This window comes from Gobio gobio (assembly GCF_949357685.1).
Source record: "Gobio gobio genome assembly, chromosome: 4".
Classification (NCBI taxonomy): Eukaryota; Metazoa; Chordata; class Actinopteri; order Cypriniformes; family Gobionidae; genus Gobio; species Gobio gobio.
Window position 1 is genome coordinate 4466271 of NC_137100.1, and position 51132 is coordinate 4517402.

Genomic DNA, 51132 nt, shown 5'->3' on the forward strand with positions numbered 1-51132 from the left:
TCTGGAACAAGAAAACATGTACACTCAAAACTTTCACTGTTATTTGCACTCAAATCCTCGTCGTTCACATTACTTTAAAACTCATGTAACAACATGAACTTAAATTTACTGAGTTGTTTCTACTAAAAATGAGTATTGTTAGCTTTACTTAAAAAACAATGTTTGTTCGGTCAACTTAACATTACTGAGTGAAACGAACAAACTGGGCAGTGGATCTATAATTCCCAGCATGCTTTGCAAGGGACTGCATCGGGAGAGTAAAGTTAGGGATTAAAGTTTTATTTTATGTGTTTTTCAGTAAAGGGAAAGATGTTTTTAGTTTATGTTAGTGTTTAATGTTCAGTTATGTTGGACATTTAGAGTTTCTGTGATTTTGTGGTTACCATTATGCAGAAGAGTGGCACTCATACACACATTTATTGGATGGAATTCCTGCTCAATAAGTAATTTGAATTGCAATTTGTTTCTAAAAAATATGCTTGTTTTTTAGTTTTCCACTCACATTTGTATAGGAAATAGTTAATTTAATAAGGTAAATTAAATCGATAAATGCGCAACAGAAGCAAACAAGGAAGCTAACAGCAGACCAACTGAAAAAAGTTTAGTGAAGAGTGAAGACAATTGAAGACAATTTTAAGCAAAAATTTTAAAACCCCACATTAAAACATTGAGTTGTATAGAGGCAATTTAATATTTGGTTTAATTATAGTGCCACCAAGAGGCACAATCCTACCATTTTTTTAATGTGTCTTCGGAGTGAGCCCATTCATGTGTGTGTCAATGTTGGTGAAAATATCTCATTTTGTTTTTGAGTTATAGACATTTATATGAAAAAACACATAAAAAAATGACTGACACCTGACTTTGATTGGATTTTACTACCCCTTACTATCAATATTTTGACATTTGGGTATTAACATGTAGCTGTCGACCTATGTTTCCGAACTTCTGACGCTGGTTTCATCTCGATCGGACTAGCGGTTTCGAAGATATCAGCTAATGTTTTTAAAGCGCTAAATTACAACACTGCACAAACCATACGCCGAAACCTGGCAAGTCTAGTATTTTTGGACTCGGCAAGGATTCATGAGACAAAAAAAGTTACTCCCATGAAAATAAAGTAATCTCACCCAAAGTTATAAGCAGTTGAAAAAAAAATCTCCACTAGGTGGCGCTGTTTATAAACTTTTTGGGCTCCTTCAGGGCATCGTGTTGATGACCCAAACCAAGTTTCGTAACAATCCATTAATTTGTTCATAAAATACAGCATTTTAGCACATCATTAAAAATGTCCGACAGCCAAAATGGCCGATATGGTAAAATTGAATATCAGACAACTCAGTATGCCGTCTTGAATCTAATGAGACCACTTTAAGGATTTTTGGACAAACGGTTCAGAAGTTATGAGCAAAAACAGCCATTTTTTGTATCTCCGGACCAGTAGGTGGCGCTGCGCTGAAACACTGCATGTTGCCTCAAGTCATGCTTGTGATGACATGTACCAAGTTTTGCTTGAATACAATAAAGCGTTGTGGAGATATAGCCTTATGAATATTTCGCAACCGCTACGTAAAATTTCTTTGCGCGTTTATCGGAAACGATTTGACGAATCAACTTGAATTCCGTAAATTTTTGTCCACATGGTCTGAAGAGGATCTGGTTAAATTTTCCTGCAAATCGGATGAACCATCTAGGACGAGTTCGCAAAAGTAGGTTTTTCGGAAAATCCCAAATGGCGGAAACATGAAATTTCATTTAATGATGAAAATGATGTTGAATCGTCTTGAGCCAAGGAATCAGAGGAAAAAAGAATTTTATTTCTAGCCCTTATGGTGAGGTATATCCAGCTGCAGCCCCGCAGCACATCAGTTTCAGAACTCCATCCACAGTGAGCGGCGCTACCCATTCACTTTGTTTTCATATGGATTTTAAAGTTACTTTTCTATTCATATCCTTGAACAAGAGAAACATGCATTTAAGCCAGTGAGATGTGAACAGAAGCATGAAGGAGAATATGTTGAGTTGTGTGTGATATTTCTGTCATGATACATGTGATGGTGAACGAATATTGAATCGGTTCACGTCTTTCACGTTTTATCATTAAAGCTTTTTTTGCATTTGTCAAAATATATTATTTGTCTTAATATTAAATAATTATTAATTAATAAAACATTCATTTTGTTTTCAGGGATAAAAATACATTCATCTTTTCATGTCTTTCACGTTTTATCATTAAAACTTTTTTTGCATTTGTCAAAAGATATTATTTGTCTTAATATTAAATAATTATTCATTAATAAAACATATTAATTTCATTTTCAGGGATGAAAACACTTTCATCTTTTCAAGTATTTCTGAAATATGCCATGATATGTGCTCAAGAGTCACAAGTTTTTGTGTTTTAAGATAACTTTTTTACATGTTTTTATTTTTTATTGTGTACCATTTAAATTTGTTTTAAACCTATTATTTTAGAAATATTTTATATATGTCCTATTTGTTTTCTTTCAGAGAAACACGTTTCACTTTAAGGCCTTGTATTAAATGGTTATTTTTATTTGACATTTGAAAAATAGAAATGTCTTATTCTCTGTCCATTATTTTCAATCGAAATAATACGATTGAATATAGAATCAAGTGGGAAACACTTTATAACATGTTACAAATGTGTTAGGCCTAATATATTTTTTAAATAATAATAAAAAAGTTATAGTATTGTTAAAGTAACAATAAACTACAGTGTGTGTCCATTAACATTAAATCTCATAGGCTATTTCTGTCAGTATTATTTGTAACAACATGAATGTGAACGAAATAATACTAATATATCTATAGTCAAATGGGAAACACTTTACAACATGTTATACATTTATTCATATTTTTTTAAATAAAACTGTGTTTTTTGCCTGTTTCCATGAGTCTTTGTATTCATTGATTTAAGCATGATCAATAGGCTATGTTTTAAAATGTTGATCATTGTACATCACGACATGCATATTATATAAACAGAAATATGACTTTATTTAAAAGCAGTGTTGTTAAATATTGTAGACATCGATCCGATCAAAATCCATGTGAAAACAGCTTATATTTAACAAAAGAAAATTACATATATGGATAGCGCAACTATGACTATTTAAGCCCCGCCCCTCACTTCCGGTTCTGTGGATGGGGTTCTGAAACTGGTGTTCTGAAACTGGTGTGCTGCGGGGCTGCAGCTGGATACAATTGCTTATGGTTCAAAAGTTATTAGCATTAACATGAGTCAAATTTTGGACTGGTGGTGGCGCTAGAGAGATTGAGTAAATCCAAATTTGCTATGGTGACATTTCAGACTGTCCTCTATGAGTGTGCCAAATTTCACAACTTTTTACCATACCGTTCCATGGGCTGCCATAGACTTCAATGGCAGAAGAAGAAGAAGCAGCAGAATAATAATAAGAACGGGAACGATTTCAATAGGTGCCTTCGCACCTTCGGTGCTTGGCCCCTAATTACTGCTGCACAACACTGTCCTGGGAATGTGAACACAGAAATTCTCTAAAACCACACAATCATAAGATTAAACAATAGCAGCAAGCATTCCAAGAGCAAGGAAAATAAGTAAAATAATAATAAAAATGAATCAATTGAAAAAGATTATGATAAAATGATTATACATGAATAAAGAAAACACAACACAGACGTGTGGTGGCTCTCTTGAAGCAACACAAACAGTTTGCTATTAAGAATCCTTGGGTCCTTTACATATGAATCTCATTTTGTCGGAGCAGCGGTGGTCATTAACATACACATTTCCTTTTATTTGTGCACAGTCCTCTCCTCCCCCTTGATTATGTCCTTGCCAGTCATTCGGCTGCCCAGGACCCCAGTGTCTGTAACCAAAGCCAAAAAAGTGTACAATATTCCATCAGCATATAAAAACTTTTCTGACATTCCATCTAAACTGATTAATTCATTTTATTTCATGACCTACAAAAAACATGCACAGACAAATCCAAATTAAACCCTGCGGCTTGTGACGACACATGGATGTCTTAAGACACGAAACGATCGGTTTGTGCAAGAAACCGAACCGTATTTATATAATTTTTTACTTCTAATACACCACCATGTCCAACAGCCTTTAGCGCACGATCACTTCCGGTGTGTGAGGTCTGTACACAATCTGGCATAGTTTACGGTGTATAGTAAATACTGTTCGGTTTCTCGCACAAACCGATCATTTCATGTCTGAAGACATCAATGTGTCGTCACAGATTAATTTTGATTTGTCTGTGCATGTTTTTTTTACTCTCATAGACTTTGTTACCATTCACATGCATTATACGACTGACAGACTGCAACGGTTGGAGTTAAAAATCTTCATTTGTGTTCTACTGAAGAAACAAAGTCACCTATATCTGATGCCCTGGGGGTAAGCAGATAAACATCACATTTTAATTTTTGGGTGAACCTTTAAGAGAGACCCTGAACAGACATATACGAACTCTCTCTCTCTCTCTCTCTCTCTCTCTCTCTCTCTCTCTCTCTCTCTCTCTCTCTCTCTCTCTCAATAATTAATTTGGTAACCAGTCCCTCCAGAAAAACGCGATTATGCGATCGCGTGATTTAACGCATAATCAGCCAAAGTCCGCATATTCATGCGGGGGCCGCATTTTTTCAAATACGCCGCACTTTCGCCGCATAAATTGCCTATTTCCGCGTGCAAAATATGCGGGGCTATCATGATTTCATAATCCCCGCATTTTCGTTGCAAAAAAAGTCATATATATTAGCAGAAAGTTGAAACATTTTCGTTTACTTCACACAAGAGCCGCCATTTCCGCCTATTGCCATGGGAACGTTTTGAAGTGACGTGATTACCCGACGCGAACGTCATCGAAAAGCTTCAAACCCCGTGGAGAAACCATAGATACCGGTGAAACCATGATGAAGCACAAACTCCCATTGGCCAACAAAAATAACAGCAAAAGAGCAAAGCAGTTTCCCTGTGTGCTGACTGATTTCAAAACACAGCTTTGAAGCGTTATGAATCAATGAGTCGATTCAGCGGTTTGAAGCGTTATGAATCAATGAGTTGATTCAGCGGTTTGAAGCGTTATGAATCAATGAGTTGATTCAGGGTTTGAAGCGTTGTGAATCAATGAGTCGATTCAGCGGTTTGAAGCGTTATGAATCAATGAGTTGATTCAGCGGTTTGAAGCGTTATGAATCAATGAGTCGATTCAGCGGGTTGGATCGCCAAAGTCACGTATTTCAGCAGTTTGACACGCGATCCGAATCATGAATCGACTCGATGATTCATAGCATCATGATGCTGTGTTTTGAAATCAGTCATCACTATATAAGTCGTTATTTAGTTTTTTTTGCACACAATAACTATTATCGTCGCTTCATAAAGTTATTGTAGAACCACTGTAATGAGATGGACTTTGTAACGACGTCTTTAGTTAGGCTACCTTTTATGGGTCTTGAGAGTGTACATTGTGCCAATGGAGGCCTTTCTGAGCCATCGGAATTCAACTAAAATATCTTAATTTGTGTCCAACAACATAAAGGGAAGTCATTAATGACAGAATTTTCATTTTTAGGTGAACTAACCCTTTAAGAGATTGCACTTTGTGCATTGGAAGCACTCAAATGTCTGTTTTGTATAGCGACATCTGTAAAACAGGAAGTTATTTATAAATTTTTTCAGAAGTTGTAGCATATTCCTTTTGTAAAGCTACAGAACTTGATTGACTAAATGTTTTGTAAATTTGAGCCATTATTAAGGTCTTCAATAAAACAAGATGAGAACTTAAATATTCCAGCACTTTCTGTGATGTAGTGCTTTTTTTCTCTTTCTCATCAAACCGCAGTTTTTGCAAGTTCCCGCGATTTTATAGCATAAAATTGCATAAATATCCCGCATTTTTCATCGCATTTTTTAAGAAAACGTGCCGCATAATCAAGGATTTTTGCCCGCAACAATCACAAAAAAAAGCCGCATTTTTCTGGAAGGACTGGGTAACACTTTACAATAAGGTTGTATTAGTTAAAATTAGTTAATGCATTAGTTAATGAACTAATCATGAACAACACCTCTGTTCAGCATTAGTTAATCTTTGTTAACGTTAGTTAATAAAAATCCAGCTGTTCATGGTTTCTTCATGTTAGTTCACAGTGCATTAACTAATGTTAACAAGATTTTAATAATGCATTAGTAAATGTTGAAATTAACATGAATAAAGATAAATAAATAATTTATAAGTGCAGTTCATTATTAGTTCATGTTAACTAATGAACCTTATTGTAAAGTGTTACCATTAATTCAACTAAATGTAATCTTACGCACTACTTTCTCTGTGTCTGATTCAAAGCGTGCAGAATCAGAAAATAAACGTACAATAGTACAAATAGTACAAATAGTACATTATCTTGAATTAACAGTTCCCATTCAGTCGGTCACGTTCGACGTACGTCGGACGTACCGACGAATTGGGATCACTTCTGGGAGCCCCTATCAGCTTCGAGCTATCTAGAACCGGCCAATGAACCGATTTGCATCTCGCGCTCCGCCCCGCGCCGCGGGTATAAACAGGAAGCGAGAGCGAATGCACGCTGTCATTCACTTCGGAGCCAAACGGCGAATCGAAGACGACTCAACATTGAGTTTATACTGCTATCAGCAAGACTGTTTAGAGAAACCGGAGCAGAGGAGAAACGCGCGTTGGAGAGACGGCACATTCCAGCGGGATCGCGGAAGACTCATCTGCTGCCTCTGTAGTACAGAGAAAACTGCTGTTCTCACAGCAACAAATTTCTGTTGGTCTGGTGTGCGTTTTCCTGTTTGAGTACAGGCACGGGCTGCACTAAACCCCGTGCGCTGTCGCGTTTCCCCCTGAGTGCTTCAGCACAGAGCGTTTCCTCACAAAAAGAGCTTCACGGGTGACGCTGCGTCTTTTTCAAGATGTCATACCACCCGTGCGTTTCTGGATGCGGTCATTCCCTGTCCCCTGCTGACGGTCACAATCGCTGTCTCACGTGTTTGGGCACACAGCACGCTGAGGCGGCGTTTGTGGATAGTTCATGTTCCCACTGCGGGAACATGACTATCTCGGAGCTAAGATCAAGACTCTCCTACCTCCGGGCTGGGGGAGTCCCCTTACCCATCCCACGAACTAGTTCTACCCCTAACCCGGGTAGACCTACTTCTTTGGATGGCCAGGGTGATCTGAGGATTACGTTTAGGGCAAACCCGCCGAGCGAACCTCCGCAGGCCCCTAATCCCTCAGCTCCGCAGCCGGTAGAGCCTCCGAAAGAAACCGCTGGACCCTCCCACGGGGACCAGTGGTGACTTTTGGAGCTCCAGCGGACGAACAGATGTCGATCGCTGCATCGGAGGGGGAGTTTCAGTCCTCGGAGGATGAAGGGTCAGTTGTACTGCCTCCCTCTGGGAGAGTGACAACGGCTGCCCCGGACCCCGAGATGGCTGCTATGCTTGCCCGGGCTGCCGAAAGGGTTGGGCTCGTGTGGAACCCTCCACCGTGTCCCGAACCCTCTAGGTTGGACGATTGGTTCCTCGGGGCGGGCCGCGCTGGTTCTCAGAGTCCCGCCCCGACACCTTTCTTCCCGGAGGTGCATGAGGAGCTCACGAGGTCGTGGACGGCACCTTTTCCTGCCAGAAACCGGCCGAGTGACTCCTCCCCCCTAACTACCCTCGACGGCGGACCAGCCAAGGGTTACGTGGGGATCCCGCCAGTGGAGCGCGCCGCCGCGATGCAACTGTGTCCGGCGACCGCCTCTAACTGGCGCGGTGACCCACGTCTCCCGTCCCGAGCCTGTAAGTTCTCTTCCGGTCTGACCGGGAAGGCTTACAAGGCTTGCGGACAGGCTGCGTCCGCCTTGCATGGCATGGCGTTGCTGCAGGTCCACCAGGCCAAGGCACTCCTTGACATGCACGAGGGTATGCCTGACCCAGAGCTCCTCCGGGAGCTCCGGACGGCGACGGACCTCGTCCTCCGGGCGACGAAAGTCACCGCCCGTGCCATTGGTCAGGCGATGTCCACGCTTGTGGTCCAGGAGCGTCATCTCTGGCTAAACCTGGCTGACATGAGGGAGACCGATAAATATCGGTTCCTGGACTCCCCCATCTCGTCAGCTGGGTTATTCGGCGACGCGGTCGAGAGCTTCGCCCAACAGTTCTCGGCAGCCCAGAAGCAGACGGAGGCGATCAAACACATCCTGCCCCGGCAGCCCGCTGCTGCCTCCACCCCGCCGCCGGTGGCACCGCCTCCAGCTACTCGTCGCCGAGGACGTCCACCCGCCGCCGCCTCCGCCCCCGCCAAGGCACCGCAGCAGCCTAACACCAGCCGACGGCGTGGGGCCGGCCGTGGGAAGAATGTCCAGCCCGCTCAGGTCGCTGCCAAGCCAGGTGGCAAGCGTCGTCGCAAGCGACCCTAAAACGGGCCGCCCAGAGATGGAGTAAACTGCTCTGCGGGAGATGGCTGCAGCACCACTCCCTCCCCCGGAGGAGGGCCGGGGGAGAATCTTTTGTTTGTCTGTTCCGCCCAAAACTTCAATAAAAGAGCAGTTTCCAATATCTCTGGGTGCCAAGAGAGCGCGCTTGGCGGTGGTCGACGCTCCCATGCCTCGCCACCCTCAAGTACCTCTCCCTTCGCCAGCAGGGGACGCCGGCTGTCGGGACGCACACAAGCGGCCTCCCCACACTCGCACGTCCCCTCCGCGGATGCAGGTAAGTGTTGCACAGCACACTCAGATCCCGCTTCGATCCCGTCCGAGCCGGATCCCTGCGTTCCGCCTCGCTGCCCCGCTGCGGGTACATCTGTGGTGCCGATGATCCCCCTTGCTCGGAGTCTGGGAGCCTGGCTAGCGCTTCCCAGCCCGTCTCGGTGGCTCCTCCGTACCATCAGACTCGGCTATGCGATTCAGTTCGCCCGGCGTCCCCCCAAGTTCAGGGGCGTTCACTTCACGACTGTAGTGGAGGCGAACGCCCCCGTGCTCAGGGCGGAGATCGCTCTCCTACTGGCGAAGGACGCGATAGAGCCGGTCCCTCAAGCCGATATGAGGTCCGGGTTCTACAGCCCGTACTTCATTGTACCCAAGAAAGGCGGCGGGTTACGACCGATCTTGGACCTGCAATTCCTGAACCGGTCCCTTCACAGGCTGCCGTTCACGATGTTAACGCAGAAGCGCATCTTCAGGTGCATCCGTCCCCGAGATCGACCTGAAGGACGCGTACTTTCATGTCTCGATTCTCCCTCGACACTGGCCCTTTCTGCGCTTCGCGTTCGAGGGACGGGCATATCAGTACCGCGTCTTACCCTTCGGCCTGTCCCTTTCGCCCCGCATCTTTACGAAGGTTGCGGAGGCGGCCATTGCTCCCATGAGAGAGCATGGCGTTCGCATCCTCAACTACCTCGACGACTGGCTGATCCTTGCCCAGTCGCGAGAGCAGTTGTGCGAACACAGGGACAAGGTGCTCAGTCACCTCAGCCAGTTGGGACTTCGGGTCAACTGGGAGAAGAGCAAACTCTGTCCCACACAGAGGATCTCTTTTCTCGGTATGGAGATAGACTCGGTCGCCATGACAGTGCGCCTCACCGAGGAGCGCGTCCAGTCAGTGTTGAACTGCTTGAATTCGTTCAAAGGCAGGACAGCGGTACCACTGAAACATTTTCAGAGGCTCCTGGGGCATATGGCATCCGCAGCCGCAGTAACGCCGCTCGAGTAACTACACGATCGAGTCCCGAGATGGGCGTGGCACAGCGGATCCCTCCGTGTCCAAGTGACTCCGAGGTGCCGCCAAACCTTCGGCCCGTGGTCGGACCCTTTGTTTCTCCGGGCAGGAGTTCCCCTAGAACAAGTGTCCAGGCACTCCATTGTCTCCACGGATGCCTCATCCACGGGTTGGGGTGCCACGTACAACGGGCTTGCAGTTTCGGGTCTGTGGACGGGGCCTCAACTGCAATGGCATATCAATTGCCTCGAGTTGTTAGCAGTTCGTCTTGCACTCAGCCGCTTCAAAGTGCCGCTCAGAGGCAAGCACGTTCTGGTCCGGACGGACAACACTGTGGCCGTAGCGTACATCAACAAACAGGGTGGTCTACGCTCCCGTCGCATGTCACAACTCGCCCGCCATCTCCTCTTATGGAGTCAGAAGCATCTGAGGTCGCTTCGTGCCGTTCATATTCCGGGCCTGCTCAATCGTGCGGCCGTCGAGCTGTCACATCAGCAGGTGCTTCCGGGAGAATGGCGACTCCATCCCCAGGCGGTCCAGCTAATCTGGAGTCGTTTCGGGGCCGCACAGGTAGACCTGTTTGCCTCCCCAGAGACGACCCACTATCAGTGGTTTTATTCCTTGACCGAGGGGACCCTCAGGTCGGATGCCCTGGCCCACAGCTGGCCCTGGGAAGAACGCAAGACTGCGTTTCCCCCAGTGAGCCTTCTTGCGCAGACACTGTGCAAAGTCAGGGAGGACGAGGAGCAGGTCCTGTTGGTCGCTCCGTATTGGCCCAACCGGACTTGGTTCCCGGAACTAGTGCTCCTTGCGACAGCACCTCCCTGGCCCATTCCTCTGAGACAGGACCTCCTGACTCAGAGACAGGGCACCCTATGGCACCCACGTCCAGACCTCTGGAAACTCCATGTCTGGTCCCTGGACGGGACGCGGAGGTTCTAGGTGTCCTACCGCAAGCGGTAGTTGACACCATTACTTCCGCTAGAGCCCCCTCTACGAGGCGCCTCTATGCGTTGAAGTGGAACCTGTTCGTCGATTGGTGCTCTTCTCGCCGAGAAGACCCCCGAAGGTGTTCAATCGGATCTGTGCTTACCTTTCTACAAGATGGGTTGGAGCGAAGGCTGTCTCCCTCCACCCTCAAAGTCTATGTTGCCGCTATCGCCGCTAATCATGAGCTCGTAGATGGAAAATCTCTAGGTAAGCACGATCTGGTCGTCAGGTTCCTTAGGGGAGCGAGGAGCTTAAATCCGCCTCGTCCTCCCTCCATACCCTCTTGGGACTTAACTCTGGTGCTAACTGCACTACAGAGAGAACCCTTTGAGCCTCTGCAGTCAGCTGAGTTGAAAGTTCTGTCGTTAAAGACAATACTCCTGACTGCGTTGGCCTCCATCAAGAGGTTAGGGGACCTGCAGGCATTTTCGGTCGACGAATCCCGTAACTCGATCGTAGCTCCCATGTGATCATGAGACCCCGGCCTGGATATGTGCCCAAGGTTCCCACTACTCCCTTCCGGGACCAAGTGGTGAGCCTGCAAGCGCTGCCTTCGGAGGAGGCAGACCCAGCCCTAGCTTTTCTCTGTCCCGTCCGTGCTCTCCGGACTTACGTGGACAGAACGCAAAGCTTCAGGACCTCAGAGCAGCTCTTCGTCTGTTACGGAGGACAGCAGAAGGGAAAGGCTGTCTCCAAGCAGAGGATGGCCCACTGGATAGTGGATGCCATCGTCTTGGCTTATCAGTCCCAAGACGTGCCCTGCCCGCTCGGGTTAAGAGCCCACTCCACTAGGGGTGTTGCCTCTTCCTTGGCGCTGGCTCGTGGCGCCTCGCTGACAGATATTTGTAGAGCTGCGGGCTGGGCGACACCGAACACGTTCGCTAGATTCTATAGCCTCCGTGTAGAGCCGGTATCTTCCTGTGTGCTCACTTCCCATAGTCAGTAACACCGAAGTGCCTGTTCTAGTGTCGGCTTGCTGCGCCATTCCCTCCCCTATGGTAGACGGATGCGTGCGCTTATTTTGCTCCAGTCGAGTTCCCCGGAACGGCGAACCCTGTTGAGTCCTCCGCAACCCACGGCAGTCGGACGTGGCGGAGCGTTCGACGCCAGGTCTAACACTCGTATGCATTGGTGGAACTTGTGTTAGGCTGGGTTCCATATGTAGTGACCCCCACGGCGGTCCCATATGTGTATTCTTCCACGGTACGGCTCCCTACGGCGAGCCCGTGTCTTTCCCTCGGCAGAGTCTCCTCTGCCGTCCCAGGTACGTGTTGTCCCCCTCCACTAATTGGCCGGGGCCACCCCTGGGACTTCCGTATGTTGTGCTGCCCACGGCCAGCCCATACGTGTATTCTCCACATGTTAACTCCCTCTGGGCATGATGTGGCTTCCGCAGCGGCCTTCACAGGCACGCTTTCCCAGCGTTATCCAATACAGTCAGCTGAATGGGTCTTGCGGAACAGCAGCTTGGACTCTCCCTGCGTGAACTTCCCCGCCCGCATCAGATCTGAGTCTGAGGGGCTCATCGCTGGGCTGGAAGTGGTAGTAACTATGGCGTTTTCCATAGGGATCCCAATTCGTCGGTACGTCCGACGTACGTCCACAAATAACCACAAAGCCAAATTTGACGATATCCTGTGGAAGCTATGGATACAGCTGTTTATAATGGGATAATGGAAAATGAATTGGATATGGAAAACTGTGACTGCATAGATCAACTCACACTTTGTCCATGGTGCAAGGAGTGTCATCCACCCATCTCCACTGGCCTGTGGTCTGATCCGTTAGACCGATCCAGAATTCAAATGGTTTGGCTAAAAGTGTAACAAATTCCTAGGAGGAGAGATTAAAAAAAATACTTAAAGACAGAATAAAAGGTATTAACCCTTTTATGCACAGACACAATGGCCCTCATTTATCAATCTTGCGTCGAAACGGGCGTATATGTTGGCGTAAGATTATGCTTACACTCCTCTCACCGCCTGATTTATGAAGCTGTGCGCACCTCTGAAATCCAGGCGTACGCAAAACCTGCCCTTGATAAATGCCGCGGCTGAAAACGATCGTCATTAGAATAACACGCCCCTATATATTCAAGTCTCTGCCTCCCCCACCCCCTCATTTTACGCCATGGATACACGGAAGACGGCAAAGAAGCGAAACTTCTCCGGTGTGGAGATCGAGACCATCACCAGGGAATTGGAAAAACTAGTTTAAAGAGTGGGATTAAAGGCGCCCACAAAAAGGTGTACGGTGGAAATCCAATTTAAATAGCTGTTTGGATGAGAAATTACCTATCACAATTCAATATTTTACAGCATGTGTTTTGAAATAATTAGCATTTAATTTCGTATCACGTCACATGTTGGCTATTGGGGTGTACAATAGTGATGATGATGATGTGATGTGGAGTACCATTCATTCACATTAATAATTGCATGACAATTTGTAAGATTTATTATTTTTATGATTTGTATTATTAATGACGCTTATTGTTATTTAGAAGAAGAATGTCGTTATTATTATTATTTATTTTATTATTATTTAAAAGAAGAAGAATGTCATTTTTATTATTGTGTCGGTCTGAATTATTTTCAGTCCCAGTCCGTGTGCAGCTAACCAACGTCAGGTAAAGGGCACAGGCTCGCAACTGGAGGAATACATATGCCTACAAATCAAATACTTTGGTAAAGTCACACAAATTAAACATTGAATGTTGCACAAAAAATAAACACTGAAGTTTATAATTACTAGGCTATATCCCTTTTCGCACGGGATTAGTAGCCTATTATGTGGGGACCTCTGATTTGTTATAACTGCAGAGAATGTCTGTGATCTTAATCCCGTGCGAATCGGCCATGTCTGTAATATGTAAAGTTAAAATTCCCCCGCAAATTACCTATCATATTTCGCAGAACACCGAGGTCCTGTGATAATATAGTCCCGTGCGAATCGGCATCTCTGTGATTTGGCTGGGATTAGGCGGATCGTATATCATTTTTGCAAGGTTTTTGTGTCCTGTGCGCATTTCTATCTTTATCTTTCACGAACAATGGAGCTAAGCTGCATAAAATGCGCACCATTATGAATTCCCGTGCGGCCGCGCGGATTACTTTCACTTTAGAATGAGCACCAATTTGGGAGTAAATTGCTTGAATGGTGTGTTTAATATTATTCTTAATGAAAAACACAAAAACAGAACAGTACAATGACAAACTCGCTTAAATGGGCACTGTTACATTTAGCTTTGAAACTGAATCTTCCGTGGTATATTGCTCAGTTACGTTTTTGTTCTCTAACTGAATGAAATTATTTTTATTACTATAAAACAATCAAAATGATATCGATACGACTATAATTTCATACAGCTAGATCAATAACGAAAAAACATTTTCAAGTCTTTACATCATATCCGGGAGATAATTCAGTAAATTCGAGTAAAATCACAGCTTCTCTCGTGCGAATGCGCCAAGCAAAATTCAGATGTGGGGGAGTCATTTCTAAAATCACACGAGGTCCCCAGATAATAGCGTACTTATCCCGTGCGAATAGGGCTTTAGTTGTTGTTGTTGTTTTTTACAGTGGGTCATAATATAGCATATATTTGTCAGTGCGTTTTGTGGTGTTAGGAATTTTTTTCTGCGCATTTTCTCACTAACTCAAAACGTGCGTACACCACCTCCTGAGCTGGAGTAGGATTTGTCCATATTGATACTTTGATAAATCTCAAAGTCACCGTGGTTTTGGGTGTACGCCAGGTGTACGCTGGAAATTTGGTGTACGCACTTTTGATAAATGAGGGCCATTGTGATTTGGTATTTCCTGTATATGCACAATGGTTACTGTACATAACATAACCGCTCAGCTCAATTATGCCATTGCACAATCCTAGTTGGACATAAGAATTTTATATCAAGGCAAGGCAAGACAAGTTTATTTGTATAGCACATTTCATACAGAGTGGCAATTCAAAGTGCTTTACAGAAATGAAATTAAAATATTCGTAGGTGAAAAAATAATTAAATATAGTATAACCCGTTTCTGGAGTGGAAGAAAATGGAGAGTCAGGTAACTGTGCGCTTAAACAGTACCCTTACAGACAAATCTTCCTGGACTGAACCACCAGGGATATCTCAGATCTATCCGTCAGAGCAGATCTAAACAGATCATCCTCGCGCCGGAGGGATTTCGATTTATCGCTCCCCCGTCTCTCAACCTCTTCCACTCAGACAGCCTTAGCAAAATAAATAATAATAAAAAAAATGAAATCAACTTAGCATTACAGCTGAGAGACTCTGCTTTTATTATGGGAGTCGAAGAGAGGAACACGGCACTCCCCCAGCCATCATGGCCGCCAGTCCTGAGCCTTCATCCAAGATGGCCCTGTCCAGAGATGACTCCAGTCCCTGTCCAGAGTCCAGAGGTGGCTCCAGTCCCTGTCCAAAATGTAATCCAGTCCCTGTCCAGAGTCCAGAGATTAATCCAGCCCCAGTCCAGAGTACAGAGATGGCTCCAGTCCCTGTCCAGAGTAACGAGATGACTCCAGCCCCTGTCCAGAGTCCAAAGATGACTCCAGCCCCAGTCCAGAGTACAGAGATGGCTCCAGTCCCTGTCCAGAGTACAGAGATGGCTCCAGTCCCTGTCCAGAGTAACGAGATGACTCCAGCCCCTGTCCAGAGTCCCGAGATGGCTCCAGTCCCTGTCCAGAGATGACTTCAGCCCCTGTCCAGAGTGCCGAGATGGCTCCAGTTCCTGTTCAGAGATGAATCCAGCCCCTGTACAGAGTCCAGAGATGGCTCCAGTCCCTGTCCAGAGTAACGAGATGGCTCCAGCCCCTGACCAGAGTCCCGAGATGGCTCCAGCCCCTAACAAGAGTCCCGAGATGGCTCCAGCCCCTGACCAGAGTCCCGAGATGGCTCCAGTCCCTGTCCAGAGATGACTCCAGCCCCTGTCCAGAGTCCAGAGATGGCTCCAGCCCCTTGCCAGAGTCCCGAGATGGCTCCAGTCCCTGTCCAGAGTCCCGAGATGGCTCCAGCCCCTGACAAGAGTCCAGAAATGACTCCAGTCCCTGTCCCGAGATGGCTCCAACCTCTGTCCAGAGTCCCGAGATGGCTCCAGCCCCTGACCAGAGATGGCTCCAGCCCCTGAAGAGAGTCCCGAGATGGCTCCAGTCCCTGTCCAGAGTCCAGAGATGGCTCCAGTCCCTGTCCAGAGTAACGAGATGACTCCAGCCCCTGTCCAGAGTCCAAAGATGACTCCAGCCCCAGTCCAGAGTACAGAGATGGCTCCAGTCCCTGTCCAGAATACAGAGATGGCTCCAGTCCCTGTCCAGAGAAACGAGATGGCTCCAGCCCCTGACCAGAGTCCCGAGATGGCTCCAGTCCCTGTCCAGAGATGACTCCAGCCCCTGTCCAGAGTGCCGAGATGGCTCCAGTCCCTGTCCAGAGATGACTCCAGCCCCTGTACAGAGTCCAGAGATGGCTCCAGTCCCTGTCCAAAGTAACGAGATGGCTCCAGCCCCTGACCAGAGTCCCGAGATGGCTCCAGCCCCTGACCAGAGTCCTGAGATGGCTCCAGCCCCTGACCAGAGTCCCGAGATGGCTCCAGTCCCTGTCCAGAGATGACTCCAGCCCCTGTCCAGAGATGACTCCAGCCCCTGTCCAGAGTCCAGAGATGGCTCCAGCCCCTTGCCAGAGTCCCGAGATGGCTCCAGTCCCTGTCCAGAGTCCCGAGATGGCTCCAGCCCCTGACCAGAGTCCAGAAATGACTCCAGTCCCTGTCCCAAGATGGCTCCAACCTCTGTCCAGAGTCCCGAGATGGCTCCAGCCCCTGACCAGAGATGGCTCCAGCCCCTGACCAGAGTCCCGAGATGGCTCCAGTCCCTGTCCAGAGTCCAGAGATGGCTCCAGTCCCTGTCCAGAGTCCAGAGATGGCTCCAGTCCCTGTCCAGAGTAACGAGATGACTCCAGCCCCTGTCCAGAGTCCCGAGACGGCTCCAGCCCCTGACCAGAGTCCCGAGATGGCTCCAGTCCCTGTCCAGGGTCCCGAGATGGCTCCAGTCCCTGACCAGAGATGGCTCCAGCCCCTGACCAGAGTCCCGAGATGGCTCCAGTCCCTGTTCAGAGTAACGAGATGGCTCCAGCCCCTGACCAGAGTCCCGAGATGGCTCCAGCCCCTGACCAGAGTCCTGAGATGGCTCCAGCCCCTGACCAGAGTCCCGAGATGGCTCCAGTCCCTGTCCAGAGATGACTCCAGCTCCTGTCCAGAGTCCCGAGATGGCTCCAGTCCCTGTCCAGAGATGACTCCAGCCCCTGTCCAGAGTCCAGAGATGGCTCCAGCCCCTTGCCAGAGTCCCGAGATGGCTCCAGCCCCTGACCAGAGTCCCGAGATGGCTCCAGCCCCTGACCAGAGTCCCGAGATGGCTCCAGTCCCTGTCCAGAGTCCCGAGATGGCTCCATCCCCTGTCCAGAGTCCCCAGATGGCTCCAGCCCCTGACCAGAGTCCCGAGATGGCTCCAGTCCCTGTCCAGAGTCCCGAGATGGCCCCAGTCCCTGTCCACAGTCCAGAGATGGCTCCAGTCCCTGGCCAGAGTCCAGAGATGGCTCCAGCCCGTGACCAGAGTCCCGAGATGGCTACAGTCCCTGTCCAGAGTCCCGAGATGGCTCCAGTCCCTGTCCAGAGTCCCGAGATGGCTCCAGCCCCTGACCAGAGTCTCGAGATGGCTCCAGTCCCTGTCCAGAGTCCCGAGATGGCTCCAGCCCCTGACCAGAGTCCCGAGATGGCTCCAGCCCCTGAGCAGAGTCCCGAGATTGCTCCAGTCCCTGTCCAGAATCCCGAGATGGCTCCAGTCCCTGACCAGAGATGGCTCCAGCCCCTGACCAGAGTCCCGAGATGGCTCCAGTCCCTGTCCAGAGTCCAGAGATGGCTCGAGTCCCTGTCCAGAGTCCAGAGATGGCTCCAGCCCCTGTCCAGAATCCCGAGATGACTCCAGCCCCTGACCAGAGTCCTGAGATGGCTCCAGTCCCTGTCTAGAGATGGCTCCAGCCCCTGACCAGAAATGGCTCCAGCCCCTGACCAGAGTCCCGAGATGACTCCAGTCCCTGTCCAGAGTCCAGAGATGGCTCCAGTCCCTGTCCAGAGTCCTGAGATGGCTCCAGTTCCTGTCCAGAGTAACGAGATGGCTCCAGCCCCTGACCAGAGTCCCGAGATGGCTCCAGTCCCTGTCCACAGTCCAGAGATGGCTCCAGTCCCTGTCTAGAGTCCCGAGATGGCTACAGTCCCTGTCCAGAGTCCCGAGATGGCTACAGTCCCTGTCCAGAGTCCCAGATGGCTACAGTCCCTGTCCAGAGTCCCGAGATGGCTACAGTCCCTGTCCAGAGTCCCGAGATGGCTCCAGCCCCTGACCAGAGTCTCGAGATCGCTCCAGTCCCTGTCCAGAGTCCCGAGATGGCTCCAGCCCCTGACCAGAGTCCCGAGATGGCTCCAGCCCCTGACCAGAGTCCCGAGATTGCTCCAGTCCCTGTCCAGAGTCCCGAGATGGTTCCAGTCCCTGACCAGAGATGGCTCCAGCCCCTGACCAGAGTCCCGAGATGGCTCGAGTCCCTGTCCAGAGTCCAGAGATGGCTCGAGTCCCTGTCCAGAGTCCCGAGATGGCTCCAGCCCCTGTCCAGAATCCCGAGATTGCTCCAGCCCCTGACCAGAGTCCTGAGATTGCTCCAGCCCCTGACCAGAGATGGCTCCAGCCCCTGACCAGAGTCCCGAGATGGCTCCAGTCCCTCTCCAGAATCCAGAGATGGCTCCAGTCCCTGTCCAGAGTCCAGAGATGGCTCCAGTCCCTGTCCAGAGTCCAGAGATGGCTCCAGTCCCTGTCCAGAGTAACGAGATGGCTCCAGTCCCTGTCCAGAATAACGAGATGGCTCCAGCCCCTGACCAGAGTCCCGAGATGGCTCCAGCCCCTGACCAGAATCCCGAGATGGCTCGAGTCCCTGTCCAGAGTCCAGAGATGGCTTGAGTCCCTGTCCAGAGTCCAGAGATGGCTCCAGCGCCTGTCCAGAGTCCCGAGATGGCTCCAGTCCCTGACTAGAGTCCTGAGATGGCTCCAGCCCCTGACCAGAGTCCCGAAATGGCTCCAGTCCCTGTCCAGAGATGGCTCCAGTCCCTGACCAGAGATGGCTCCAGCCCCTGACCAGAGTCCCGAGATGGCTCCAGTCCCTGTCCAGAGTCCAGAGATGGCTCCAGTCCCTGTCCAGAGTCCTGAGATGGCTCCAGTCCCTGTCCAGAGTAACGAGATGTCTCCAGCCCCTGACCAGAGTCTTGAGATGGCTCCAGCCCCTGACCAGAATCCCGAGATGGCTCCAGCCCCTGTCCAGAGTCCCGAGATGGCTCCAGCCCCTGACCAGAGTCCCGAGATGGCTCCAGTCCCTGTCCAGAGTCCCGAGATGGCTCCAGTCCCTGACCAGAGATGGCTCCAGCCCCTGACCAGAGTCCCAAGATGGCTCCAGTCCCTGTCCAGAGTAATGATATGGCTCCAGCCCCTGACCAGAGTCCCGAGATGGCTCCAGCCCCTGACCAGAGTCCTGAGATGGCTCCAGCCCCTGAACAGAGTCCCGAGATGGCTCCAGTCCCTGTCCAGAGATGACTCCAGCTCCTGTCCAGAGTCCCGAGATGGCTCCAGTCCCTGTCCAGAGATGACTCCAGCCCCTGTCCAGAGTCCAGAGATGGCTCCAGCCCCTTGCCAGAGTCCCGAGATGGCTCCAGCCCCTGACCAGAGTCCCGAGATAGCTCCAGCCCCTGACCAGAGTCCCGAGATGGCTCCAGTCCCTGTCCAGAGTCCCGAGATGGCTCCATCCCCTGTCCAGAGTCCCCAGATGGCTCCAGCCCCTTACCAGAGTCCCGAGATGGCTCCAGTCCCTGTCCAGAGTCCCGAGATGGCCCCAGTCCCTGTCCACAGTCCAGAGATGGCTCCAGTCCCTGGCCAGAGTCCCGAGATGGCTCCAGCCCGTGACCAGAGTCCCTAGATGGCTACAGTCCCTGTCCAGAGTCCCGAGATGGCTCCAGTCCCTGTCCAGAGTCCCGAGATGGCTCCAGCCCCTGACCAGAGTCTCGAGATGGCTCCAGTCCCTGTCCAGAGTCCCGAGATGGCTCCAGCCCCTGACCAGAGTCCCGAGATGGCTCCAGCCCCGGAGCAGAGTCCCGAGATTGCTCCAGTCCCTGTCCAGAGTCCCGAGATGGCTCCAGTCCCTGACCAGAGATGGCTCCAGCCCCTGACCAGAGTCCCGAGATGGCTCCAGTCCCTTTCCAGAGTCCAGAGATGGCTCGAGTCCCTGTCCAGAGTCCAGAGATGGCTCCAGCCCCTGTCCAGAATCCCGAGATGACTCCAGCCCCTGACCAGAGTCCTGAGATGGCTCCAGTCCCTGTCTAGAGATGGCTCCAGCCCCTGACCAGAAATGGCTCCAGCCCCTGACCAGATTCCCGAGATGGCTCCAGTCCCTGTCCAGAGTCCAGAGATGGCTCCAGTCCCTGTCCAGAGTCCTGAGATGGCTCCAGTTCCTGTCCAGAGTAACGAGATGGCTCCAGCCTCTGACCAGAGTCCCGAGATGGCTCCAGTCCCTGTCCACAGTCCAGAGATGGCTCCAGTCCCTGTCTAGAGTCCCGAGATGGATACAGTCCCTGTCCAGAGTCCCGAGATGGCTACAGTCCCTGTCCAGAGTCCCAGATGGCTACAGTCCCTGTCCAGAGTCCCGAGATGGCTACAGTCCCTGTCCAGAGTCCCGAGATGGCTCCAGCCCCTGACCAGAGTCTCGAGATGGCTCCAGTCCCTGTCCAGAGTCCCGAGATGGCTCCAGCCCCTGACCAGAGTCCCGAGATGGCTCCAGCCCCTGACCAGAGTCCCGAGATTGCTCCAGTCCCTGTCCAGAGTCCCGAGATGGTTCCAGTCCCTGACCAGAGATGGCTCCAGCCCCTGACCAGAGTCCCGAGATGGCTCAAGTCCCTGTCCAGAGTCCAGAGATGGCTCGAGTCCCTGTCCAGAGTCCAGAGATGGCTCCAGCCCCTGTCCAGAATCCCGAGATTGCTCCAGCCCCTGACCAGAGTCCTGAGATTGCTCCAGCCCCTGACCAGAGATGGCTCCAGCCCCTGACCAGAGTCCCGAGATGGCTCCAGTCCCTGTCCAGAATCCAGAGATGGCTCCAGTCCCTGTCCAGAGTAACGAGATGGCTCCAGTCCCTGTCCAGAGTAACGAGATGGCTCCAGCCCCTGACCAGAGTCCCGAGATGGCTCCAGCACCTGACCAGAATCCCGAGAATGCTCGAGTCCCTGTCCAGAGTCCAGAGATGGCTTGAGTCCCTGTCCAAGGTCCAGAGATGGCTCCAGCGCCTGTCCAGAGTCCCGAGATGGCTCCATTCCCTGACCAGAGTCCTGAGATGTCTCCAGCCCCTGACCAGAGTCCCGAAATGGCTCCAGTCCCTGTCCAGAGATGGCTCCAGTCCCTGACCAGAGATGGCTCCAGCCCCTGACCAGAGTCCCGAGATGGCTCCAGTCCCTGTCCAGAGTCCAGAGATGGCTCCAGTCCCTGTCCAGAGTCCTGAGATGGCTCCAGTCCCTGTCCAGAGTAACGAGATGGCTCCAGCCCCTGACCAGAGTCCCGAGATGGCTCCAGCCCCTGACCAGAATCCCGAGATGGCTCCAGTCCCTGTCCAGAGTCCCGAGATGGCTCAGCCCCTGACCAGAGTCCAGAAATGACTCCAGTTCCTGTCCCGAGATGGCTCCAACCTCTGTCCAGAGTTCCGAGATGGCTCCAGACCCTGACCAGAGATGGCTCCAGCTCCAGCCTCTGACCAGAGTCCAGAGTGGACTCCAATCCCTGTCCAGAGTCCCGAGATGGTTCCAGACCCTGAAAGCTGCGGCTACACAACAGTTCTCTAGTGCAAGCCTTTTGAGAGTAGTCACACTCTTTGAAGACGCACACACTCTGGAGCTGTGAAAACAGCTGTTGTTGTCACATGTGACTGCGACCACCACTGCTCGTTCTGTCTCACCCGCACCAGACCAGAAAGAGCGTCCTCCAGAAGAGCAGACTCGTTCTTTAACACCTGTTCGTAGACATGATTACAGCAAGGAACAGCAATTATTCGGCTCCGAAGCAGAAAGCAAAGATGCGGTGCATCCACTTCCTGATTTATACCCGCACGGCGGGGAGGAGCGTTGAACGCGTGAACCGCATGCCAATGTTCATTGGCTCGTTTAGTTTACACTCTAAGTAGATTGGTCTCTGAAAGCGATCATCAATTCGTCGGTCAGTTCCAACGTACGTCGAACGTGACCGACTGTAAGGGAACAACAGGTGGTTTCTCACAGTGACCACTACGCCTGAAGGGGGCAAGGAAAAGTGTGTGTGTGTGTCTGTTACTCACCCACTCCTCCTCAGAGTCCTCTTCAAATTTTAAGAGTAATGCACCCCTTTCTTCGCAGTAATCCTTTGCTTGGGTCCAGTTCAGTGCATTATTAGAGAACAGGTAACAGCTGTTGCTGAATGGGATCCATCCAGATTCAGGACAGCCTGGTGTAAGTGAGTCTATGTAAGAGGACAAGAATAAATTAACACTTAGTTCCCACCTTTACTCCACCTCTCTCTGAGACACTCGGTTAGTCAACTCCTCTTGTGATTCATGCAAGAAAGTAAGTCATTAATGGTTTGACAACACAACAGTAAGTCAAGGACAGCAGAATTTCATTTAGGAGAATCTCCCCATAAACCCTGGGCAGGGCTAGTTTTCTATGTGGGGAGGTTTAGTTGATATTTCACTGTACTGATGTTGTATGTTTTTGATATCGTCTGAATCAAATACGTCCAAGTTTTTCCTCACCCAACCTCAGCAAATCACGTTTATCTCATGCAGATTAAAGTAATTTAAACGGTTAGTTCACCCAAAAATGAAAATCCTGTCATTAATTCCTCACCCTCATGTTGTTCCAAACCCATAAGACCTTCATTCATCACTGTTTACACTACGTTAACAGCGTAAGAGTAACACAGACGAGAAGAAATTGTTGTAATATAGTATTTTTGTTTCGTTTTTTTTGCAATCAAAATGTATTCTCGTTGCTTTATAACATTAAGGTTGAACTACTGGAGTCACATGGACTACTTTAACGATCTCTTTACTTCCTTTATGGACCTTGGAAGTGGTCGTTGTGTTGCTGTCTATGGAGGGGTCAGAGAGCTCTCAGATTTCATCAAAAATATCTTCACTTGTGTTCTGAAGGTGAACGAAAGTCTTACAGGTTTGGAACAACATGAGGGTGAGCAATTAATGACAAAATTTAAATTTTTTGAGTCAACTGTCCCTTGAATCCTGCTCAGAATGTCTATGATTGTTGTATATTATTTTTTTCACAGTGATTCTCGTTTATTTTGACCATCATTGCACTGCCTGGTGCACCATTACGGGTTTAGAGGTTTGTGCCAACAAAACAAACAGTTGTTATTTAAAATAACGACATTAAAACAGGAACTACATATCTAAGCACAATATTGCACATTGAATTTAGAGTTTACTCACTGGTTAATGAGAGTTTATAAGACAAAGCTTGAACAAATGATCTCAGTTCCTCCACTGAACTCGTCATCTCCGTCTGTGAACTGGACATTTTCTCTTTAGCCGGAGACAAAAGCCAAACAATATAAGAAAATCACAATTTTGAAGAACATGATATATTAAGTTTCTAAAAGGAAAATCTATTAACATTTACAGTATATTTAAAATAATATTTGTGGGTTTTTTTTAGGTTGCTGTCTTACCCAAGCTACGTTGCGTAAGTAGAGAAAAATGAAAAGAACTGCCCATTGTTCTAGACCTAAGAGCTGATAATGCCACACTCAAAGTGTGCATCAAGTGCTCTGTAGGAGAAATAGAAATATACAGCTTCAAACACTTGATATATTGTCGTAATTTGAGGATTATTTAATGCTGAAAGTATGTCCAGTGCTCACCCAGGTTTTCCTCTTGTTTGGTTTCGAGTGACTTCAGTGACGAGCCAAGATCAGTCATCGAGGTCTCAATACTAGACAACTTCTTTTCATGCATTTCTTTTGGAGAGTGAAAGGGACACATAATAAGGAATTGAGCAGACATTAGTAATGTAACATTTGTTCATGGAGGACATTTGAAGGACATTTATGTTTAAACTGTTCTAAAAAGTTTAATCATTATCCTCATGATACTTCAATGCAAAGTGTTTTTCTCCATAAATGGCCTTGGGATCTCTAACAAAAATAAACAACAGAGTACTAACCATTGGTCATTGGGTTACTTGATCCAGACGTGTTCAAAAATGAGCTCAGATTGGACACCAAATTCTGCAGCTCAGAAACCATCTTTTCTAGGTCTGTACCCGTCAAAGAAAAACAGTCGTTAATTAAAAGTCCATTATCAAAACTGATCTATGACAATGATGATGAAGTTCTCACCTTTGCTCTGAAAATCAGAAGTGTGGCTGTTCGTCCAACTCTCCAACATTGAGAACTTTCTTTCTTGATGCGAAACTTCGAACCGAAACAAACAGAAAGACAAGCAAACTTTTCCAGCTTCTCTGCAAATATTTTTAATATTCAAATGAAAATTCAATATTTTATTAAAGCTCAGTTCAGTGATAAGAGCAAAGCCGTTCGGTTCATATGACAATTAGTACATTTTGTATCATGTTGACATTATTTAGATTATGTCATTATTTAGACACAGACAGGGTTTAGATTAAGCCTTAGTTCAATTAGGACATTTAAGCTTTTATAAACATGCCTTAGAGAATAACATTACTGATGAGACAAAACTATGGCAGTGACATATAATAAGATATGCCTTCAGTTAAAACAGCTCAAACATGCATTTTAGTCTTAACTTTAGGCTTAAGCCTTGTCTGTGAACCCGGGGGTTAAAACACAAAGCCGTTGCAGTCATACCACTGCAAAATTAAAGTATAGCAGCAATACACTAAAGACAGTATTTCATTTAAAACACTCACAGATGACAGAAGTCATGATGAAAATAATCATGCAGACGGTTCCTAGAAGCACAAAGATGCCAGTTTGTCTGCTACACGGACGGCCTGCAGAAAACAGACAGAATCCTTGATTCATTTCTATTGTTTATATCAACAATAAAATGTCGAAATGTAAAAATTTAATTTTGCAATGCCATTCTTTAGTTATTTTTGCCACATTGAGATCATTCATGTCTGTAGCAAAATGGCACCGGAACAAGTGACATGCCCAAGTTTATACTTAGAAGTTTGAGCAGTGCAAAATATTAATAACCATAATCAGCATGAACATGATTCATTGTTGAAGCTCTCTGGTTAAAAATCTGAGACGTTATCCCATCTCGACCCCTGAGGAAGAAACATTCTCAGCATTATAATCACATTTCATTTATAAAAGAGGCTTTTGAAATACTGATAAAAAAGTTTGTCAAGACATTAAAATAAATGTAATTGCAGGACTTCTCACGCCGTAAAAGCCAAATTAGTTTAACGCTTTAAGATTGAATTCAGTTGGAGAAACTCTCATTCATTCTTTATTTTTAGGTTAAAAAACACATCCAGACAGAAAAACACAATCAAGAATCACAACAGCAATTTACCAAAGGAGAAAACACATCATCTGTTAAAAGTAACTGAAACTCATTTAGCGAAGGAAGCAAAGTCAGCTTTAAGATCTTTTGTAAATTATTTAAAGCCTCTTTTTCCTAGCTCTGTTCGAACCCGAGGAACTTTAAGGTGTAACAAAATCATTTGAACGAAGATTGTAACAACAGACATTTATATTAGAAAAGCTGAGAGACAAGTAAGATGGAATTAAACCACAAATCGATTAATAAATGAAACAATACCAAATAAACTTCTTTGGTTATACAAAGATGGCAACTCCGCTTTATCATATAAAGTGCAACGATGTGCTCGATGGCTATAACCAGTAATAAAACGTAAAGCCCTGAGATATTGTAAATCTTCCAAACCTCTCCGAAATGACGTCTTTGGTTCACATTCCATCTCCATTTTAATGTATTCTTCAGAATCCATTTTCTGAGATTGTAAAATGGGAGAAAATGTAAAAGTCACTTGCTTCTTATATTTGAAATTCAAAACGACACTTCCTTTATCATGTTCCTTAAAAATATCACTTCCACATTCTGAGGAACTGATATTTAGGGAATGTCTTCTGGGAAGCTTCTAGGTAAAGGGTATGCATTGACGTCACTGTCCCGCCGGATCACACCCCCTCAGCCGGACTGAGTGGCAGAAGAGCTTCTGCGTGACTGGAGTTAACAGGGGAAACATGAGTAAAACAAACGATTATCAGTTTAAACTAAAGGTTGGACTTGATATAGTGTTTCTCACAACTTATCAAAGATCCAGTGATCCATATATACTGACATGCAGCCAGGAATCATGTTTCCTGATATTTATATGAGCCTGATTTCAACGCCGGGGAAATACAGTGGGGCAAAAAAGTATTTAGTCAGCCACAAATTGTGCAAGTTCTCCCACTTAAAAAGATGAGAGAGGCCTGTGATTTTTCTCATAGGTACACTTCAACTATGAAAGACAGAATGAGAAAAAAATCCAGAAAAACACATTGTCTGATTTTTAAATAATTTATTTGCAAATTATGGTGGAAAATAAGTATTTGGTCAATACCAAAAGTTAATCTCAATACTTTGTTATATACCCTTTGTTGGCAATGACAGAGGTCAAACGTTTTCTGTAAGTCTCCACAAGGTTTTTACACACTGTTGCTGGTAGTTTGGCCCATTCCTCCATGCAGATCTCCTCTAGAGCAGTGATGTTTTGGGGCTGTCGCTGGGCAACACGGATTTTCAACTCCCTCCAAAGATTTTCTATGGGGTTGAGATCTGGAGACTGGCTAGGCCACTCCAGGACCTTGAAATGCTTCTTACAAAGCCACTCCTTCGTTGCCCGGGTGGTGTGTTTGGGATCATTGTCATGCTGAAAGACCCAGCCACGTTTCATCTTCAATGCCCTTGCTGATGGAAGGAGGTTTTTACTCAAAATCTCACGATACATGGCCCCATACATTCTTTCCTTTACACAGTCGTCCTGGTCCCTTTGCAGAAAAACAGCCCAAACCATGATTGCTTACCTATTGCAGATTCAGTCTTCCCAGCCTGGTGCAGGTCTACAATTTTGTTTCTGGTGTCCTTTGACAGCTCTTTGGTCTTGGCCATAGTGGAGTTTGAGGTTTTGGACAGGTGTCTTTTATACTGATAACGAGTTCAAACTGGTGCCATTAATACAGGTAACGAGTGGAGGACAGAGGAGCCTCTTAAAGAAGAAGTTACAGGTGTTGAGAGCCTGAAACCTTGCTTTTTTGTAGATGACAAAATATTTATTTTTCACCACAATTTGCAAATAAATTCTTAAAAAATCAAACAAAGTGATTTTCTGGATTTTTTTTTCTCATTCTGTCTCTCATAGTTGAAGTGTACCTATGATGAAAATTACAGGCCTCTTTCATCTTTTTAAGTGGGAGAACTTGCACAATTGGTGGCTGACTAAATACTTTTTTGCCCCACAGTACATAAAGAAAATGTGCCTGTGAACACTTTATATAAATACAATATAGGAAGGTCCAGCCCTATAGTTTTGTCTGCGTTTATTTAAAAACATCCAACCATGCAGAATATAAGACAGTAGATAGACAGTCAATACAATGTATAACAATACAATATATAGGGTATTATTTTACCCCAAAATTCAACATATTGACACAAAATAACTGCAAATCCACGTCTCGCTGCCTGGAGATCAGTTGTTTCTGTGAATTGCATCGATCCATTTGTTTCTCTTCTCTGTAGCTTTTGGCAGTCTGTAAAAATATACCTCAGATATCTTGTCAAATCTGTTTGTACAGTCAATCTCAAAGCTCTTTCCCGTTTTAATTTGTTTTGTGTTTTTTTCGCAGCATTCACGCTGTAAACCAGGGGTCTCCAAACTCGGTCCTGGAGGGCTGTCCTGCAGAGTTTAGCTCCAACCCCAATGAAACACACCTGAACCAGCTAATCAGGGTCTAACTAGGGCCTTGTAAGACACCGATTAGCTGGTTCAGGTGTGTTTATTTGGGGTTGGAGCTAAACTCTGCAGGACAGTGGCCGTCTAGGACCGAGTTTGGAGACCCCTGCTGTAAACCAATGCTTTTTGTCACTCAGTGGGCGTAACCACATGTAACCCCTCCTGTTCAAACCGCCCCGCTCCAAGCAGGACTCAAACCTGGGTCCGCCGGGATGAGAGTCAGACGCTCTGACAAGGAGGCTAAAGGCTGCAACCCTTAGAGTCAGTCGCTAGAGCGTCTCTTGAGATCAGGGGAGTGAGGTTCACTCACACGGTCACTCCGGCTGATGGTGACGTCACACACACCCTCTATTCTGTTACTCAGACACACATAGAGAACATTTAATGCTAAAGTTTTTTTTTCTTCCAAGTACATTTTCTTCAGGACAACTTTACATCATGCATTTTGTTGATTTGCCAACATGTAAAACTACTGTCTATTATTCAAAAATGACCAGTTACAACATCTCCCCCACAAATAATGAGCCCCGTTCCATGGATATAGGTTGTCATTTTGGTTCCTTTAAATATCCACCGTCCTATGCATTGACTTGTTTGGTCTTTTGTGTGACTCTGTAAACGTCTCAATTCTTTCTGAAGGCTGTGGGGAATTTTACCTTTTTACCATTTAAAACCGCACTTCTAATAAAAGACTGAAATCATTTAGCTGAGTGAAAAAAATACTGCATTTGTGCTGAGCTTGGACTTTCAAATGTACAAATATATTGAATTAAGGAAGCGGGATGTTTGTGGGATGATGGTCAATTACTACAGAAAAGTATTTTACCTCATTCCTGGAGTTAGAAGAAAATGAAATAAACATTCAAACACTCTCAAAAGTGCAGCCAAAGGCTTGTTCGTCAAACGTGTTCTCAGGAGACTAGTGAGATTAAATTGTTCACTGACATTCGTTACACATCCAGTCGTTCATCTTCAACGTCACGATCAAGAAACACTGGAACAACTTTCATAATACACACAATACAAATGTGTGAACCAGAAAGGACCCGTTTACATGGAGCAAACTCCACTCAGAAGAAATCATCCACGCAGAAAGACTTTAAAAAGACCTTAAAAAGGACAATTTAAATAACATTACAGATCTAATAAGACATTTTTAAACGTTTAAATTCATGAAAATACAAGTTTCCAATTTTTCTGCAAGGTTTTCTTGAATTGTTAGTGCCTTTAAAAAAAGACAAAATGTATTACAGGGTCATATAATTAGAATATCATCAAACGTTTATTTATTTCACTAATTCCATTCAAAAGTGAAACTTGTATATTATATTCATTCATTACACACAGACTGATATTTTACAAATGTTTATTGCTTTTAATTTTGATGATTATAACTGACAACAAAGGAAAATCCCAAATTCAGTATCTCAGAAAATTTGAATATTGTGAAAAGGTTCAATATTGAAGACACCTGGTGCCACACTCTAATCAGCTAATTAACTCAAAACACCTGCAAAGACCTTTAAATGGTCTCTCAGTCTAGTTCTGTAGGCTACACAATCATGGGGAAGACTGCTGACTTGACAGTTGTCCAAAAGACGACCATTGACACCTTGCACAAGGAGGGCAAGACACAAAAGGTCATTGCAAAAGAGGCTGGCTGTTCACAGAGCTCTGTGTCCAAGCACATTAATAGAGAGGCGAAGGGAAGGAAAAGATGTGGTGGAAAAAAGTGTAAAAGCAATAGGGATAACCGCACCCTGGAGAGGATTGTGAAACAAAACCCATTCAAAATATGTGGGGGAGATTCACAAAGAGTGGACTGCAGCTGGAGTCAGTGCTTCAAGAACCACTACGCACAGACGTATGCAAGACATGGGTTTCAGCTGTCGCACTCCTTGTGTCAAGCCACTCTTGAACAAAGGACAGCGTCAGAAGCGTCTCACCTGGGCTAAAGACAAAAAGGACTGGACTGCAGCTGAGTGGTCCAAAGTTATGTTCTCTGATTAAAGTAAATTTTGCATTTCCTTTGGAGATCAGGGTCCCAGAGTCTGGAGGAAGAGAGGAGAGGCACGCAATCCACGTCGTTTGAGGTCCAGTGTAAAGTTTCCACAGTCAGTGATGGTTTGGGGTGCCATGTCATCTGCTGCTGTTGGTCCACTGTGTTTTCTGAGGTCCAAGGTCAAGGCAGCCGTATACCAGGAAGTTTTAGAGCACTTCATGCTTCCTGCTGCTGACCAACTTTATGGAGATGCAGATTTCATTTTACAACAGGACTTGTACCTGCACACAGTGCCAAAGCAAACAGAACCTGGTTTAAGGACCATGGTATCCCTGTTCTTAATTGGCCAGCAAACTCGCCTGAAAATAGAAAATCTATGGGGTATTGTGAAGAGGAAGATGCGATATGCCAGACCCAACAATGCAGAAGAGCTGAAGGCCTCTATCAGAGCAACCTGGGCTCTCATAACACCTGAGCAGTGCCACAGACTGATCGACTCCATGCCACGCCGCATTGCTGCAGTAATTCAGCCAAAAGGAGCTCCAACTCAGTATTGAGTGCTGGACATGCTCATACTTTTCATGTTCATACTTTTCAGTTGGCCAAGATTTCTAAAAAGCCTTTCTTTGTATTGGTCTTAAGTAATATTCTAATTTTCTGAGATACTGAATTTGGGATTTTCCTTAGCTGTCAGTTAAAATCCTCAAAATTAAAAGAAATAAACATTTGAAATATATAAGTCTGTGTGTAATGAATGAATATAATATACAAGTTTCACTTTTTGAATGGAATTGGTGAAATAAATAAACTTTTTGATGATATTCTAATTATATGACCAGTACCTGTACTCTAAATGTAAAATGTCTGTGGAGGAGCTCTGACCTCATATGTGCTGCCATTTGAAAGCTTAGAGTCTCTACTTTCTGGAGATATGCATCACTTGTTTTACACAAAGTAACTTATTTACACTAAATTACTCTGGTACCATTTCCGCCTGGATTTGGCCGACCCAGATTTAAAAGCTTCCCATACAAACATACAGTGTGTCTAAATACACAATACTGGTGTCATTTTACAGGAAACCCTTTGAAGTTTCATAAAACACTGCTAAAAGTGATAGCATCCCTTCAGATCCATTTGAATAAATCTTGCATTCATGATCCAGACAAAAATCTGTTTTCCAGTATTTTCTGGAATCTAGTGGAAACAGCTCAAACTGTCTGCAGGGTGCTAGAGCACACAGGGCCTGAGATATACACTATACACTTTCAAAACTGAATTTATAACCAAAAAATCAAAAAGCGTCTCTTTTTGAGGGGATATTACAGCTCAGACAACATATACTTACATGTGTATCACTTTTAGCAGTGTTTAATGAAACTTCAGAGGGTTTCCTGTAAAATGACACATTGTGTATTTAGAGACACTGTATGTGTGTATTGGAAGCTTTTCATTCTGGGTCGGCCAAATCCAGGCGGAAATCCCAAAAATTGTCCCAGAGCCTAAGAGTTTAAAAAACCAGTACAGCACACAAAATGAGTCCAAATCAAAGTTTTATTGGAAGAAAAAAGGCCACAAGCACAAGCTCCCTAACAAGGAGGCTAAAGGCTGCAACCCCTAGTGTCAGTCGCTAGAGCGTCTCTTGAGATCAGAGGAGTGAGGTTTACTCGCACAGCGTCTACTAGCTGGCCTCCGTTACACACGGTCACGACGGCTGATGGGGACGTCACACACACTCTCTATTCTGTTACTCAGACACACAGAGTATTGTTAGCTTTACTTAGGTGTTTATTCTGTCAAATTAACATTGCTGAGTGAAACAAACAAACTGGGCGGTGGATCTGTAGTTCCCAGCATGCTTTGCAAGGGACTGCATCAGGAGAGTAAATTTAGTGATTAAAGTGTTATTTTATGTGTTTTTCAGTAAAGGGAAAGATGTTGTTAGTTTATGTTAGTGTTTAATTTTCAGTTATGTTGGACATTTAGTGGAGTTTCTGTGATTCTGTGGCATATACACACATTTATTGGATGGAATTCCTGCCCTCAATTACATTAAGTTTTCCAATTAGTTATTTTAGCAATTTGTTTCTAAAAATAAGCTTGTTGTTACTTAATAGTTTTCCACCTAATAAGGTAAATTTAATTGATAAATGTGTTCACCTTACATAATAAACTTTTATAAATGTAACATTACATTATTAAGAAAACTGCACATATACATATTATGTAACAGTTACAAATTCAAATGGTTTGTATTTACTCAAAGAAATTGTGTCAGCTTTACTTGACTTTCTTTTGTTCATATTTGTAAAAATGACTCTATAGTTGCGTGGAACCACTTGACGCTGCTTTTTAAAGTAAATTTAACAAATCATTGATTTTTTTGTGGGGGATTCGAGTCACATGACTTGTACAATTAAAAGGGATAGTTCACCCGAAAATGAAAATGATCCCATAATGTACTCCCCCTCAAGCCTTCCTAGTTCTATATGACATTCTTCTTTTAGACAAATACAACCCGAGTTATATTAAAAATTGTCCTGGCTCTTCCAAGCTTTATAATGGCAGTGAATGGCAGCCCAAAATTTGAAGACCAAAAAGTGCATCCATCCATTATAAAAGTGCTCCACACGGCTCCAGGGGTTAATAAAGGCCTTCTGAAGCGTATCGATGGGTTTGTGGAAGACAAATATCCATATTTAACACGTTATAAAGTAAAATATCTAGCTTCTGGCGGACTGCCTTACGTATTTTCCGTAAATTGAATATTTGTTAAGTTCTGAGCTGTTCCTAATCACTTCTAAGAGAGGGAATGGAATATATTGCACATGTTGCTTGCCAATAAATAAAGCATTGTCAATTTAAAATATTCTTATCTCTTAATTTTAACATAAATTGTTGTTTATAATAGGTAAATAACCCCCGTGGGTCTATTTGAATCCTTCTATTAATCGTGTCTTATTATTTATTTTATATGATCAGTATCGGACGATTCTGCTTTCAGTGATCGGCCCCAAAAATCCTGAATGGAGCTCCCTTAAAAGTGAAGATTAAAATGAGCAGGATTTATTTAGTTTCAGGTTTCTTCTGAACATCATCCCTACTTTGGACTTCGTCCTGTACTCTGTTTGATCAGGACAAATGCAGTAAGTGTCATTATAGCAAAGCAAAAGCAATGGAACATTAATCTTGCACAACACTGTCCTGAGATGCTAAAATCTCTTCATGTGAACACAGAAATCCCTTAAAACCACACAATCATAGGATTAAACAACAGCAGCAAGCATTCCAAGAGCAAGGAAAATAAGTAAAATAATAATAAAAATGAATCAATTGACAACGGTTATGATTAAATGATTATACATGAATAAAGAAAACACAACACAGATGTATGGTGGCTCTCTTGAAGCAACACAAACAGTTTGCTATTAAGAATCCTTGGGTCCTTTACATATGAATCTCATTTTGACGGAGCAGTGGTTGTCATTAACATTCACATATTTTGTTATTTGTGCACAGTCCTCTCCTCCCCCTTGCTTATGTCCTTGCCACTCATCCGGCTGCCCAGGAGCCCAGTGTCTGTAACCAAAGCCAAAAAAATTATAATATTCCATCAGCATATAGAAAACTTTTCTGACATTCCATCTCAACTGATTAATTAATTTATTTCATGACCTACAAAAAACATGCACAGACAAATAATAAATAATAAATGCTTTATAAGTGCAGTTCATTATTAGTTCATGTTAACTAATGAACCTTATTGTAAAGTGTTACCATTAATTCAAATAAATGTAATCTTACGCACTACTTTCTCTGTGTCAGATTCAAAGCGTGCAGAATCAGAAAATAAACGTACAATAGTACAAATAGTACATTATCTTGAAGTAATTGTTTTCTATCCTACTTGTGTTTACAAAGGGCAATAATTGAGGGGGGGGGGGGGGGGGCAAATAACCACAAAGCCAAATTTGACGATATCCTGTGGAAGCTGTGGATAAAGGGATAATGGAAAATGAATTGGATATGGAGAAATGTGACTGTATATATCAACTCACACTTTGTCCATGGTGCAAGGAGTGTCATCCACCCATCTCCACTGGCCTGTGGTCTCATCCGTTAGACCGATCCAGAATTCAAATGGTTTGGCTAAAAGTGTAACAAATTCCTAGGAGGAGAGATTAAAAAAAATACTGAAAAACAGAATAAAAGGTATTAACCCTTTTATACACAGACACATCGTGATTTGGTATTTCCTGTATATGCACAATGGTTACTGTACATAACAACCCCATTTTTCTATTCATTGCACGATCCTAGTTGGACCTTAGAATTTTATATCAACTTAGCATTACAGCTGAGTGGCTCTGCTTTTATTGTGGGAGTAGCAGAAGAGGAACACGGCACTCCCCCGGCCATCATGGCCGCCATTTCAGAGTCTTCAGCCAAGAAGGCCCTGTCCATAGATGACTCCAGTCCCTGACCAGAGTCCCGAGATGGCTCCAGCTCCAGCCCCTGACCAGAGTCCAGAGTTGACTCCAATCCCTGTCCAGAGTCCCGAGATGGCTCCAGCCCCCCACCAGAGTCCAAGGATGACTCCAGTCCCTGTCCAGAGTCCAGGGATGACTCCAGTCCCTGTCCAGAGTCCAGAGATGACTCCAGTCCCTGTCCAGAGTCCAGAGATGACTCCAGTCCCTGTCCAGAGTCCAGAGATGACTTCAGTCCTTGTCCAGAGTCCATGGATGACTCCAGTCCCTTTCCAGAGTCCAGAGATGGCTCCAGTCCCTGTCCAGAGTCCAGAGATGACTTCAGTCCCTGTCCAGAGTCCAGAGATGACTTCAGTCCCTGTCCAGAGTCCAGAGAGGGCTCCAGCCCCTGACCAGAGTCCAGAGATGGCTCCAGCCCCTGACCAGAGTCCAGAGATGACTTCAGTCCCTGTCCAGAGTCCAGAGATGGCTCCAGCCCCCGACCAAAGTCCAGGGATGACTCCAGTCCCTTTCCAAAGTCCAGAGATGACTTCAGTCCCTGTCCAGAGTCCAGAGATGGCTCCAGTCCCTGTCCAGAGTCCAGAGATCGCTCCAGTCCTTGTCCAGAGTCCAGAGATGACTTCAGTCCCTGTCCAGAGTCCAGAGAGGGCTCCAGCCCCTGACCAGAGTCCAGAGAGGGCTCCAGCCCCTGACCAGAGTCCAGAGATGACTCCAGTCCCTGTCCAGAGTCCAGAGATGACTCCAGTCCCTGTCCAGAGTCCAGAGATGACTTCAGTCCCTGTCCAGAGTCCAGGGATGACTCCAGTCCCTTTCCAGAGTCCAGAGATGGCTCCAGTCCCTGTCCAGAGTCCAGAGATGACTTCAGTCCCTGTCCAGAGTCCAGAGATGACTTCAGTCCCTGTCCAGAGTCCAGAGATGACTTCAGTCCCTTTCCAGAGTCCAGAGATGACTTCAGTCCCTGTCCAGAGTCCAGAGATGACTTCAGCCCCTGACCAGAGTCTAGAGATGACTTCAGTCCCTGTCCAGAGTCCCGAGATGGCTCCAGCCCCTGACCAAAGTCCCGAGATGGCTCCAGTCCCTGACCAGAGTCCCGAGATGGCTCTAGCCCCTGACCAGAGTCCCGAGATGGTTCTAGCCCCTGACCAAAGTCCAGAGTTGACTCCAATCCCTGTCCAGAGTCCCGAGATGGCTCTAGCCCCTGACCAGAGTCCCGAGATGGCTCTAGCCCCAGACCAAAGTCCAGAGTTGACTCCAATCCCTGTCCAGAGTCCCTAGATGGCTCCAGTCCCTGACCAGAGTCCCGAGATGGCTCCAGCCACTGACCAGAGTCCCGAGATGGCTCCAGCCCCAGACCAGAGTCCCGAGATGGCTCCAGCCCCTGACCAGAGTCCCGAGATGGCTCCAGCCTCTGACCAGAGTCCCAAGATGGCTCCAGCCCCTGATCAGAGTCCAGAGATGGCTCCAGCCCCTGAAAGCCGTGGTTACACAACAGTTCTGTAGTGCAAGCCTTTTGAGAGTAGTCACACTCTTTGAAGACGCACACACTCTGGAGCTGTGAAAACAGCTGTTGTTGTCACACGTGACTGCGACCACCACTGCTCGTGCTGTCTTACCCGCACCAGACCGGAAAGAGCGTCCTCCAGAAGAGCAGACTCGTTCGTTAACAGTTGTTCGTAGACATGATTACAGCAAGGAACAGCAATCATTCGGCTCCGAAGCAGAAAGCAAAGATGCGGTGCATCCACTTCCTGATTTATACCCGCACGGCGGGGAGGAGAGTTGAACGCGTGAACCGCATGCCAATGTTCATTGGCTCGTTTAGTTTACACTCGAGGTAGATTGGTCTCTGAAAGCGATCCCCAATTTGTTGGTCAGTTCCAACGTACATCGAACATGACCGACTGTAAGGGAATACCAGGTGGTGTCTCACAGTGACCACTACACCTGAAGGGGGCAAGGAAAAGTGTGTGTGTGTGTGTGTGTGTGTGTGTCTGTTACTCACCCACTCCTCCTCAGAGTCCTCTTCAAATTTTAAGAGTAATGCACCCCTCTCTTCGCAGTAATCCTTTGCTTGGGTCCAGTTCAGTGCATTACTAGAGAACAGGTAACAGCTGTTGCTGAATGGGATCCATCCAGATTCAGAACAGCCTGGTGTAAGTAAGTCTATGTAAGAGGACAAGAATAAATTAACACTTAGTTCCCACCTTTACTCCACCTCTCTCTGAGACACTCGGTTAGTCAACTCCTCTTGTGATTCATGCAAGAAAGTAAGTCATTAATGGTTTGACGACACAACAGTAAGTCAAGGACGGCAGAATTTCATTTAGGTGAATCTCCCCATAAACCCTGGGCAGGGCTAGTTCCCTTTCAGTCGGTCACGTTCGACGTACGTCGGAACTGACCGACGAATTGGGATCTGTTTTCAGAGACCGACCTACTTCAAGTAATTAAAAACGAGCCAATAAACATTGGCATGCGATCACGCATTCCACGCACCGCCCCGCATTGCGGGTATAAATAAGGAAGTGGAAGTGCCGCATACCGCTTTCAACTTCGGAGCCGAGCATTTCAGACATTCTGGTGTTCCTACGAAGAGTTCAACTATCTACGAGCGGAGAGAGAAAAAATCCCTACCTGTTCCGGTCCAGTGTCGGTGTGACGGTGCCTTGCAGCGGTGGTCGCGAGACTCCAAGGAGAACAACAGCTGTTTCCACAGCTCGCTGGGCGTTTTCCCGTTGAGTGCTCACAGCGGGCTTGCACCTTTGAACCGCTGTGAGCCGCGGCCATTTCCCCTGTGTGCCTCGGCACTGTCGGAGCGGTTCTTTTCTTCTCTCACTAAAATAGCAACACGGTTTGACCCTGCATCTTTTTCAAGATGTCATTCAAACCGTGTGTCTCTGGATGCCGTCGGTTTCTGTCCCCAGTTGACGGACACGATCGCTGTCTCTCGTGTTTGGGCGTTCAGCACGCAGATGCGGCTTTCGTGGATGAGTCATGTTCGCACTGCGCGAACATGACCATCGCAGTGCTACGGTCTAGGCTCCAGTACCTCAAAAGGGGTGGAGTCCCATTGCGCATCCCCCGATCTAGTGGTCCTCCCGCTGCAAAGCAGAGGGCTGCTACTTTGGCTGATGCCTTTGGTGGAGATCTGAGGGTGACGGTCAGGGCACCCCCGCCCAGTCAACAGGCTGCTCGGGCCCCTCCCCCCTCCCCCCTCCGCTGCGCCGGCGCAGTTCCCGGAAGATCGCGGTGGTCCTTCCCATGGGGGGGCCGCCCGTTTCTTTCGGGGCTCCTGCTGAGGACATGTTATCGATAGCTGCATCGGGGGACGAGCTAATGGACTCTGGAGATGAAGATTCGGCTGCGTTGCCCCCTTCAGGTGTGGCACCGTTGCCCGAGTCTGATCCAGAGCTCACGGCTATGCTTTCTCGGGCCGCCGCGAGTGTCGGGCTCGAGTGGAACCCTCCACCGTGTCCCGAACCCTCGCGGCTGGACGATTGGTATCTCGGGACGGCCCGTGCTGGTTCTCAGCGCCCCGCCCCAGTGCCTTTCTTTCTGGAAGTGCATCAGGAGCTCACGAAGTCGTGGACGGCGCCCTACAGCGTTCGTTCACGATCAGCGAGTTCCTCCGTCCTCACTACCCTTGATGGAGGCGCGGCTAAGGGTTACGTGGAGGTCCCTCCAGTGGAACGGTCGGTTGCGATGCAACTGTGTCCTAAGACCGGCTCCGACTGGTGGGGCCATCCGCGTCTCCCCTCCCGGGCGTGTAGGTTCTCGTCCAGCCTAACGGGCAAGACCTACACAGCCTGTGGCGTCTTCTCTGCATGCCATGGCGCTCCTGCAGGTCTACCAGGCCAAAGTGCTCAAGGAATTGCACGAGGGTAGTTCCGACCCAGGGGTTATGCAGGAACTGCGTACCGCAACGGACCTCGCCCTCTGGGCGACGAAAGTTGCCGCACGCACCCTGGGCCGGGCGATGTCCACTCTGGTGGTCCAGGAATACCACCTATGGCTGAACCTGGCGGATATGCGTGAGACCGACAAGGTGCGGTTCCTCAACGCCCCTGTATGCCAGGCCGGCCTCTCTCGCGACACCATCGAGAGCTTCGCCCAGCAGTTCTCGGTGGCACAGAAGCAGACGGAGGCCATCAAGAACATCCTGCCCCGGCGACCTGCTGCTGCCTCCACCCAGTCGCCGGCTGCACCTCCGCCTACTCATCGCCGAGGGCGTCCCCCTGCTGCCGCCTCCACCCCTGCTAAACCCAAGCAGCAGCCTTCACCATCGGGGAAGCAGGGTGCCGGCCGTAAGGGTGCCGCCCAACCCGTGTCGGGGCCGGCTAAGTCGGCAGGCAAGCGCAAGGGCAAGCGGCCTGACACGGGGAGCCCAGGGACGCTCCAGGGGCGGTGGTGTCCGCATCCCCCAGCACCCCCCCCATCCCCCCCCCCCGAGGGGGACCGGTACACAGAACATCCTGCCGCAGGCTGCTGGACCCCCACATTCTCAATAAAAGAGCAGTTTCCTCCCTCCCTGAGCCCCGAGAGGGACAGGTTGGCAGTGCGCGACGCCCCCGGGCCTTGCCACTCCTTTCCTTCCCTCTCACCCCTCGCCAGGGGGCAGCAGAGTGGGCACCGAGGACGCCCCCGGGCCTTCTCACCCACTCTCTGCCCCACCTGGTGTATTCAGACAACACTCCGGGCCGCCTCCGGGCCTCCCGAGTCGGGTCTGAATACTCCACCTCGCTGCCTCACCCCGGGTACGTCTGTGGTGCCGTTGATCCCGCTAGTTCGGTCTCTGGGGGCCTGGCAAGAAAGGGGGTGGGTTAAGGCCAATCTTGGACCTGCGCATTCTGAATCGGGCCCTGCACAAGCTTCCGTTCAAAATGTTAACACAGAAACGCATTTTCCAATGCATCCGTCCCCAAGATTGGTTCGCAGCGATCGACCTGAAGGACGCGTACTTTCATGTCTCTATCCTTCCTCGACACAGACCGTTCCTGCGCTTTGCGTTCGAGGGGAGGGCATATCAGTACAAAGTCTTGCCCTTCGGGCTGTCCCTGTCGCCTCGCGTCTTCACGAAGGTCGTCGAGGCAGCCATTGTTCCGCTCAGAGAACGCGCCGTTCGCTTACTCAACTATCTCGACGACTGGCTCATTCTCGCCCAGTCTCGGGAGCAGTTGTGCGAACACAGGGACATGGTGCTCAGTCACCTCAGCCTGTTGGGACTTCGGGTCAACCGGGAGAAGAGCAAACTCTGCCCCGCGCAGAGGATCTCTTATCTCGGTCTGGAGCTGGATTCGGTCAGCCGGACAGCGCGCCTCACTCCAGAGCGCGTCCGGTCAGTGTTAAACTGCTTGAATACGTTCAAAGGCAGGACAGCGGTCCCACTGAAATTATTTCAGAGGCTCCTGGGGCATATGGCATCTGCAGCCGCGGTAACGCCGCTCGGAAGAGACCGCTTCAACGCTGGTTGCACGACCGAGTCCCGAGATGGGCGTGGCAGAGCGGTCAGTACCGGATCCTAGTTACTCCTTACTGTCGCCAAACCTTCAGTCCGTGGTCAGACCTCTCGTTTCTCCGGGCCGGAGTGTCCCTAGAACAAGTGTCGAGGCATGCTGTGGTCTTCACGGATGCCTCATCCACGGGCTGGGGGGCCACGTACAACTGGCACGCAGCTTCGGGTCTGTGGACGGGGCCCCAACTGCGTTGGCATATCAATTGCCTAGAGTTACTGGCGGTACGTCTTGCCCTGGCCGGTTCAAGAAACCGCTTCGGGGCAAGCACGTACTGATCCGTTCGGACAGCACTGCGGCCGTTGCGTACATCAACCGTCAGGGTGGTCTACGTTCCCGTTGCATGCTCCGGCTCGCCCGCCATCTCCTCCTGTGGAGTCAGAAGTTTGTGACGTCACTTCGTGCCATTCACATCCCAGGTGCGCTGAACCAGACAGCCGACGAGCTCTCTCGCCAGTCGACACCTCCGGGCGAATGGCGACTCCACCCCCGAAGCGTCCAGCTGATATGGGACCACTTCGGAGTTGCACAGGTAGACCTGTTCGCTTCTCTGGACTCGACCCATTGCCAGTGGTACTACTCCCTGACCGGAGGTACCTTAGGCATTGATGCACTGGCGCACAGCTGGCCCCGGGACCTACGCAAGTATGCGTTCCCCCCAGTGAGCCTTCTCGCACAGACACTGTGCAAGGTCAGGGAGGACGAGGAGCAGGTCTTGTTAGTTGCGCCCTACTGGCCCAACCGGACCTGGTTTCCAGAACTCACACTCCTCGCGACAGCCCCTCCCTGGCCGATCCCCCTGAGGAAGGACCTGCTTTCTCAGGGGCACTCTATGGCACCCGCGTCCAGTCCTCTGGAATCTCCATGTCTGGTCCCTGGACGGGACGCGGAGGTTCTAGGTGGCCTACCACAAGCAGTGGTAGACACCATCGCTTCAGCTAGAGCCCCCTCTACGAGGCGCCTCTACTCTCTGAAGTGGAACCTGTTCGTCGAGTGGTGCTCTTCCCGCCGGGAAGACCCCCGAAAGTGTTCGATTAACGTTGTGCTTTCCTTCCTGCAGGATGGGTTGGATCGAAGGCTGTCTCCCTCCACCCTCAAAGTGTACGTCGCAGCAATAGCGGCGTATCACGATGCAGTAGATGGTAAATCCTTAGGTAACCACGACTTAATCGTCAGGTTCCTCAGAGGTGCGAGGAGACTAAATTCTCCTCGTTCCACCTCGATACCCTCTTGGGACTTAGCCCTGGTGCTCAGAGCACTTCAGGGTCCCCCATTTGAGCCTTTGCAGTCTGTTGAGCTAAAAATCCTGTCCATGAAGACAGTTCTCCTGATTGCATTGGCTTCAATCAAGAGGGTAGGGGACCTGCATGCACTCTCGGTCGACGAATCGTGCCTAGAATTTGGGCCGGCCAACTCTCACGTTGTCCTGAGTCCCCGGCCTGGATACGTGCCCAAGGTTCCTACCACTCCCTTTCGGGACCAGGTGGTGAACCTGCAAGCGCTGCCTTCGGAGGAGGCAGACCCAGCCCTAGCTTTGTTATGTCCCGTCCGCGCTCTTCGCGCGTACGTTGACCGGACTCAGAGCTTCAGATCCTCACAGCAGCTCTTCATCTGTTACGGAGGCCAGCAGAAGGGAAAGGCTGTCTCCAAGCAGAGGTTGGCCCACTGGATAGTGGATGCCATTGTCTTGGCTTACCGGTCCCAAGACGTACCTTGCCCGTTCGGGTTGCGAGCACACTCAACAAGGAGTGTTGCTTCTTCCTGGGCGTTGGCTCAAGGCGCCTCGCTGACAGATATATGTAGAGCTGCGGGCTGGGCGACACCTAACACGTTCGCTAGATTTTATAGCCTCCGTGTAGAGCCGGTATCTTCCCGCATTCTCGCCCCCAGTGGCCAGCAGCGCTAAGTACCCGTTCTAAGTGTCGGCTTGCATACGCCACTCCCGCCCTCTGGGCCGGATACGTGCGTCTATTTGCTCCAGTCGTGTTCCCCGAAAATCGGCTAACCCTGTGAGTTCCTCCGTCACCCCTCCGGTGTCAGACGTGGCGGCCGTCTGATGCCAGGCCTGCACCCGTATGCTTGTGGAACGTGTGTGTAGGCTGGGTTCCATATGTTGCGGTCCCCTCTAGGCTACCCCATATGTGTATTTTCCACGGTACCAGCTACCCTACTCGGCTAGCCCCGTGTCTTTCCCTCGACAGAGCTTCCTCTGTCGTCTCTGGCTGTGTTCTTCCCCCCCTGGAACCAGATTGGGTCCACCCCAGAGACTGCCATTTGTTGCACTACCCTGTTAGGTAAGTCCTTATGTGTATTCCACCTCTCCTTCCATTGAAGGATGTGGTCCGCAGCGTACCATCTCCCGAGACGGGCACGCTTTCCCAGCGTTATCCAATAGTCACGCTGAGTGGGTCTTGCAGGAACAGCAGTGACTGTCCTTCCCTGCCCGGAGCCCTGACTCCCACTCTAACATAGGAGTGGTCCAGCGAGCTCAGGCAGGATGCTGGAAGGGCCAGCCTCCTGGCGTGTTGGTAGGGATCCCAATTCGTCGGTCAGTTCCGACGTACGTCGAACGTGACCGACTGAAAGGGAACGTCTCGGTTACGTATGTAACCCTCGTTCCCTGAAGGAGGGAACGGAGACGTACGTCCCGTCGCCAGGTGCTGTGCTTCAGCTGAAGGCCCGAGCCACTTATCTCGGCTCCTCAGTTGAAAACGGTATGCGGCACTTCCACTTCCTTATTTATACCCGCAACGCGGGGCGGTGCGTGGAATGCGTGATCGCATGCCAATGTTTATTGGCTCGTTTTTAATTACTCGAAGTAGGTCGGTCTCTGAAAACAGATCCCAATTCGTCGGTCAGTTCTGACGTACGTCTCCGTTCCCTCCTTCAGGGAACGAGGGTTACATACGTAACCGAGACGTTTTCTCTGTGGGGAGGTTTAGTTGATATTTCACTGTACTGATGTTGTATGTTTTTAATATCGTCTGAATCAAATACGTCCAAGTTTTTCCTCACCCAACCTCAGCAAATCACGTTTATCTCATGCAGATTAAAGTAATTTAAAGGGTTAGTTCACCCAAAAATGAAAATCCTGTCATTAATTCCTCACCCTCATGTTGTTCCAAACCCATAAGACCTTCATTCATCACTGTTTACACTACATCAACAGCGTAAGAGTAACACAGATGAGAAGAATTTGTTGAAATAAAGTATTTTTGTTTCGTTTTTTTTTCATCAAAAATATCTTCACTTGTGTTCTGAAGGTGAATGAAAGTCTTACAGGTTTGGAACAACATGAGGGTGAGCAATTAATGACAAAATTTAAATTTTTTGAGTCAACTGTCCCTTGAATCCTGCTCAGAATGTCTATGATTGTTGTATATAATTTTTTTCACAGTGATTCTCGTTTATTTTGACCTTCATCATTGCACTGCCTGGTGCACCATTACGGGTTTAGAGGTTTGTGCCAACAAAACAAACAGTGGTTATTTAAAATAACGACATTAAAACAGGAACTACATATCTAAGCACAATATTGCACATTGAATTTAGAGTTTACTCACTGGTTAATGAGAGTTTATAAGACAATGCTTGAACAAATGATCTCAGTTCCTCCACTGAACTCTTCATCTCCGTCTGTGAACTGGACATTTTCTCTTTAGCCGGAGACAAAAGCCAAACAATATAAGAAAATCACAATTTTGAAGAACATGATATATTAAGTTTCTAAAAGGAAAATCTATTAACATTTACAGTATATTTAAAATAATATTTGTGGGTTTTTTTTAGGTTGCTGTCTTACCCAAGCTACGTTGCGTAAGTAGAGAAAAATGAAAAGAACTGCCCATTGTTCTAGACCCAAGAGTTGATACTGCCACACTCAAAGTGTGCATCAAGTGCTCTGTAGGAGAAATAGAAATATACAGCTTCAAACACTTGATATATTGTCGTAATTTGAGGATTATTTAATGCTGAAAGTATGTCCAGTGCTCACCCAGGTTTTCCTCTTGTTTGGTTTCGAGTGACTTCAGTGACGAGCCAAGATCAGTCATCGAGGTCTCAATACTAGACAACTTCTTTTCATGCATTTCTTTTGGAGAGTGAAAGGGACACATAATAAGGAATTGAGCAGACATTAGTAATGTAACATTTGTTCATGGAGGACATTTGAAGGACATTTATGTTTAAACTGTTCTAAAAAGTTTAATCATTATCCTCATGATACTTCAATGCAAAGTGTTTTTCTCCATAAATGGCCTTGGGATCTCTAACAAAAATAAACAACAGAGTACTAACCATTGGTCATTGGGTTACTTGATCCAGACGTGTTCAAAAATGAGCTCAGATTGGACACCAAATTCTGCAGCTCAGAAACCATCTTTTCTAGGTCTGTACCCGTCAAAGAAAAACAGTCGTTAATTAAAAGTCCATTATCAAAACTGATCTATGACAATGATGATGAAGTTCTCACCTTTGCTCTGAAAATCAGAAGTGTGGCTGTTCGTCCAACTCTCCAACATTGAGAACTTTCTTTCTTGATGCGAAACTTCGAACCGAAACAAACAGAAAGACAAGCAAACTTTTCCAGCTTCTCTGCAAATATTTTTAATATTCAAATGAAAATTCAATATTTTATTAAAGCTCAGTTCAGTGATAAGAGCAAAGCCGTTCGGTTCATATGACAATTAGTAAATTTTGTATCATGTTGACATTATTTAGATTATGTCATTATTTAGACACAGACAGGGTTTAGATTAAGCCTTAGTTCAATTAGGACATTTAAGCTTTTATAAACATGCCTTAGAGAATAACATTACTGATGAGACAAAACTATGGCAGTGACATATTATAAGATATGCCTTCAGTTAAAACAGCTCAAACATGCATTTTAGTCTTAACTTTAGGCTTAAGCCTTGTCTGTGAACCCGGGGGTTAAAACACAAAGCCGTTGCAGTCACACCACTGCAAAATTAAAGTATAGTAGCAATACACTAAAGACAGTATTTCATTTAAAACACTCACAGATGACAGAAGTCATGATGAAAATAATCATGCAGACGGTTCCTAGAAGCACAAAGATGCCAGTTTGTCTGCTACACGGACGGCCTGCAGAAAACAGACAGAATCCTTGATTCATTTCTATTCTTTATATCAACAATAAAATGTCGAAATGTAAAAATTTAATTTTGCAATGCCATGCTTTAGTTATTTTTGCCACATTGAGATCATTCATGTCTGTAGCAAAATGGCACCGGAACAAGTGACATGCCCAAGTTTATACTTAGAAGTTTGAGCAGTGCAAAATATTAATAACCATAATCAGCATGAACATGATTCATTGTTGAAGCTCGCTGGTTAAAAATCTGACACGTTATCCCATCTCGACCCCTGAGGAAGAAACATTCTCAGCATTATAATCACATTTCATTTATAAAAGAGGCTTTTGAAATACTGATAAAAAAGTTTGTCAAGACATTAAAATAAATGTAATTGCAGGACTTCTCACGCCATAAAAGCCAAATTAGTTTAACGCTTTAAGATTGAATTCAGTTGGAGAAACTCTCATTCATTCTTTATTTTTAGGTTAAAAAACACATCCAGACAGAAAAACACAATCAAGAATCACAACAGCAATTTACCAAAGGAGAAAACACATCATCTGTTAAAAGTAACTGAAACTCATTTAGCGAAGGAAGCAAAGTCAGCTTTAAGATCTTTTGTAAATTATTTAAAGCCTCTTTTTCCTAGCTCTGTTCGAACCCGAGGAACTTTAAGGTGTAAAAAAATCATTTGAACGAAGATTGTAAAAACATACATTTATATTAGAAAAGCTGAGAGACAAGTAAGATGGAATTAAACCACAAATAGATTTATAAATGAAACAATACCAAATAAACTTCTTCGGTTATACAAAGATGGCAACTCAGCTTTATCATATAAAGTGCAACGATGTGCTCGATGGCTATAACCAGTAATAAAACGTAAAGCCCTGAGATATTGTAAATCTTCCAAACCTCTCCGAAATGACGTCTTTGGTTCACATTCCATCTCCATTTTAATATATTCTTCAGAATCCATTTTCTGAGATTGTAAAATGGGAGAAAATGTAACAGTCACTTGCTTCTTATAGTTGAAATTCAAAACGACACTTCCTTTATATCATGTTCCTTAAAAATATCACTTCCACTTTCTGAGGAACTGATATTTAGGGAATGTCTTCTGGGAAGGTTCTAGGTAAAGGGTATGCATTGACGTCACTGTCCCGCCGGATCACACCCCCTCAGCCGGACTGAGTGGCAGAAGAGCTTCTGCATGACTGGAGTTAACAGGGGAAACATGAGTAAAACAAGCGATTATCAGTTTAAACTAAAGGGTGGACTTGATATAGTGTTCCTCACAACTTATCAAAGATCCAGTGATCCATATATACTGACATGCAGCCAGTAATAATATTTCCTGACATTTATATGAGCCTGATTTCAACGCCGGGGAAATACAGTGGGGCAAAAAAGTATTTAGTCAGCCACAAATTGTGCAAGTTCTCCCACTTAAAAAGATGAGAGAGGCCTGTGATTTTTCTCATAGGTACACTTCAACTATGAAAGACAGAATGAGGAAAAAAATCCAGAAAAACATATTGTCTGATTTTTAAAGAATTTATTTTAAAATTATGGTGGAAAATAAGTATTTAGTCAATAACAAAAGCTTATTTCAATACTTTGTTATATACCCTTTGTTGGCAATGACAGAGGTCAAACGTTTTCTGTAAGTCTCCACAAGGTTTTTACACACTGTTGCTGTTAGTTTGGCCCATTCCTCCATGCAGATCTCCTCTAGAGCAGTGGTTCTCAAACTTTTTATACCAAGTACCACCTCAGAAAATATTTGGCTCTCCAAGTGCCACCATAATGACCAACTTTAAAATACAGTAGTGTAGTAGGCCTAACTATCCAGCTACAGCTCGTTCAAAAACTAGGCAATTTATTCCTAATAGGAATATTTATTGCTGTCAGCCACTTTAACATTGTAAATACACAGTACATTAACACTGCACTGTGCTTACATACAGGTAAATAAAATAATTAAATAATGATTCAATTAAAATGTGTTGTAAAGTTAAATTAAAACTGTACAGTACATAAATGTAAAACAAAACATTTACTAAAATAAAGATTAAATTAAAATGTATGTGTTTTAACATTCATTTATTTAGTGATACTAGTACCACACTTTGAGAACCACTGCTCTAGAGCAGTGATGTTTTGGGGCTGTCGCTGGGCAACACGGATTTTCAACTCCCTCCAAAGATTTTCTATGGGTTTGAGATCTGGAGACTGGCTAGGCCACTCCAGGACCTTGAAATGCTTCTTACAAAGCCACTCCTTCGAAAGACCCAGCCACGTTTCATCTTCAATGCCCTTGCTGATGGAAGGAGGTTTTTACTCAAAATCTCATGATACATGGCCCCATACATTCTTTCCTTTACACAGTCGTCCTGGTCCCTTTGCAGAAAAACAGCCCCAAAGCATGATGTTTCCACCCCCATGCTTCACAGTAGGTATGGTGTTCTTTGGATGCAACTCAGGATTCTTTCTCCTCCAAACACAGAGATTATCTGTGGTCTTGTATGTCTTCCATTTTCGAATAATCCAGCCCTATAGTTTTTGTCTGTGTTTATTTAAAAACATTCAACCATGCAGAACATAAGATTGTAGATATTTAATTAATGAGATGTCAATACAATGTATAACAATACAATATATAGGGTATAATTTTACCCCAAAATTCAACCTATTGACACAAAATAACTGCAAATCCACGTCTCGCGGCCTGGAGTTCGGTTGTTTCTGTGAATTGCATCGATCCATTTGTTTCTCTTCTCTGTAGCTTTCAGCAGTCTGTAAAAATATACCTCAGATTTTTTTGTCAAATCTGTTTGTACAGTCAATCTCAAAGCTCTTTCCCGTTTTAATGTGTTTTTTTGTGTTTTTCGCGGCATTCACGCTGTAAACCAGGGGTCTCCAAACTCGGTCCTGGAGGGCTGTCCTGCAGAGTTTAGCTCCAACCCCAATGAAACACACCTGAACCAGCTAATCAGGGTCTAACTAGGGCCTTGACACCATTTGGGTTGGAGCTAAACTCTGCAGGACAGTGGCCGTCTAGGACCGAGTTTGGAGACCCCTGCTGTAAACCAATGCTTTTTGTCACTCAGTGGGCGTAACCACATGTAACCCCTCCTGTTCAAACTACCCCACTCCAAGCAGGACTCAAACCTGGGTCCGCCGGGATGAGAGTCAGACGCTCTGACAAGGAGGCTAAAGGCTGCAACCCTTAGTGTCAGTCGCTAGAGCGTCTCTTGAGATCAGGGGAGTGAGGTTTACTTGCATAGTGTCTACTAGCTGCCCTCCGTTACACACGGTCACTCCGGCTGATGGGGACGTCACACACACCCTCTATTCTGTTACTCAGACACACATAGAGAACATTTAATGCTAAAGTTTTTTTTTTTTTCCCATGTACATTTTCTTCAGGACAACTTTACATCATGTAAAACTACTGTTTATTTAAAAATTACCAGTAAATTACAAGACATCTCCCCCACAAATAATGAGCCCCGTTCCATGGATATGGGTTGTCATTTTGGTTCCTTTAAATATCCACCGTCCTATGCATTGACTTGTTTGGTCTTTTGTGTGACTCTGTAAACGTCTCAATTCTTTCTGAAGGCTGTGGGGAATTTTACCTTTTTACCATTTAAAACCGCACTTCTAATAAAAGACTAAAATCATTTAGCTGAGTGAACAAAATACTGAATTTGTGCTGAGCTTGGACTTTCAAATGTACAAATATATTAAATAAGGGAAGCGAGAGTAATTGATATGTACAACTTGATCTGTAACTGGTTCTAAGGATGATTGAATATGGAGTTGCTGGGCAAAATGTACAAATGAACAGAACCGAAAAGATGCTTTAGGTGCATAAGGTTTGAGTCGTCCTGTTCTTTGCTTTTAATACTTGCGTGTTAAATACTAAATCAGATCTCTCTTTAAACTGATGAGTGGCTCTCATGCATCTAATATTGTGAGCTGTATGATTTCTTTCAATGTTCAAGGGATGATGTTCGGTAAAGTTTAACTGCATTTGTGGGATGATGGTCAATTAGTACAGAAAAGTATTTTACCTCATTCCTAGAGTTAGAAGAAAATGAAATAAACATTCAAACACTCTCAAAAGTGCAGCCAAAGGCTTGTTCGTCAAACGTGTTCTCAGGAGACTAGTGAGATTAAATTGTTCACTGGCATTTGTTACACATCCAGTCGTTCATCTTCAACGTCACGATCAAGAAACACTGGAAAAACTTTCATAATACACACAATACAAACGTGAGAACCAGAAAGGACCCGTTTACATGGAGCAAACTCCACTCAGAAGAAATCATCCACGCAGAAAGACTCTGACCTTAAAAAGGACAATTTAAATAACATTACAGATCAAACAAGATATTTTTAAACGTTTAAATTCATGAAAATACAAGCTTCTAATTTTTCTGCAAAGTTTGCTTGAATTGTTAGTGCCTTTAAAAAAGACAAAATGTATTACAGGGTCTGGAATGACATCATCTATACAATGGGGAGAACAAGAATTTGATAACCTGCAAAATCGGCAGTGTTTCTTACTTACAAAGCATGTAGAAGCTGTGATTTTTATCATAGGTACACTTCAACTGTGAATGACGGAATCTAAAACAAAAAAAAACAGAAAATCACATTGTATGATTTTTAAATAATTAATTAGCATTTTATTGCATGACATTAGTATTTGATCACCTACCAACCAGTAAGAATTCCGGCTCTCAGACCTGTTAGTTTTTCCTTAAGAAGCCCTCCTGTTCTCCACTCATTACCTGTATTAACTGCACGTTTGAACTCGTTACCTGCATAAAATACACCTGTCCACACACTCATTCAAACAGACTCCAACCTCTCCACAATGGCCAAGACCAGAGAGCTGTGTAAGGACATCAGGGATAAAATTGGGCTACAGGACAATAGGCAAGCAGCTCGGTGATAAGGCAACTCTTAGTGCAATTATTAGAACATGGAAGAAGTTCAAGATGACGGTGAATCTCCATCGGTCTGGGGCACCATCGAAGATCTCACCTCGTGGGGCATCAATGATCATGAGGAAGGTGAGGGATCAGCCCAGAACTACACGGCAGGACCTGGTCAATGACCTGAAGAGAGCTGGGACCACAGTCTCAAAGAAAACCATTAATAACACACTACGCCATCATGGATTAAAATCCTGCAGCGCACACAAGGTCCCCCTGCTCAAGCCAGCGCATGTCCAGGCCCGTCTGAAGTTTTCCAATGACCATCTGGAGGATCCAGAGGAGGAATGGGAGAAGGTCATGTGGTCTGATGAGACAAAAATAGAGCTTTTTGGTCTAAACTCCACTCGCCGTGTTTGGAGGAAGAAGAAGGACGAGTACAACCTCAAGAACACCAGCCCAACCGTGAAGCATGGAGGTGGAAACATCATTCTTTGTGGGTACTTTTCTGCAAAGGGGACAGGACGACTGCACCGTATTGAGGGGAGGATGGACGGGGCCATGTATCGCCAGATCTTGGCCAACAACCTCCTTCCCTCAGTTAGAGCATTGAAGATGGGTCGGGGCTGGGTCTTTCAGCATGACAACGACCCCAAACACACAGCCAGGGCAACTAAAGAGTGGCTCCTTCACAAGCATCTCAAGGTCCTGGAGTGGCCTAGCCAGTCTCCAGACCTGAACCCAATAGAAAATCTTTGGAGGGAGCTGAATACTTATCAAATACTTATGTCATGCAATAAAATGCAAATTAATTACTTAAAAATCATACAATGTGATTTTCTGGATTTTTGTTTTAGATGACGTCTCTCACAGTTGACTTCTACATGATTTGTAAGTGCAAAAACCTGCAAAATCAGCAGTGTCTCAAATACTTGTTCTCCCCATTGTATACTTTAAATGTTAAATGTCTGTGGAGGAGCTCTGATCTCATATGTGGTGCCATTTGAAAGCTTAGAGTCTCTACTTTCTGGAGATATGCATTACTTGTTTTACACAAAGTAACTTATTTACACTAAATTACTCTGGAACCATTTCCGCCTGGATTTGGCCGACCCAGATTGAAAAGCTTCCCATACACACATACAGTGTCTCTAAACAGTGGCGCAAAAAGTGGGTATGCGCTATATGCGGCGCATAGGGGCGCAGCACCTTGGGGGCGCCAAAACGATGGTATGAAAAAAAAAAGTGGTCTTTTCTATATG

General features: G+C 46.5%; 2 protein-coding genes across 3 annotated transcripts; both read right to left on the minus strand.

Annotated features, from left to right (window-relative positions):
- Positions 1 to 2437: 2437 nt before the first annotated feature.
- Positions 2438 to 25903, minus strand: LOC307125536 (asialoglycoprotein receptor 1-like). Its single transcript, XM_079815436.1, has 10 exons — positions 25747 to 25903; positions 24755 to 24838; positions 24204 to 24278; positions 24029 to 24121; positions 23727 to 23822; positions 23535 to 23633; positions 23296 to 23388; positions 22147 to 22307; positions 12459 to 12568; positions 2438 to 3875 (listed from the first exon to the last, which is right to left on the minus strand). The coding sequence occupies exons 1-10, from the start codon at positions 25808 to 25810 to the stop codon at positions 3725 to 3727; spliced, it is 1026 nt and encodes a 341-aa protein (XP_079671562.1). The 5' UTR covers positions 25811 to 25903; the 3' UTR covers positions 2438 to 3724.
- A 5456-nt stretch (positions 25904 to 31359) lies between these two features.
- Positions 31360 to 45998, minus strand: asgr1c.2 (asialoglycoprotein receptor 1c, tandem duplicate 2). Of its 2 annotated transcripts, XM_079813965.1 has the most exons (11): positions 45834 to 45995; positions 45134 to 45207; positions 44842 to 44925; positions 44291 to 44365; positions 44116 to 44208; positions 43814 to 43909; positions 43622 to 43720; positions 43383 to 43475; positions 36312 to 36472; positions 33881 to 33990; positions 31360 to 33401 (listed from the first exon to the last, which is right to left on the minus strand). In XM_079813965.1, exons 2-11 carry the CDS (start codon positions 45156 to 45158, stop codon positions 33251 to 33253), a joined length of 987 nt encoding a protein of 328 aa, XP_079670091.1. In that variant the 5' UTR covers positions 45159 to 45207; positions 45834 to 45995; the 3' UTR covers positions 31360 to 33250. The 2 variants fall into 2 exon arrangements, with proteins under 2 accessions (XP_079670091.1, XP_079670090.1); XM_079813964.1 differs by lacking the exon at positions 45134 to 45207 and having other exon boundaries at positions 45834 to 45998.
- Positions 45999 to 51132: the final 5134 nt, after the last annotated feature.

Coding starts and splice junctions, on each gene's coding strand:
- LOC307125536 (XM_079815436.1), bottom strand. CDS start 25,810: ATGGATTCTGAAGAATACATTAAAATGGAGATGGAATGTGAACCAAAG. Junction 24,279..24,754: donor CATCATGACTTCTGTCATCT/GTGAGTGTTTTA, acceptor TTCGGTTCGAAG/TTTCGCATCAAGAAAGAAAG. Junction 23,634..23,726: donor CAAACAAGAGGAAAACCTGG/GTGAGCACTGGA, acceptor TTTCTCCTACAG/AGCACTTGATGCACACTTTG.
- asgr1c.2 (XM_079813964.1), bottom strand. CDS start 45,897: ATGGATTCTGAAGAATATATTAAAATGGAGATGGAATGTGAACCAAAG. Junction 44,209..44,290: donor TTCTGATTTTCAGAGCAAAG/GTGAGAACTTCA, acceptor TGACGGGTACAG/ACCTAGAAAAGATGGTTTCT. Junction 33,991..36,311: donor AGGACTCTGAGGAGGAGTGG/GTGAGTAACAGA, acceptor CTCTCCTCCTAG/GAATTTGTTACACTTTTAGC.